Source organism: Impatiens glandulifera, chromosome 5, assembly GCF_907164915.1.
Source record: "Impatiens glandulifera chromosome 5, dImpGla2.1, whole genome shotgun sequence".
NCBI lineage: Eukaryota > Viridiplantae > Streptophyta > Magnoliopsida > Ericales > Balsaminaceae > Impatiens > Impatiens glandulifera.
This window is the reverse complement of record NC_061866.1, coordinates 5365382-5437470: the sequence shown is the minus strand read 5'-3', so window position 1 is coordinate 5437470 and position 72089 is coordinate 5365382. Positions and strand designations below refer to the sequence as shown.

At 31.3% G+C, this 72089-nt stretch overlaps 8 protein-coding genes across 8 annotated transcripts; 5 read left to right on the top strand and 3 right to left on the bottom strand.

The window, feature by feature from the left end:
- Positions 1 to 30250: 30250 nt before the first annotated feature.
- Positions 30251 to 31805, top strand: LOC124939832. The gene is made up of 6 exons (XM_047480287.1): positions 30251 to 30508; positions 30619 to 30754; positions 30846 to 30930; positions 30996 to 31046; positions 31130 to 31227; positions 31312 to 31805. The coding sequence occupies exons 1-6, from the start codon at positions 30340 to 30342 to the stop codon at positions 31442 to 31444; spliced, it is 672 nt and encodes a 223-aa protein (XP_047336243.1). The 5' UTR covers positions 30251 to 30339; the 3' UTR covers positions 31445 to 31805.
- Positions 31806 to 37949: 6144 nt separating this feature from the next.
- Positions 37950 to 38379, top strand: LOC124938914 (mannitol dehydrogenase-like). The gene is made up of 2 exons (XM_047479434.1): positions 37950 to 38079; positions 38174 to 38379. Exons 1-2 carry the CDS (start codon positions 37950 to 37952, stop codon positions 38377 to 38379), a joined length of 336 nt encoding a protein of 111 aa, XP_047335390.1.
- Positions 38380 to 38963: 584 nt separating this feature from the next.
- On the bottom strand, positions 38964 to 39734 carry LOC124938913 (the record flags this gene model as incomplete). Its single annotated transcript, XM_047479433.1, has 2 exons — positions 38964 to 39182; positions 39498 to 39734. Coding segments are annotated over 2 exons (456 nt in total), but the record flags the coding sequence as incomplete, so codon positions are not given.
- A 4185-nt stretch (positions 39735 to 43919) lies between these two features.
- LOC124938912 (kinesin-like protein KIN-5D) lies at positions 43920 to 47472 on the top strand. Its single transcript, XM_047479432.1, has 14 exons — positions 43920 to 44113; positions 44189 to 44324; positions 44407 to 44565; positions 44641 to 45203; positions 45282 to 45438; positions 45528 to 45597; positions 45676 to 45785; positions 45855 to 46026; positions 46106 to 46192; positions 46292 to 46467; positions 46539 to 46700; positions 46777 to 46884; positions 46945 to 47103; positions 47182 to 47472. Exons 1-14 carry the CDS (start codon positions 43947 to 43949, stop codon positions 47470 to 47472), a joined length of 2517 nt encoding a protein of 838 aa, XP_047335388.1. The 5' UTR covers positions 43920 to 43946.
- Positions 47473 to 47773: 301 nt separating this feature from the next.
- LOC124937712 (kinesin-like protein KIN-5D) lies at positions 47774 to 48469 on the top strand. Its single transcript, XM_047478023.1, has 3 exons — positions 47774 to 47873; positions 47952 to 48058; positions 48135 to 48469. The coding sequence occupies exons 1-3, from the start codon at positions 47785 to 47787 to the stop codon at positions 48389 to 48391; spliced, it is 453 nt and encodes a 150-aa protein (XP_047333979.1). The 5' UTR covers positions 47774 to 47784; the 3' UTR covers positions 48392 to 48469.
- On the bottom strand, positions 48388 to 51373 carry LOC124937711 (pentatricopeptide repeat-containing protein At3g57430, chloroplastic). Its single transcript, XM_047478022.1, has one exon. It carries the CDS (start codon positions 51226 to 51228, stop codon positions 48556 to 48558), a length of 2673 nt encoding a protein of 890 aa, XP_047333978.1. The 5' UTR covers positions 51229 to 51373; the 3' UTR covers positions 48388 to 48555.
- Positions 51374 to 61689: 10316 nt separating this feature from the next.
- LOC124938910 (CRIB domain-containing protein RIC10-like) lies at positions 61690 to 62471 on the bottom strand. The gene is made up of 4 exons (XM_047479431.1): positions 62414 to 62471; positions 62223 to 62320; positions 62027 to 62135; positions 61690 to 61919 (listed from the first exon to the last, which is right to left on the bottom strand). The coding sequence occupies exons 1-4, from the start codon at positions 62469 to 62471 to the stop codon at positions 61690 to 61692; spliced, it is 495 nt and encodes a 164-aa protein (XP_047335387.1).
- Positions 62472 to 64400: 1929 nt separating this feature from the next.
- On the top strand, positions 64401 to 66696 carry LOC124937976 (pentatricopeptide repeat-containing protein At2g37310). Its single transcript, XM_047478321.1, has one exon. It carries the CDS (start codon positions 64492 to 64494, stop codon positions 66478 to 66480), a length of 1989 nt encoding a protein of 662 aa, XP_047334277.1. The 5' UTR covers positions 64401 to 64491; the 3' UTR covers positions 66481 to 66696.
- The last annotated feature ends 5393 nt before the right edge of the window (positions 66697 to 72089 follow it).

The following is a 72089-nucleotide window of genomic DNA, read 5'->3' as shown; positions in this document are numbered from 1 at the left end:
GATTCTTCAAGATTAATTAAGGTCTAGTTTGATTCACCTTATACCACAATTTCAATACAACAAGAGATTATACTATTTATATCAAATAATTTCGATATTTTAATTATGAAAATCCTTATTAATTTATAATTGTTGAAATAAAAAGGAAATGGACGGGACACGTACGTACTATCCGAATACGAAAAGATGCGCGGCCTTTACCGGGGGAGGAGAGTTATCAGTTATCACTTATCACCATCACATGTGGGTCCCGCCACGTCGACAACATGGATGTTTATAATTGTTTTATTTTCTTATTAATATGAATTAAAAATAAGATGACTTCATTTTGCAAACCCTAATAAGCTCAAGTCACATTTTTATTGCCCACTTGTCTCTTAATCTATTTTTTAAACTAATTATGAACAATTATTTTGTATGAAAATCACTATCATTATCATGTAAATGTTTAATTACTTTAATTTGGAATCTAAACCTTTACAATTTGACCTTGAGTTATTTAAATAACAAAAAAAAAAAATTAATTTTAATTATCACTACATTTATTATTCAAAATACTAAAATATCTTTATTTAAAATTATTATTTTTATTTTATTTATATATTAATACTTTTAAATCTTTTTAACAAAAATAAAATCTTTATTTCCTCATAATAATTAACCATCATCATTGTTTTTTCTCTCCAAAATTATTCAAACTAGTAGGATACGCTACATTGTACGGGAAATTAAAATGTTCTTACATAATTACCAATTGTAAAATAATTCATCCAAGTTACTTCTTTTTTTTCTCTCTAAAATAAAGTTGTAGAGAGGTTGAAAAAACATTTTTTCTTGACCCTTCAATGACTTTTTTAGCACTTGAGAGTGATATTTTTTTAAATTACTTATATTTGAGTTGATGTTATATTTTGTTTGATGTGACATCTTATTTAATCGAATCAAGTTTTTTATTTCGAAATTTTTTTATCCGAATAATTCTCATAATCTTCGTTGGATCGTTTACTGTTTATATCCTCGAAGTTTTTATAAGATATAAGGTCAATCTCAATCAAGTCATATGAGCCCCCAACTATTTTATTTAGAAAGAAAGGAAGGTAGACGTGTGGTTGTTGCAATTGGACTTTGTTGATCTAAGATTATTTATGATTATTTATAAGTTAAAAAATATTTGGGTGGAGAAGAAAATGAAAGTCTAGTTTAATTGGTTTAATTAATGAGAATTCATATTGTTATAGGTTTTATAATTAATATTTTATTATACGTTTTTGTTAAAGGTTTTATAATTAATATTTAATGTAAATTTATTTAATTAGAAATTTGAATTAATATTAATATAATTTAATTAAGAAAAATAGATAAAAGAGAAAGTAACTTTAAATTATACTTTTATTGTTAGTTTAATAAATCATATTAAAAGTTATTATATATATATATATATATATATATATATATATATATATATATATATATATATATATATATATATATATATATATATATATATATATATATATTATATTATATGGTGGAGAAGAAAATGAAAGTCTAGTTAAATTGTAAAATTTTATAATTAATATTTAATGTTAAATTAATGAGAATTTATGTTGTTGGAAGTTTTATATTAATATTTTATTTGTTGGAAGTTTTATAATTAATATTTAATATAAATTTATTTAATGAGAAATTTGAATTAATATTAATATAATTTAATTAAGAAGAATAGATTAGGAGAGAAAATAACTGTAAATTATACTTTGATGTAAAGTTTTATTGACGTTATTATATATATATTATATGGATTTTATATATATTATATGGTACTATTTTGTATATTATAAATATTTATATATAAAAATAAATAATTATTTATTATTAATAAGTTTATTTAAAATAAAAAAAATAATATATATATATATATATGAGAGATAAAATAATAAAAATATTAATTAGGAAAAAAAATTAGTAATTATAGAAGGAGAGATAAATTAGTAATTGTTATAAGAGAAATTTTAGGATTTATTATTATTATAAATACTAGGAAAATTTTCGTGCGTTACACACAGATAAGGATAAAAATTAAAAAAATTATAATAATATTTATTCAATGTTTAAAATTATTAAAATAAAAAATATAACGCTCTCATTTCACATTTTCTTCACTTCGATAAAACAACTTATTTTCTCACATGTTTCATCACATATTTTTTTCGAATGAATCTCTCATTTCGTGACTTTACACTTTCACTTTGTCAATCAAATATTTGATTCAATTTTTTTAATAATTAGCATCGTGATCTCACACTTTGGTCAATTAAATATTTGACTCATATTTCTTTAACCACTTTCAAATGATATTGATCTATTATCCCTCGATAAACCACATCTCAATCACATTTGGTTAAAGGTTTTACTTGTTTTGTTAGGTTGCAAATTCGAAACCTACAAATAATATTTTTAAATTTATTTTTAACCGTTTTAAATTTAAGGGCGGGTCAACCCACAATTCGACCCAAATATCCATTTACTTTCACATAAATATCCAAATTAACCACAAATCTCGACCCGGCAATCCGGACACTTTAAAAATTAATCATCATTATATATATATAGATTAGTTAGTTAAAAATTTGAACTTTTATTGTTAAAATGTCTCGCGTTCATCAAATTTGGTGTTGAATCTTAAATGTAAAGTGTTGTTTGCCTAGTTGGTTAAAGGGTTGTACTTGTTTTGTTAGGTTGCAAGTTCGAAACTTACAAATAATATTTTTAAATTTATTTTTAACCGTTTTAAGTTTTTGGGCGGGTCAACCCACAATCCGACCCAAGTATATACAATTACTCTCACATAAATATCCAAATTAACCACAGCTCTCGACTCGGCAATCCGGACACTTTAAAAATAAAGCATCATTATATATATATAGATTAGTTAGTTAAAAATTTTAACTTTTATTGTTAAAATTTCTCGCGTTCATCAAATTTGGTGTTGAATCTTAAATATAAAGTGTCGTTAGCTTAGTTGGTTAAAGGGTTGTACTTGTTTTGTTAGGTTGCAAATTCGAATCCTACAAATAAGATTTTTAAATTTATTTTTAACCGTTTTAAGTTTATGGGCGGGTCAACCCACAATCCGACCCAAGTATCCATTTACTCTCACATAAATATCCAAATTAACCACAACTCTCAATCCGGCTAATCCGGACACTTTAAAAATTAAGCATCATTATATATATATATAGATTTGTAAAAGAGAAATTAAGAAAGAAATATATATATATATATATAATATGTGAGAGAAAATAATTAGTATAGAGTATGAAAGAGATAAATAACAAAAATTATTAATTATATTAGGTGAGAGAAGATATATATATTATTATATATATAATTATTATTTAGGAAAGAAATTTGTAATTTTATATGATAAGATGACATTATAATTGATGATGACGTATAAGACATTAAAAATAGATAATACAAAAAACAATTTATTTGAATTAAAAAATTAAAAAAGTACAACCTACTTAAATTGAGTTATATATATATATATATATATATATATATATATATATATATATATATATATCCCGTGCATTTGCACGAGTAATAATATAAAAAATCGTGAAAAAAATATTACGGTAAAAATTTTATGGGCGGGTCAACCCACAATCCGACCCAAGTATACATTTACTCTCACATATATACAAATTAACCACAGCTCTCGATCCGGCAATCCGGACACTTTAAAAATTAAGCATCATTATATATATATATTAGTTAGTTAAAAAGTTAAACTTATATTGTTAAAATATCACACGTTTACTAAGCAATCCGGACCACCTGACTTCAATCTTATGTTTATTAAAAACAATCTCGCTTTGGTCATCTCTAGAATCACAGAGAAAGAAAACTTTAGCCGTGTCAATGGAAACCATCTCCACGTTCACCGGACGGCTCCATTCAAAATCCGTCCTATACAACTCAAAACGCATCAACCCACCAATGCCATACAATTTTAGACCGACAAAGGCTGAATCTGCATCAGATAACCATTTGTCTACCCCTTCACAACTCCTTTAGCCAATCTTACAATCGCCTCTAGAATCGCAGTCGACGTCATCGCCATCGCCAAACCTTCTCCAATTTCAAAGATGCAACATTTATTGTTGCTATTTGAAACTTTACGCAGTTTCCAATGTAAGTGGCCAAAATCGGAGGATCCAATCGTGGGGACTCCGAGTTGAATATTCTCGGATGTAATATCTCCCCCATCTGCTCTAACCAATTTTTAAGAAAAAAAGAGTAATAGAGAGGAGGAAGAAAATATCAGAGTTTGTTGACGTGGTTGTTGCAGTTGGACTTTGTTGATATAAGATTATTTATAAGTAGAAAAAATATTTGGGTGGAGAAGAAAATGAAAGTCAGGTTTAATTGGTTTAATTGCAGAAGTTTTATAATTAATATTTAATACTAAATTAATGAGAATTTTTGGAGGTTTTATAATTAATATTTAATAAAAATTTTGAATTAATATTAATATAATTTAATTAAGAAAAATAGAGTAGGAGAGAATATTATATATGATGAGTTTGTATATAAACCTCCATATTAATACATTAATTATTATTATATATATTGTTATTATTAAATATAAAAATAAATATGTTATGTAATATTATATATTTTAATATAAAGATTATTGATAAAAAAAATATATTTTATATTATTAGTGTGAAAAAAAATATAAATATTTTATATGGTAAGGAGAGAAAAAAAAACTGAAATATATATATATATATTAGGAAAGAAATTTATATATATATATAATATATATATATATATATATATATATATATATATATATATATATATATATATATATATATATATATATATATAGAAAAATGATAGAGAGCGCGACTTGAGACAGCGACTGGGAGCGCGATGCCTACGTGGTGTGCACGTGGGTTGACAGGTAGAATATTCTCTCCTTTTATTAATTATTTTCTCTCTCCTATTATTAATAATTAGTTACTGGAGAGAAAATAATTAATCGTGAAAATAGAAATATTATATAAACATTTATTTATAAGTAATAAAACTAAAAAAATATTAATAAGTCAATATAAAAAAAATAATAAAAAAAGAAAAAAGAGGCCATAAAAAATATTTGATAAATAAAAGAATTGAAAAGTCATAAAAATAAAAGAGATAAATTCATAATTCAACTAATCATTGATATTAATTAGGGTTTAGGGTTTAGAATTTAGTATTTAGGTTTTAGAGTTTAGGATTTGGAGTTTAGGGTTTAAGGTTTAGGGTTTAGAATTTATTTAAACATATTATTAAAATATTTAATGTGAGAATTTGTTGTAAATTATTGATTTATTTTAACCGTTAAACGAGAGATAGTAAATATCAAATAAATGAGTAAAATAATAATCGTGAGAATATGGATAAATGAGATAAATTAATTTGTAGAGATAGAGAGAAAAATTATTTAATAAAAAGAGAGAAATTAATTAATAAGAAGAGAGATAAAATAATTAATAAAAAAAGAATATTCTACCTGTCCACGTAGCACACCACGTAGGCATCGCGCTTCGCTGTCTCTAAGTCGCGCTCTCTATCATTCCTCATATTAAGAGAGAGAAAATAATTAAGATAAATAAATTAGGAAAGAGAAATTACCTGATTTGTGAATGATTGTGGAAAGAGCGTGTACTACACCTCCACCATTTTAAATTAAGCTATATAGATAACACATGCTAAAGCGTCATTAAATTAAAAATATTATATATATGTTTTAAATTTGTAGCCTAACAAAACAAGTACAACCCTTTAACCAATTAGACTAATAAAATTTTATATTTCTAATTCAACACTAAATTTGATAAACGTGAAACATTTTAACCGTATAAGTTTAATTTTTTTTAACTAACTAATATATATATATATATAATGATGCTTAATTTTTAAAGTGTCCGAATTGGCAGGTCGAGAGCTGTGGTTAATTTGGATATACATGTGACAGTAAATTAATACTTTGGTCGGATTGTGGGTTGACCCCCCATCAATTTAAAACAGTTATGTATGTTCTGAACTTTCAACTAAATAAAACAAGTACAACCTTTAATTAACCAAGTGTGATTGAGATGTGATTTGCGATAGATAATAGGCCGATAACAATTGAAAGTGGTTAAAAAAATATAAATCAAATATTTGATTGACCAATGTGTGAGGTCACGATGCTAAATATTAACTAATATGAATCAGATATTTGATAGATCAAAGCGAAAGTGTAAGGTCACGAGATGAGAGATTGATTGAAAAAAAATATGTAATGAGATATGTGAGAAGATGAATTGTTTTATCGAAGTGAATAAAATGTGAAATGAGACTGTTATATTTTTTATTTTAATATATTATTCGTGATTTACTAATAATTTTAAACATTGAGTACATATTATTATAATTTTTTAAATTTATTTTGTTTATATTTTTATCCGTGTGAATCGCGGAATTTTCCTAATATAGTTAAAGTGAGAACCATCAATATTAGAGCTGTGAATTTGGATTAGGCCCGTTGGGTTGACCCGCTCCGTCATTATTTAATTCTAATTGTATAAGTTTGTATTATGCTATCCTATTTAGTTCTAAATATCATACTAAATACTTGAAAAGGAAAAGTTTATCAAAATATTCATTGATTTTTTTATATTCAAAACAGACTTTACCAAAAACATATTTAGAAATGGACCATATATTTAGATATGTATAATTGAAATTACAATTTTTTAATTCTGATTTTATATGAACTAAAACAAAATTATAATTTTTAATTTGCAGCCATGTTTTGTTTGGGTTATTTAAATAATTTAATTCAAATAAATTCATTAAATTACTTAATTTATTAATTAAAATATTAAAATAATCTATTTATTTTAAATTATTATTTTATATTTTATCATTATATATTATTATATTTTAAGTATTTTTACTAAAAAAAAAATAATCTAACACCTCCTCAAAATTATTAACATTCATTACATTTTAAATATTCAGAATTTTTGAAAAATTCAAATATAAGAGATATTTTATTTGATTCTCTACTATTTAATTATTATAAGGTATTCTTGGTAAGTTAATTATCTAGAATTTCTCCTTATTTGTTAAGATACGTAAGGCTAGGTTAAGTTTAATACCTTTTGTTCTTCATAGATCATAATATTCTTCTAATGTCTATTTTTTGTAATACAGGAGCTATATATATAAAAGAACTATGCTCTTTTCCTATTAATGTAATGTTTCATTATAAGATTTGATTGGTATGAATAGGGACAATAATTGGGTGGATTCGATCGGGACAGTGAACTAATTTAATTATATTTATCCTGTCCATTTTATTTTGTACAAATTCAAGGATTCGTCGAAAGGTAGAAGTTCGGAGAATTTGAGAGGGCATCGTTATCATTACAGACGACAAAAACAATATTTGTGTTCATATAAATTCACGGGAAAATATCAACACGTCCCATATCGGATAACCTACTAACTAAATCGAGAAAAAAATCGCTCTAAAACCAAAAAAAAAATAAGATTGGATACCATATGGGCAGATTTAAGTTATCATCATCGCTAGCTAGTAGCTATAAATATAGAAATTTCTATGTTGTTATTTAATGAGGAAATAAGTGGTATAGTCAACTGCAAAATGAAAACAGATGTGTCATCATGATTGAGCTTGTTTGGATGATTAAAAAAACTTTATGGTCTGGTTTAATCTAGGTTGTTTTGTTGTTATTATCAATTATATATTTTAAAAGATTAAACTCTAAATCTTTGGTTATTTGAGAATTTTATGATGGGTTTGTCAAAAAAAATCTCTAATTGAATAAAAAAGAGTAAGATATTTGAGTTTTAAATAGTTTAATTATTAAAATGTTGTTATATTTAAAATTAATAATACTAAAATATAATATTTTAGTATTTTAATTAATGAAATTAATAATTAGAATAATAATGAAGTAATATTTTTCTTTTTAACTAGATAACACTAAAAAAAAAAACAATAATAATGTATACCAAGACTAACATAGGAATTGAAGTTGAAATTGGCTTAAAATATTTTTAGGAGTGCTTAAGTTTTTTAAGAAAATTATGAATGAAACAGAAAATAATCAATGACGACCCTATTTATTGATTTTATTACTCTCTAAGTTTATCTCGGAGAATCATGATGCTTCAATTGATGCATATGCATCCTAGCTAGTTCAAACCAGGATATTATCATCTGTCAAGTAATCCAACATCCAACTTGATTTTACACTAACCCTAAACCAATATTTGACTATATACAAACAATATATATTAGAGAGATTGACTTTTTTAAAAATTTTATTTTAATGATTATGTTGTGTTTAAACAACATTCATAATGGGAAATGACCTTCCCCTGATGGAATAGGGAAGGGGATGTGAGAATAATTATTGGGCATGGATTATTTGAAAAAAATAAATTTATTAATTAAAAATATTAAAATATGTTTTCATTAAATATAAATATTTAAGCTTTCTTTATCAATCACTCAACTTTTCATAACCAATAAGGGGGCATATCAAATAAAATTATTTAAAAAACCTCAATTCAAACAAATTCTTGTGATTAAGTTAATTAGTCAAATGGGTTATTGTTTAATGTGGAGAGAAAGTAACTTGATCGTACGTACGATCTCCGAATACTTTCGAATCAAGAAGAAGAGAGAGAAAATATGTGTGCGGCCTTTACTGGGGGAGAAGAGATCAGTTATCATTTATCATCGTCATCATCCCTTGTGGGTCCCGCCACGCCGACATCAAACGTGCCTACTTTTAATTGGTCTCTCCAAAGTTAGGTCATTTGTGTCATTATTTATTTGGAAATTTTTATTTTAAGAATAAAGTCGTTATTTTGATTATCACATGTGATTCAAGGATTAAAATTGATTATAAATGTTACTTATTCGATTATACTTAAACCACCTCAAATAAGAGTGAAATTATAAATTATAGGTTTCATACTGATTAGAAATTGAACTAGAATGTAAATTCAAAATTTTGTTACATTAACACTAGATAAATGAAGTCAAACACATATTTTTACTTTTGAAATTCTTCTTAACCCACCTAGAGAAACTATTACCTCACAAGAAGTCTGACATTCGGAATTCAGCCACAAATCATGAATACAAGAGGGAAGCTGTAACGTGCCATTTAGTAGCTAGCAATCATGAAATTTGGTCAAAATGGCGCCATCCTAACCCATTGAGTGCTCAACCTCGGAGGCCTTTTCCGCAACCGTATTGGACAAGGAAGTGTGGTGTTTTGAGGATTTTTTAGATTTTTGTTAAAAATTATTTTTTAGATTTTTAATTTGTTAAATTATTATAATGTTTTTTTATTTAAAATTTAATTTTTTAAAGAAAAAGTAAGAGTATTTAAGTATGTTAATTGATTAAATTAGTGATTTAATGGTTAAGATATTAGTGTGATATGATAGAGAGAATTTCAAAAAAAAATTTAATAACATCCCAAAAAATCTAAAAAAAGCCCATATATATCAAACAAGCTCTAGGATACTAATATAGTTATTATTACTATTTTACAATGTTGAAATATTAAATATATACCTCATGTCTCTAGTTATGGGTAAGATATCTCATATTTGTGAATATTATTTTGACAACAAAGTCAAATAATTTTAATTTTAATTCAACTTTACAAAATGTGTAAGTGAGCTGAATTGGTTATAAAGAATAATTTAAATCAAATAAGTTTTTGTTTCATACTATATCAATAATTAACCAATAAATTAATTGTTATTAAAATGTATTTAAACTATTAATAAATAGGAAGCTATACCTATATCTAAATCTTAATTTGATAGAATTGTATTATTTGAGAGGGGAATAATTGATTGTTATTGTGTTAATCTTGTAATTAGTTGAGATGTCATAAATAAATAAATAGGAAGTCAAGAGCATATAACTAATTTATTGTATCCCAATAAATAAACCTAAATAAGATCATTCAATTATCTCAATCATGGATCTTAAAGATGATATGGGATTTACATCAAAGTAGAAGAAAAAAAATGGGTAGTACCTTTTTTTTTTGATTGATGAAATAGTTAATAGTTTTAAAATATGATGAATGAATGATAATCTTTAGGCCTTGTTTGGTTATGGGTATTTAAATAACTCATGAAGTTATTTAAATAATATTATTCAGATTAAGGTTATAAAGTATATAAATGATTTGAGTAAAAATATTTAAAATATTGATTCATAAATGTGTCAAAATAATTTATTTTGTTTTTGTTTAAATGACAGGAAATATGGCATCTCCAGCTGGATGATAAAGGACAGATGTTCTCATGATAAGAAAAAAAAAAAAAAAAAAACACATAATTAAAACGACAACACACTGTGGCCACTACAATCACAAATTAACAATATTAATAAAAGAGAAATGATAAAGCCAACGAATGGCTAGCGAAAGCAAGGCCACGAATCCTACGTGGCCTTGCCAGCTAGGAGAGAGAAAGAAAAAAAAAAAAAAAAAAAAAAAAATTAAAACGTTTCTGCTCCTCTTTCTTCTTTCTTCTTCCCTCTCTTTCTTCTTTTAATTTATCACATCCGGCATCCCGACTTATCTGGCGATTTATCACTCCGGCATCCCGACTTCTCTGGCGATTTATCACTCCGGCATCCCGACTTCTACTTTCTTCTTTCGCTCGCTCGAAAATGGTAAGACACTTCTCATTCTTTAATATTTCAGATTCGTCCGCCTTCGTGTTCATTTCGAAATATTTTCTTTTCAGGCTGGTGTTTCAGGTAAATCTCCATGCAAGGCCCCAAGATCTCCAAGGACAAGGTAAATAAGACATCTTCTATTTTAGAATCGTAGGGTTAGCGTTTTGCGGTTAGGGTCAGGGTTTTGCAGTTAGGGTTAGGGTTTCAGAGTTTAGGGTTAGGGTATTGCTGCATTATGGTTCTCGAAACAAAGTTTTCTTTACCCGAAAGTCTGATTTAATTGTGTATGGTTGTATTATGGTTAGCCAAAACTAAATTTTTTGGGTATTTGCTGAATTTAGGGACCCGAAATAGGCTGTTATGGGTCCCGAAAGTGGGATAACTTCATGTTTGGCTGAATTTAGGGTCCCGAAAGTGTGATTTCGGGACCTGAAATAGGCTGTTATGGGTCCCGAAATTGGGATAACTTCATGTTTGGCTGAATTTAGGGTCCCGAAAGTGTGGTTTCGGGACCCGAAATAGGCTGTTTCTGGACCTGAAAGTGGGATTACTTAAAGTTTGGCTGAATTTAGGGTCCCGAAAGTGTGTTTCGGGACCCGAAATGGATGGTTTCGGGACCCGAAAGTAGGATTACTTAATGTTTGGCTGAATTTAGGGTCCCGAAAGTGTGTTTCGGGACCCGAAATGGATGGTTTCGGGACCCGAAAGTAGGATTAATTAATGTTTGGCTGAATTTAGGGTCCCGAAAGTGTGTTTCGGGACCCGAAACGGATGGTTTCGGGACCCGAAAGTAGGATTAATTAATGTTTGGCTGAATTTAGGGTCCCGAAAGTGTGTTTCGGGACCCGAAACGGATGGTTTCGGGACCCGAAAGGTGGTTTCGGGACCCGAAACGGGTGGTTTCGGGACCCGAAACGGGTGGTTTCGGGACCCGAAAGGTGGTTTCGGGACCCGAAAGGTGGTTTCGGGACCCGAAACGGGTGGTTTCGGGACCCGAATTGCTTCATTTAAGTGATTATTTGCTTCATGGCTTTTAAATGTTTATCATTTGTTGTTGTAGGGCAAATAAACGTAAAAGTATTGTCCAAGAATCAGCTCCCAATCCAGCTCCCAAAGCAGCTTCCAAACCAGTTCCCAAATCCCCTAGAGCAACAGCTCCCAATGCAGCTCCCAAATCAGTTCCAAAATCCCCTAGAGCAACAGCTCCCAAAGCAGCCCCCCACAACTTATTTTTAACTAGGACATCGTCTAGTGGCCTTTTCAATCTTCTTCAAATGCTGTCTAAGGAACAAAAAGATGCTGTGAAGTCAATAGGCTTTGGCGCTCTACTTTCATTATCGCTTTCAAAATGCCCCGGGGAAATCTCTCGTTATCTAGTCAGAAAGTTTGACTGCAATAAATGTTCATTCACCCTAGAGAATGGCGAGGAAGTGAAAATCGAAGAAGAGGATGTTCATATGGTATTGGGTCTCCCCAGAGGGGAGCTGGATATTTTAGAATATCAGAATAACGAGATTGATGACAAGTTGAGGGCATTTAGGACTCGATGGGGTAACCCCGATAATGGCGCTCCTTTAGCGACTGCTATGCCGATCAAAATCATTGAGAACAAAGCTGCTGACAACAATTTCAAGATAGACTTCGTATTATATGTTGTCAGTTGCTTTCTCTGGTGTGATCACCTAGGTAACCTATCCAGGTATATCTCATTTGTATTATTTTCAATTGCCTGACAACAAATTTGTATTGTTAAATAATCCTCAAATATGTTTTTTTCATTTGCAGGTATAGAATTCTGAAATCTATTTCAGATGTTGACAATATCAAGAAGTTCAATTGGTGCAAATTTGTACTTGAAGGATTAGTTCAATCATGCGCAAAGGTGAAGCAGAATGAAAAACGACATTTCCAAGGACCACATACGTTCTTTATCGTAAGTTATCACTCATTCATTTTCATGTTTTCAAAAATATTTAGTTTTAACATATGTATGTTTTCAGCTATGCTACGTGTATAGGGTGAGCAACCCTGTACTGGGAGGAGTTACTGAGCGACGATTTCCTATACTGTCATGTTGGAATGACACAACGTTGAAGTTTAGGCTGGATACAGAGTTGGATAATGGAGGATTCGGACGTGGAAGCGTTCTGGGACGCATTCCACTACCCGGGATGTGGGATGAGAGCGACGACGAGGATAATGATTTCAGAGAGAACGACGAGGAGGAGAACGAGGAGGGTGATATTGATGGGGTGTCTCAGACCCCAAAGGAGGCGGCGGCAGCAGCAACAGAACCTAGGAATAGGTCACCTCCTCTGAACACAGCTCCGGATGAGGTCGGAATTACATTTACAGAGAATTTGGTGTGCGTTACGAAATGTACAGTGATGCTTGAAAAAGCGATGAGAAAAATGGAATGTTTAAGTTCAGGCTGGGATGCAACACCATTGTATGACAACGCCATGCACATCATTTACAGAGCAATGGACAAGAATAAACTTTTCAGGGATGCCATGCATAAATACTTCAAGGATGAAGCACCTTCTGAAACACAATGTGACAAAGATGACGAGGAGGTGGGTCTTGATGAGGCCGGTGACAAGGAGCCTGCTCAAAATGACGGTGGTCTTGATGAGGCCGCTGACAAGGAGGTGGGTCTTGATGAGGCCGGTGACAAGGAGCCTGCTGCTGAAAATGTTGAGGGGAATCACACAGATGACAAGGAGCCTGCTGCTGAAAATGTTGAGGGGAATCACACAGATGACGATGGAAAAGAGGTGCCTCCAAGAAAAAGAAGGAAAAATCCCGTGCGACAAATGAAAGTTCCAGCAAACCTTAAATCTCCATATATGACGCAGGACAAGCCAAAGAACTTCGAGTCTGCCCAAATTCATCGGGATGCAGGATATGAATTGCAGGTTCAAAAAGAGGGTGGTGAAGAAGTTCCTATATCGGTGTTCAAAGGAAACAAATTTGTCATCAAAAAACCTAAAAAAAATCCCCAAGAAGTCACGAAAATTCCACCACGCCTTCAATGTCAATATTTGAAAGAGAACAGAAAAAGATATAAAAATTTCTTCAATTTTGTCCGTTTAAGTGACAAGGATGAGATCGTTTTGGCAATGGTTTTTGACAATAAAGCTGATGAGGATGCGAGGTAAATCAATCTTTCTTAGTTCATTTGTTTTTGTCAATATTCTTTATGTGTTTGGCTGAATTTAGGGTCCCGAAAGGTGGTTTCGGGACCCGAAACGGTTGGTTTCGGGACCCGAAACGGGTGGTTTCAGGACCCGAAAGGTGGTTTCGGGACCCGAAACGGGTGGTTTCGGGACCCGAAATGGATGGTTTCGGGACCCGAAAGGTGGTTTCGGGACCCGAAACAGGTGGTTTCGGGACCCGAAACAGGTGGTTTCGGGACCCGAAACGGGTGGTTACGGGACCCAAATTTGTTTTTTTTTAACTTCATTTCTTCTTTATGTGGTTTCAGGAAGGAAGTAGTGTATGTATCCGAGAATACCAATATCAACATAGAGCAATTTCAATCGATGAAAAGTAGATGCCATGTTGAAAGTGGTATTATTGATGCTTGGGCAAACGTTATGACACTGCACTGCAAAATGGGCTCCGAAGCGAAAATCGTTTTTTCAACAGTCCTTACGGTAAGTCTCTATATCTTTCATTATTGTATAAACCAATTGTCTTATTGTCATGTTGTCTTTGCAGGACTTTTGGAGAACGAAAGAGCTTTTTATTGAAAGACTGATTGAAGAAATGAGAATTTTCCAAATAACACCCGAAGACATGAAAACTACTAATCTGGTAAGTTCAATATGCTTATATTAAATACTTATTCTTGCTCATATATGTCATCTGATTCATGGTCATAATTTTGCAGATATTTTTCCCAATTTTATACGAAAGTCATTATTATGTTGTTGTCATCAACATTGCGAAGAAAGTAATTGAAGTCCTCGACAATCTACCACTCGACCCAGATATAGAATGGGAACATAAATATGTTACAGTTCGGAAACTGGTATTGTTGAAGTGTTTTTTACACATAATGTATGTTAAAGTGTTTATGTTTATTAACTTCTTTTGTAAAACAGGTTGAAAACGTTGTGGAGTACTTCAATACTATCGACCAAGAGATCTCAACCCAAATTGCCCAATTCCCGGTCAATGTTTTAAATTTACATTGGCAAGACAGTTCAAATAAAACGGATTGCGGAATATACTGCATGAGACATATTCATACTTACATTGGCAATGCAGATTGGGAATGTGCTATAAGCCAAAAAAATGTAAGTTAAATATTTTCACATTTTATTTGTTTCACAAATCTTTAATAAATAACCGGTGAATTATCATTTTCTTAGGCAAAGGGAATCATTGAAGCTTTGCGAGCCAAATACACCGCAATGATCATCCGTTCAAGTTTGAACCGAAATCTGAGGAACCTCTTCATGAAGTATGTGGAAATTTTAAAAGAAGATTGTCCTGATACATATAGGTTGTTTCAACCAATTATAAGCCAAGTATAAATTTTTTGTATTCAATTATTTTCTAGTCTTCAATTATTTTCTAGTCTTCAATTATAGTCTTCAATTATAGTCTTCAATTATAGTCTTCAATTATAGTCTTCAATTATAGTATGAGTTAAAAAACAAGAAACAAGTATAATATGAGTTGAAAATGCCATTTCGGGACAAAAATAGTATAATATGAGTTGAAAATGTCATTTCGTGACAATAAAACAAGTATAATATGAGTTGAAAATGCCATTTCGGGACAAAAATAGTATAATATGAGTTGAAAATGTCATTTCGTGACAATAAAACAAGTATAATATGAGTTGAAAATGCCATTTCGGGACAAAAATAGTATAATATGAGTTGAAAATGTCATTTCGTGACAATAAAACAAGTATAATATGAGTTGAAAATGCCATTTCGGGACAAAAATAGTATAATATGAGTTGAAAATGTCATTTCGTGACAATAAAACAAGTATAATATGAGTTGAAAATGCCATTTCGGGACAAAAATAGTATAAATGGATGGTTTCGGGACCCGAAATGGATGGTTTCGGGACCCGAAACTGGTTGTTTCGGGACCCGAAAGGTGGTTTCGGGACCCGAAAGGTGGTTTCGGGACCCGAAAGGTGGTTTCGGGACCCGAAATGGATGGTTTCGGGACCCGAAATGGATGATTTCGGGACCCGAAAAGTTGTTTCGGGACCCGAAAGGTGGTTTCGGGACCCGAAAGGTGGTTTCGGGACCCGAAATGGATGGTTTCGGGACCCGAAATGGATGATTTCGGGACCCGAAAAGTTGTTTCGGGACCCGAAAGGTGGTTTCGGGACCCGAAATGGATGGTTTCGGGACCCGAAATGGATGATTTCGGGACCCGAAAAGTTGTTTCGGGACAAGAAACGTGTGGTTTCGGGATAAAAACATTATCAAATAAGTACTATCTTCGTTAAAGATATGATAAAAAAGTAAAAATATTCAAAGTGACAACAACATTATCAAATAAGTACTCTCTTCATTATCAAATAAATACTATCTTCGTTGAATGTTATCCCCACACGCATTATCTTCGACATATACTTGAGAGGACAAAAGTGATGTAAAGGATAATTGAGTTGAAAGTGGATCATTCCATTGCTGTTGTTGTTGTGTTGAATCCAAAACTGTAGATGTTGTGGCCGTATTTCTCTTCTTTTTTGATCTCGAAGTCTTGGGGATTTTTTCAATTAAGGATTGTTTCCTCTTTGTTGGTGGTCGTCCTCGACTTCTAACTTTGTTAGGAGAGTGTATCAAAATGGATGTAGCTGGAGATTGAAATGGAGATGGAGATGGAGATGCTTCTGTGCTTTGGTCTTTAGATGCTTCAGTATGGCTTCCATGATTAAGTGACAGAAACTGTTCCATCAAGCCTTTTATTCCGTTCATCCAAAAAGAACAGCTGACTTCAGATTTTACTCCAACTTGTTGAACCTCTTGCATCAATCGAGTTAGACTATTGTGACGTTTTTTTTCTTCAACAGACATATCTGAATCATAAATGTTGGTGATATTTTGATACCCACGCTTAATATCTTTACGCCACCGGTCCATTATATAATGCATTGGTACCTCATTCACCCTCATTTTTTTCAATACAGCCATGATATGCCTACACAAAACACCTCTGAACTCAAACAATCGACATTGACATTTCACATTGCAATCATTTTCTGTGTAATGTACTTTGTAAGAAACATCTCTTACATGTTCTCCATTAACCCCCAGAATGATTTCCTCAACTCTAAATATACTAACTGACCCTTCCTCTTCAATGACTGAGATGTCGCACAACATCAAACCTCTAACTTCTTCTTGAACCAATCTAAATATATCAGGAGTGTAGAAGGTTTGGTATTGTCTTTCAAAGGCAAATCCACTTACAGTTGGTATCAAAGAATTAAAAGATTTGAAATCCAATTTCTTTTCTCTCTCGATATTTCGCAACAGAGCCCTATCATATTGCTCGACGAATTGTTTGAGAGATGTTTTGGACTGCACGTAGTCATCAAAGAATGCGTTCATACTTTCACTCCGTTGAGATGTTGACATGCCGGCCCAAAATTGTCCTTTGACATAAACAGGTATCCATTTAGATCTTTCCAAATACAAAGATTTCAACCAAACATTATCTTCCAACTGATAATCTTCAATTAATCTATTCCAATCCTCTTCACATTGTTGAATATTTATGGAATTGTATACTATGTTTTTCAGCCTCTTCTTTATTAGATGATATTCAGTATGGCTTCCAAGTTTTATAGGAAGTTTCTTCATTATATGCCACAAACAAAATCGATGATGAGTTTTAGGAAATACCTTCTCAATTGCAATCGCCATGGATCGACATTGGTCTGTGATTATGGCATTTGGAGGTCTATCATGCATACATTCCAACCAAGTTCTAAACAACCAAGTGAAAGAATTTGAATCCTCACTTGACAATAATCCACATCCAAGCAAAATGGATTGACCATGATGATTAACACCAACAAACGGAGCGAAAGGCATGTCATAGCGATTTGTCAAATAGGTTGTATCGAAAGAGATAACGTCATGAAAATCTTCAAAGGCAGCCCTGCACCTACCATCTGCCCAAAACACGTTTTTAATTCGGGATTCCTCGTCCAAATCAATAAGGTAGAAGAAGTTTGAGTTCCTGGTTTGCATTCTTAAGAAATAATTAGTGAGTGCTTCAGCATCCCCAATCCCTAACCTCAACCGTCGTGCTTCTGTAACGTAATTTCTACATGTCCTCTCATCGAAAGACATGTTTTCATACCCTCCAGCTTCAACTACAAGTGATTGAAATGTTTTGGCCACAGTTATTCCAGCTTCATCGTTTGTATCCAATCTTCTTTTTACATTTCCGTCAATCACTTTGTAGGATCTAACATGACGTATTCTCTTTGGGCTTAATGTATGGTTGTGCTCAAGAGAAATACTTGTTATCACATATTCCCCTTCATTTCGAACAACAACATTAATCTTTGCTTTACAATCTGTCTTCGTTATTGGTCTAGGCTGATGAAACTTATTTTTTGCCTTCGATTCTTTCATAAAACTCTTGGCACAACCAACGCTGAAATATTTCCTCTTACCACCTACATTTTTGCTCCCTAATTTGGTAATGCCGAATCCCGTTAAGTGGGCATATGATGTGTAGAATTCAAGAAGTTGTTCTTCGGAGGAAAATGTCATTCCAACACTAGGAATGTGACTGCAAAAATTATGTGAAACCGTAAGAAAAAGTCCATAAAACACCCATTTCGGGTCCCGAAACAACTCGTTTCGGGTCCCGAAACCACCTTTCGGGTCCCGAAACCACCAGTTTCGGGTCCCGAAACCACCCGTTTAGGGTCCCGAAACCACCCGTTTAGGGTCCCGAAACCACCCGTTTCGGGTCCCGAAACCACCTTTCGGGTCCCGAAACCACCATGTTGTCCCGAAACGACCTATTTCGGGTCCCGAAACAAAACAATGTTTGTCCCGAAATGGTTGATTTTGACCCTTTCTTGTCCCGAAACGACTCATTTCGGGTCCCGAAACACAAAATTTTTTTACCCAAAACACAGCATTTTCTTACAAGACACCACACATTTCGGGACAAGGAAGGACCCTTTCTTGTCCCGAAACCAACCATTTCGGGACAAGGAAGGACCCTTTCTTGTCCCGAAACCACTAGATCTGTTCAGGGTACCTTTGGGGTTCAACGGGGGTGGATCTGTTCAGGTTAAGTTCTTCATCTACTGGGTTGTGCAAGTTTGGTGCTTCTGTATCCTGAAAATTCAAACCGTTTAAATCCCATATATACATCTGTAAAATGTAAAACCCTAGATCTGTAAAATCTAAACCCTAGATCTATAAAATCTAAACTCTGGATCTATTAAAAAAATAATAAAGATCCTTAAAAAGGATACCATTGAGAAGTAAATGCAGCCGTGGAAAAGAAATAAATGCAGCCGGAGAAGAGAAATAAATGCTGCCGGAGCTGGAGAAGAGAAATAAATGAAGTTTTTCAGAGAGAGAAAGAAATGCAGAAATATGAAACCCTATTGGGTGAAAGAGGAGCAGAAACGTTTTAATTTTTTTTTTTTTTTTTTTTTTTTTTTTTTTCTCTCCTAGCTGGCAAGGCCACGTAGGATTCGTGGCCTTGCTTTCGCTAGCCATTCGTTGGCTTTATCATTCCTCTTAATAAAAAGTATAGAACAACCTTTTTCAATCTAATTCACGTGGATCCCAATTTGGGATAACGAACGGGCGCATCTCTTTAAGCATTTTTTTTTGTTCTTACTATATATATCATACAAATTAGGAGATGATTGAGTTGGGTGATTTTTTTTATTTATTTATTTCACCATATTATATTGGTTATACTTTATCATGTCCATAAATTCGGTTTTACAACATACGGATATATATTTGGTGAGTTTGACAAAAAAAAAAAAAAAATATTTTGGATATCTAACTTTATTGTCCACAAATTACCATTCAACCTTTTTTTTATAATAATTAACGAAACAAAATTAACTAGCATGTATCCTGTGCATTTGCACGAGTAATAATATAAAAAACCGTGAAAAAATATTACGGTAAAATTTTTATGGGCGGGTCAACCCACAATCCGACCCAAGTATCCATTTACTCTCACATATATCCAAATTAACCACAATTCTCGACCCGACAATCCGGACACTTTAAAAATTAAGCAACATTATATATATATATATATTAGTTAGTTAAAAAAGTTGAACTTATATTGTTAAAATATCACGCGTTTATCAAATTTTGGGTTGAATTTAAAATATAAAGTGTTATTAGCCTAGTTGGTTAAAAAATTGTACTTGTTTTGTTAGGTTGCAAGTTCGAACCATACCTATAGCATTTTTAATTTTATTTTTAACCGTTTTAAGTTTATAGGCGGGTCAACCCACAATCCGACCCAAATATCCATTTACTCTCACATATATCCAAATTAATCACAGCTCTCGACCCGGCAATCCAGACACTTTAAAAATTAAACATCATTATATATATATATATAGATTAGTTAGTTAGAAAGTTGAACTTATATTGTTAAAATGTCACGCGTTTATCAAAATTTGGGTTGATTTCAAAATATAAAGTGTTATTAGCCTAGTTGGTTAAAAGATTGTACTTGTTTTGTTAGGTTGCAAGTTCGAACCATACTTATAACATTTTTAATTTTATTTTTAACTGTTTTAAATTTATGGGTTGGTCAACCCACAATCCGACCCAAGTATCCATTTACTCTCACATATATCCAAATTAACCACAGCTCTCGACCTGGGAATCCGGACACTTTAAAAATTAAGCATCATTATATATATATATATAGATACCAACTAATAGACAATAATTTAAATAAAAATGAAGTCTTTTAATAACTATTAGTATGCTAGAATTACAAAAGAAAAGTGTCATTATAGACATATATATGGTTGGAAATATGCGACGGAATTAGCGACAAATATTAATAAATGAAGTAAATACCGTCGCAAATAATTGATAATATTTGTCATAAAAATATTATTGTTACAAATTTCATGAGAATATTGTGACCGCAAATTATGTAAAAATATGTTTTAGAAAAAAATGATTTGAATTCATGTATGACACATTTTGTATAATTTTGAGTTTAGAAGCGATTAAAATATAGTTAAATTGAATATAATATTAATTAAGTTTAAATTATATATACTCTAACTAGAGTGTCCTAAGAGAAAGAGTTAATCTAAAACATTAAAAAGTTATGAATTTGATTCTCACCGAAAGTGAAGGTTCATGTGCTAAAAAGTGTTGTTCGTCCAAAATTCAATAGAAATGTTGGATCATCACAAATGTCATGGAGAGTGTTGTCCATAAAAAGTGTCGTCGCAATTTCATTCGAAAGTTTGGGAAACCCCTCTTGCAAATACGAGTAAGACCGTTGAATGATTGTACACTTTTCTCTCTTTTTTGTAATGAATGCACAAATTTATTTAGTATTCAAATTGTAAATCCGAGTAATAAGTACAATTTGTTAGAGCTACAAATAAATGTTGATCTACCTATAAGGTCACTCAGGTGGTCCAAAATATTTTGTATATGTATATTACTTCGGATACAAAGAAATATGTCGTCATTATTGATTGATTTTCCGTCGTTAAAGGAAAATGGCTACAATAAACTAGATTAATTTTGTTTATTTGCTTATTATTATTATTATTATTGTATTCCGAATATATTTTTTGAAAAAATTAACTCGGATAGATTTCATTCAAATAGCTCCACCCTGGGCTACAATACATTACTTGTCTCGCTTTTGGAAATTACACATTCTAGATCTCATCTATTTCTCTAGGAAACTGCCTATTTTTTACATTACTTTGTTTTTTACTAATTCAATTTTAAACAGGTAAAATCTCAAACTTCTCTGTTTATGCTTCATTTGATGTAGTTTTGATGCGCAATTTATGTTGTTTTCTACTTCATGTGGTCTAACTAGTACCGGTTTATCATTAACAATCCAATTATGATAAACACTATATAGAGAATTGAATAGTTAGTTGACGCAATAAATTTGGTTGGATTTAGGGATGGTTGTAGGTAGATTTATAACTGAATCCTATCAAACAATATGCATTGAAAAATATCGGGTTTCTGAGTACCCAAATGGTTCTGCCCCAAAAAAGTTGGGTAGGGAAATTTAATGAAATGACCCTAATAATTGCCTTAATTGCGCAGATGACCAGCGCCTAATAAAAATTGTGCAAATGACCATTTCATATTTTTCGGACAAAAATACCATAGTTTCGCGACGGAACGGTCACGTCTCGCGACGACACACTCGACGAATTAAGGTTCCGTTGCGTAACACGACCGGTATTTTTGTCCGAAAAATAAGAAGTGGTCATTTGCGTAAGTTTTATTAGGCGCCGATTATCAATTAAGGTAATTATTTTTATCTAAAACTAATTTGATGTAATTGTTTTACTTAAAATAAGTAAATATTTAAAATTATATGATTTAAAATCATAATCAAATAAAATAACAAATTTTATATATGCATCTTGATAAATAGACACAAACATATATATATATTTCTTTTTGTTAAATCACCCAATCATAAATTTAAGTGAATTAAAAATTAGACATGCTGAAAAGCAAGTATAATATTGTAAAGACTAAAATTTTAACCCCTTATTTATAATTTTAATAATTATTTTTAAATAAATAAATTCAAAATAGTTAAAGAAAATACCAAAACAAAAAAAAATAATTAATTAAAATAATTATTTTATTAATTAATCCCGATTAATTAAATAAAGTCCAAAATAAAATAATTTGATATAAATGTTGTCATTTGTCCCAAATTATTTTGAAGAAGGCTCAAAACAAATTAAATAAATAATTTAGAATAAATGTTATTGTAACCCCGAGTGGTCCCTTCCGTAGCTTAACACGTGTTTAGTGGACATGTGACAATACGGGAGAACTCGTGGTTGCTCGAATTTCGATGATTTCAACAATGGTTTGTGTGTTATGCATCTTTTTAAAATAAAATATTATTTTAAAAGATTTTGATAATTTCTGACAACTTTTAAAATTAATTATATAAAAATAATTAATTGTATTCAAATTTAAATAATCTGGGGATTTATTATGATCAAATGACGATTTGATTTGAAATTCAATTTAAAATAATTAAAATAACTAATTTAAGAAAACATAATTTATTTGAAGACTGAGTCGCCAATTGATTTTATAAAAATCAATAAAAAAATGTGTACATGTACAAACGCATTTTATACCAGAGTTTCGTTTTTGGTTTGAAGTTTGGTGATACTCGGAAAAGGGCTTTCGCGCTTCATTCTCTGTTCATATCTGTAGACGGTCTCTTGGTTTTCGAAAATCGGTTACATAACGTTTTAGTTTTAACCAATTATTCTTTTAGTCCTAGTAACGCTTCTAGATTTTAGCTTTATTTAGAATATTGAAACATTAATATTTAAATACTGGTACCTTTTTCGGATGATAACTAGGGTGGAAATGACTGAAGATTATTAGTCATTTTTAAAGGTATTGTGATTTACAAATAAACACCAAATAAGCCCTTGTTGAAATATTTTTGTGAAAATATCCCAAAATATTTAAAATGCATTTTCTATTTTTTTTTTGAATTTTTAGAAAATGATTTGATTTTTAGAAAATGATTTGTTGAAGATTCTTGTTCGGAGACCCTCGGTCTAGGCTCGAGAGCTCTCGGTCTGAGTACTGGAGGTTCTCGGTTGAGGTGCTAAGAACTCTCGGTTCTTGGCTGATGTTACCGGTCTAGGTTTAAAAACTTATCGGTCCTAGACTAGCCCAGGGTTAGGTTTTCATAGTTTAGGTGTATAAACCTCTCGGTCTAAGGTTAACTCTAGGTTAAGTTCATCGGTCCTTGGTTTCGGGAGTCTCTGTCACGGGTCTTAGATTCTCGGTTCTAGGTGTGGACCCCTCGGTCCTAGGTCTTAGGAGTCTCGGTCCAAGGTTTTGATATTTTAGTCGTGGATCTTGGGAGTCTCTGTCCTAGGTGAAAATCCTCGGCCAGATTTATCGATCATAGCTCAAGAACATATGTCCTAGGTCTCGGTCCTCACACAAGAACGTCGGTCCTAGGTCTCGGCCTTAGCTTATTTTTGTCGGTCCTTGGTCTCGGTTCGGACCGAGGATTCTTGGGAAAATCTCTCGGTCCTAGGCTCATAGGCCTCGGTCCTTAAGAAATCATTTTTTAAATTTAATTTGTTTAGCTCTAATTCTTTCATCTAAGAACTTGGGTAGCTTTACAAAGCTCCCAGGAACATGTTGATCATCATCTTAAGGTATGGATCAATCTGGAAGATGATCAATTTATTTAAAACAATTTATGATCAAAATTTTCATTTTTTATTTAAAAGTTGTTTTGAAGTGAAAGGAGTTATTCAATAGCTTCCTTATAACACATATACTTGATTTGTACAAAAACAAGAACACTGGCTGTTCGTTTTGACCAATTCAAGAAATCAAAATTTCATTTCATTTTTAAAAAAATTGATTTTGATAAAAAATGATCGGGATGGATCAAACATAATCCAAATAGTTGTCCAACATTATTACAATCTTGTATGGAAGTTTTCTTTGCTGTGATTCTATCGAATTAACCCAAGAACAACAAACCTGTTATTTTGATTTTTGAAATTCAAATTTTGGTTTTTGTTATTTAGATCGATTGATCGATTTTATCCTCTCTAGATAGTTCATAAATCATTTATGGATGAATTTTCAATCATAAAATACCATAAACAGCAAGCATACAAGCTTGAGCAATTTGATATATAAAAATTTCAAATTCTTTAGGGCCTTAAACGGAAAATTCAAAATATCTGAATCTTTGAAGCTTTGATGGAGGACTTCGATTTTTATTTTTTTATACTACTCCTAAGCTGGTTGGAGAAGTCTAGTGGCTTGAATCAGCCAAAATACATTTATGGTATATTGGTTATTCTTAAGTCAACTCGTTAGAGTAGGCAATGATGAGGCCTACGGTTGTAGGAACAATGATCACCATCGTAGGGTGATCATTCTGGCTTTTGAATCAATCAAAACTATCAACAAATGGATGAGTTCCAAAAAGTCAAAATTGATTTGTGTTCTTCATCCCTATCTTTACGGCGTCGCGATGAAGAAGACACTAGAGCCAAGAATGATGTCGTTTCGTTTGTTTTTGCGTTATATTGGCGATTCGTTATCGGTCCCTCAGTTGCTGACATTCCGTTAGCGTCCTGACTAACGAGGCGTTAGTCGTTCCGCTGTGAACCGGAAGCGCACTCCTTCGGTTACAACTGGCTACGTGGAGCGCTCTAGCGCATTGGATGAAGACTAGACGTTCATCCGATGGCCGCGAATCCTGCTACAGCGAATCCTCCAGGTTTCGGCTGCACTAGATTACTTATTTATTTTTTTTATTAAAACCTTAAGGGTTTATTTGAAATTGATTTTTTTCCCACCTTTTGACTTTAGTTTTAATCTTTTTAAATATGCAAGATATCAAAATAAATATGACAAATAATTGATCAAATTATTTTTTATAAATTTTTAGGATTTAAATAAATAATTTTATTTAGGTGAATTGGATACAAAATTCATTTTAAATTATTTAGTTTTATCTTTTAATTTTTTAAAATTATTTTGAGACATTATGGGTTTAACATTTATTCCAATTTTTTATTTATTTTGGCCTTAACCCTTAATTTATTTGATTAATTAACAAATTAATTAATTCTAATTAATTGTTTTAAATATGTTTTTGACAACGTGGTTAATTATTTTGATCTTATTTTAAAAAAAATAATTCAAAATAATTATTTTATTATTATAAATTGAGATGTAGATTTTTAGTGCTTACAGTTATATCCATTTAAATTCAAATTAAGTATTTATAAAACTCCAAAATATATATAAAAAAAAAGAAATAAATAAATAAATAAACTAAAATAAATATTACGTCTATTAAAATAATATTGTATATTTTGTAGGTTAAACTAAGGCAAATGAATAATAGGAACAAGCTCCAAGAATTGTGATCCAGTGCGGCCGAAACTAGAAAAAATAACGGCATCAAACCACACGACCATCATATGAGCACCCATACATCATCCAACGGATGACAGTCTGCTGCATCGCCCGCTACAAACGAAAGTCAGGCGCTTCCGCACAGCAGATCGACTAACGCCCAATGCAATACACGTTACCTAAGACGCTAGCCAATAACGGAACGCCTATGTGTCCACATCTTGGCCCCAAATGACATTGTTTCAAGACCTTCCCAACACTCTAGCGCAGAAAAATCAAACGACATTGTTTCAACTGAAGGTTGCATTCTTCTTTGCGATGAACATGATAAACATCAGACGAAAATTTTGATTTTTCAAATGTGAAATTTCGTCAATACTCAACCAAATATGGTGATTCAAATGTTGAAATGAGGTGATCATGTTGCCTATGGTTATAACCCGAGTCATACGCTAAACAGATGAGAACGATAAAAAATTCACAAAAGTCATTAATGGTCATTTGTCTCGAATTTGCTCCACTCGGCCAAGACGAAGCAAAAGAGATGAATCCCATGCCTCGAATCCAAATCCCACAAAATCCACCATATAAGTTTTCTCAATCTTTTGATATTTTTTAAATCTTGTGTAAAACTATATTATGGATAATCAAGAAGCTTCATAAAGAGTCTGGGAGTGTTCACCAACTCACTGTAAAATTCAATTTATATTGTAATCCAATTCACGGATTCAAAATTAAAATTTCTACATTTTAGTTCGACAAATCTTTAATATTGCCTAATCATTCATTTTCTTGATTTGTTCCTAAGACCATTTTAAATCTTTCTACCAAAACTAATTGAAACGAATCAAGCTAAATAAAAGATACTTAATTTAGAATAAAATTAGGTTTTTATTCTTGAGTTCTAACTTAATAACAAGTCAAAAGCTTCTTATCACGTTTTAAATGATATGAACATTTTTAATTTAATATTTTTCAATTTAAAGTATGTTTACTCACAAATCAAAATTTTAAAAAAACTAAAAGTTTGAGTTTTTAAATAGGTTAAAAAAATGATAGTCAGTTATGATTTTATTATCAAATTTGATTGTAATCTATATAAGAAAACTCTTGGTAAGTTTCAAAACACGAATTAAGGCCTTAAAAGTAAAATCTCAATTTTTACCCAAATCTTTTCCTACATAGTTCAATCTCTTACCAGATAAAAAAACATTTCGGGATGATGTTAAATATGTTATGAGGAGACGGAAACCCCATATTATTGGATTTGAGTTTGGAGCTTCCTAGTCAAATCATCAAAATTTCATTAGTGTTTTGTTTTCGACCGAGTAATCTCGATCTAAAATGGTTTATAAACGAGAAAACCAGTAAGGCCTTATTTCCGACCGAGAAATTTGACCTGGCCTGGTTTTCGACTAAGAAAACCATTCAGACACGCTTTCCGACCGAGGAATCCCGTGAGCGACCGAAGAATTTCGCGAGGGAACGAGAAGTCAAAATTCACGTTGATTGGGCGCTGGGCCAGTTGATTTCGGGTCAAATCCAACCCAAACACGCGGGTCCGATCCATTCTACGCCTCGAATACATGGCCAGGGGCCTGTTTATAACTCATTTCGGTTTTTTCTTATTATCCTACAAATTTATTATTATGTTTACTTATTGTTTATCATATTATTGAATATTTTAGCTTTGTAATATACATGTATAATTTATAATATTAATTTTATAATAATATGTTCAAATAAATCGAGTTTTTTTAAAAACATTTTAATCCATTCTCGACAACATGTTAGGTGTTTTATTTGCATCAATTTTGCATCCTTAACTCTGTATAGTTGTGTTATTTAAAATAAGTATAATATTAAAAAATTATGTTTGTTTAAGACTATTAAGATATTGATAAAAAATCACTTCACAATCATCTCTTCTAGCTTAACGGTAACAAAAGTTGAATATCTCTAGCCTCCTTCAGAAGTCTTCGATTTGAGCATGTCAGACATTAAGTTTTGTGTCTGGTTAAATGTGTTTGCAAGTTATGTGCTTAACTCCCTTACGGTCACATTTTATTAAAAAAAAAAAAGTCATTTCTCATCAATAATATTTGTGCTAATATAAGTTTATTTTGTTCACAACTGATATTTTGTTTTATTACATAACACGCTTTCACATATTGACACAATTACTTTAAAAATATTATTTTATTTTTATAATTTTTACGTTCATTTAAAACATTTAAGGAATAATCAAACTCATCACAATTCACCCTACTAAGTTATCTCAATGGTAAGAATCGATTTAAGAGACCAAAATGTTACAAGTTCGATTTCATTTATAAGTGTTTTAAGTTTAAGCAGAAGTCATGATTGTGAGGTGTAATGTTAGTTCTCTTTTCAAATAATGTTGGCAATATATATAACTTAATAATTAAACTCCCTATAAAAGTAAACAATATATATAGATACTTAAAGTAAGTTATTGAATATATCTTAATTAATATCTAGGCAACACTTCAAAAGCGGCTAGAGACCTATCACAATAATTTTATAATCAAATGAATGAGATTAATGTGAGTCAAAACAAATATAAATTCACGTTTGACAACGTGGCTATATGGAAGTTCCTATTTTCATCTAGTTTGGATCATCATGCAATTCACTAATTTGAACATGTCTTATTATTAAAAATAAAATTATACTATTAATTTGTCAATGTTACTCACATTAAAATAACACAATAAAACAAGTCAGCTCCACAACTCCTCACCACGAGGTGTTGAATTACAATGGTACTAATCTATTAGAGAATATAGCCTTGTACTACTTTAGAAATTTAATTTTCGAGATCTTTTGAGACATCTTTTATATTATATTTTAAAAAATAATTTTATAAGATAAATTTATGTTTTTGTACCTAACTACAAGTTTCATATTATTCGTATATTAAAAATTATACCAATAAATTAACTTAATAGATTAAATAAAATTATATTTTGAATTTAATATAATGAAACTCTAATAGGGTGTAGTGATAGTTGTGGGGGTGATATGTTATTTTTCTTTAATTCAAAAAATAAATAAATTTAATATTAATGAAAGCAAATTTTTAAATTTGATTAATCTTATAAAATTATTTTTATGTTGTACAATTACATAGTAATAAATCAACTAATTCAATGCAGCTTGTCCATCATGTTCAAGATTAAATATAAACATTTTTTATATCAATATAAATTTTGTTTATGACAACTCTATAATACAAATTTTACTATTTAAAAAGAATATTCAAAATGACTTCATATTTGAATTTTAGTATTGCCATCATAAAGTACTCAATACTATGTATACAAACTGTTATAATTATAGTTTCAATTGATACAAACTTTATAAATGTTAATTTATAAAAATCATTAAAAAATTATCTAAACGTACAGGTTTAAGTAGAAGAATTTTAACATTTAAAATTTAAAATATTTTAAGTAAACTTTCAAATTTGACTCTTATCAATACTTTAGTTTAAATTTTAAAATTTTGTTTTATTTTAATAAAATTTTAAACTAATAAAACTCTTAAATGTTACGAGTTTATAAATAAATGTGATTTTACAATTCTGAAATAAAAATTTTGAATTTATATTTATAAATTTATAAAAAAAATATTATTTATCAATTAAATAAATTAATGTAATTAATTTTATAAATATAATTTTGTACAGTATCATTTATTTATTATGAATTAATTTTATATTTTTTAAAACAGTCCATATGTATATAAATATTTAACTATATATAACTAATAATAATAATATATATAACTAATAATTTTTTAAGATAAACTTAATTTAAATTTTACAAGTACATAATTAGAATATATCTTCATAAATTACATAAAATCCTTTGTAAACTTAAAATTTATATTTATAAAATTAATTAATTTATCTGAATAAATAATAACTTTTTTTAATTTATAAATATATTTTGATTTATTAATGTAAAATAGTATAAAATCGTAAATTCGAAATTATTTATAACTCATGCAAACTTAAAATCGTACTTAGTTTACATAAAATCAAACTCGTTAAATCGTAAAATTAACTCAATAATTAAATAAGTGTTTGACTAAATTAGAACCTAATATTTTGGGATAGTGTTTTAATAACTAAGCCCAATACGTTTCAAACAATGATACAAATGAGAATATGCCCCCAAGGCCCATTAAAGCAGCCCTATTTCTTTTTCCTACATTGAAACGACACCGTATGATTCTCAAAAGACCAGTCTTTGATATCCTAAATCACAAAAGCGTAAACCACCGTCGTCGTCGTCTCCATTCTCACTCTGGCCGACAATCCATCATTTCTCCGATCAGTTGAAAGTAGAATTCGAACATGAATCTTCTCAGAGAAGCATTCAAATCTCACCGCCTTATCCGATCCGGCGACCACAATCAGCGGTTATCTTCCTTCCTTCGCAATGCTCCAAAACCTTTCTCAACTGAAGCTCCTCAACAACCTAGCCCCGACGCTTCCTCTGATTCATTTCTCCAATCCCCTACTGGTAAATCTCTCTATTCGTCGCCTTCTAAGAATGAATTGTAGGATTTGATGAAAATAACAACACCGCTAGGGTTATGTATTGGTTATCACTAACTATGAAGGAAATGATAGGTGTTTCATACGGGAGATTGACTGGTATGACGAAATATACAACTAAGAATGATGTTATCAATTTGCTTGATGAATGTAAATTGACATATGATGATATTAAAATATCATATAACAGACTCTATGAGCCAACTGCAATGTAAGTCATCATCATCTCAATTTGCTTTCACTGAATCCATAACTGTATAATATGGTAGCTTATGAGTAGCTTGTGATTATAACTACATCAGGACTGTTCAATTCTCGCATCGGCCAGGATATGATGCTTCCATCAGGATACTTGCGAGGAAAGGCCGATTATATAGAATGGATAGAGTAAGTATTTGCAATAATAATAAGTTAATCGAACTCGATTCTAATCATTCAAAACATTGTATTAGGTTGATCGCAGTCAATGGGATAGTATTAGAACCATGTATGGTGGAAGAACGGTGAGTTTCCGCTGCTGCTGCTCTTGAACTTGAATTGTTAAATTTTTGTTTCTCTTATTTGTATTGTATTGTATTGCTATTAGGTGTTACTTCAAGGACTCCCCCGAACTGCACTGGTTGATGATATTGAGCGATTCCTTTCTGGTTATCAATATGATTCCAAGATGCAGATTTTTTATAGGTTTGTAGTTTGGTCATTTGTTCATATGGAACTTCATAGACATTTCAATGACCATCTACTTTTTATGATTTCTTAAATCTACAGGCAGGAGTTAACTGATCCTGTGAGGATGGCTCTAGTCGAATTTCCTTCGAAGATTGAGGCAACAAATGCATTCATTACGAAGAACAAAGGGTTTTGTCTCAACAATCAGATCTCGATGAGGGTTCTGGAGTAGTAACTGGTGAGACCACCCGGCTTTAGAGATGAAGGTTCTATTCATCTATGCAGTTAAATTTGTTATTCTCGAGTATCAGTTCCATTAACTTGAATGGGGGAGACATTTGCTTGTTAGTGCTTGTCTTCATTTGAGAATTTCTACATTTTTTTAGATATAAGATGCTGTGGTATCTCAATTCTACGCCAAATTTGCGATAACTTTACTTAAATTCGAGGGATTGAACTTTAGACATGTTTTTTAACAGGGATTCTCCCGGTAGCAATGGATAGTGTAGATTTGGATAAATGATTAAACTTGTTGGATGCTAATGTTTGTTTGTTTGTTATGTTGATGTATTTTTGTTTCTATTGAATGTTCACTAACTTTCATGTTGTTTAATAGTCATCAAGTTATGTTTCAAAATATTATTATTTCAATTAATATTTGAATAAGATTTTTGGGTACAAATAATATTTTCAAATAAATTTATAGATTTTTTTTCAAAATTCAAACAGGGCTATTAATATGTTTAGATTTTCAGAATAAAATCAATGAGATTCAAATAAAAAACAAATAGGCATTAGGAAAATGAAGTAAGAAAATTACAAGGCATAATGGCTCCATTTGTAAAATTGTATGAAAAAAGTATAACAAAATAACTTATTATTAATAGTTTTAATAAATTAATATTAAATCTTTCATAACAAAAGTAAAATCCATTAGCTGAAGATAACAATTTTAATTGAGACTAACAGGTTAAACTAATTTAAATAATAAATTAATTAAATATTTACAGTTCTAAATTTTACAATTTTATAAAATAAGTATATATATATATATATATATATATATATATATATGTTTAAAATAAGTTATCACTATAACTCTATAATAAATTTTGTAATTATACATACATTATCTTTTTTTAAGTCTACAAACATTTATTTTTGATAAAAATGTACATATTTTTTTTTATCTTCCATTGTTTGTTGATTAGAAAGTAATTATCATTTTAAGTTTATATTATATGTTAAAAACTAAGTAAGGAAGGATAAAGAACAACTCCACCTCTCACAACCACGTGAATAAAATATGTCACGATGAAAAAGAATAAAAAAATAAAATAAAATGTGCGTTCTTCTTCAGTTTTGTTCAAATCATAGCTAGACGATCAAATCATAGCTTTCTCCTATCGAAAAAATATCAAAAGTACGAGCTTTGGATTTCTCTCTAAATGAGAAACTCAAATTGAAGCAAACGAAGACCTAAAAGACGACTACTACGGAGAAGACCACCGAGAAGAAGACCACACCACTACAAAGAAGACAACTACCGCGAACAAGACGACCGCGAAAAAGACGACCACCGAACTAAACTGTAATATTATTTTTAACTTAAACTACAATGTATGAACTGTAATGTTATTTTAAGGTGAAGTGTAATGTCTAAACTTTAATGTTATTTTTAAAACTAAAGTGTAATGTCTGATAAACTAAGATGAAATATCGGTAATATTAATCTATTGGAAACGAAATGGTCCAAAACATGTCCATGTTCGACACGAAATTTTCCAAAACATGTCCATGTTGGGGATAAAATGGTCTAGAACATGTCAATGTTTGGGAAGAAATAGTCCCCGACATGACCATGTTCGGGGACCATTTCGTCCTGAACATGATAATGTTCAAGACCAATTAGTCCTAAACATGTCCATGTTGGGGATGAAATGATCCCCAACATGGAAATGTTCTGAACCATTTCGTTCCAACATGGAGATGTTAGAGACCATATTCTCCCCAACATTTTAATGATGGGGACCAATTCATCCCGAACATTATCATGTTTATGATGAATTGGTCCCCAACACGGACATGTTCTAGACCATTTTGTCCCCAACATGATCATGTTCTAGACTATTTCGTCCTTAACATGGAAATGTTTGGGATGAAATGGTGTGATTTTTATTTATTATTTTTTTGTTAATACATTTTTTTCTTATTATATAGTTTCATGGATCCCAAAGTTACAAAAATAATCATACCAAGACTTTTCAAATCCATGATGTTCAAATCCTTAGTGTTGGAATGACTTTTCAAACCGAGAAGGAGTTTTGCGAATTTTTTAACGCCTATGCCCAATCAAAGTGTTTTAGCATTTCTAAGCTAGGAGTAAGGAATGGTCCTGATGGTGCAAAAGTGGTTCTCCTTGTTTGTGCCAAAAGCGGTGCATGTTCTACAAAAGGGAAAAATATTTTACAATTTAAACCTTCCACCAAGACGAATTGTAAGGAAAATATAAATGTTGCGGTTATGAATGAAGGTGTTGTTGATATAACTAATTTCTTTCATTACCATAATCATATCTTAGCTCGGGAAAGTCGAGACATCTTAGATCTCACAAGGTTCTAGATCCAACCGCGAAGAGAAGATTAGATTTAAACGACAAAGATGGAGTTACTTTTTTAAAACTTGTAGTTGAAGTTGGTGAATATGATAATATGACTTTTGATTTGAGATGCTGCGAAACTATATATTAAAAGCTAGGCTGTTGCGGTTAGAAAATGGTGATGTCTAAGTGCTATGTCAGTATGTCTATCGAATGCAAATGTTTATTTTATTTTTATGTATATGATGTGGACGAGGAAAAATGGATAAATAGTGTCTTTTGGGCTAATGGAAGATGCAAGGCTCCTATTTTAGTCAGAACAACAATCTTGAAACGACCTTATTTAAACCCTAGACGATTTTCCCCGATGTGACGAACGTGCTAGACGTACCTGTCGTGCCGATCGTGCTAGACGTGCTGATGATCTTTACTCCGACCACGTTTCTCGTAACCGACTACCAAATCAACTGAATTGCGCAACCGAGCAACTATGTCGACCGTGCCGATCGTTCCGATTGTGCCTTTTGCGCCAAACGTGCCGACGATCTTGATTTCGATGCGATTTTTGATTGAATATGAGAATGTGAACCTAATAATATTGAAGAGATAGTTGAGGATTCTCTATCCAATCAAGTTAAAGTGGTTGCTGATGAAAACAGAGAGGAAGATACTCAGGTTAATCAAGAAGAATAAGAGAATTTGAAGGTTGATATAGAGGAATCCAAAATTGCTGAGAATTCTAAAGATGAAACTGAAGAAAATAAAGACAATGATCTTAAAATTCAAGTTGAGAATAACAAAGTGAAGAACTCAGAATTTCCGAAGAATAATTTTTTTATCAAATTAGAACGGGTTCATATAAAGGAAAAAATCAAAATGAGAATAAGAAGTACTCATCATCCTCTTCAGTTCACCCCTCTTTCATTACAAGAGAAAGGGGAAGGGGAAGAGGAAGGACAAGGGGAAGAGAAAGACAACCTGTTGAAACATCAGGTTGGTATTGAAATAAAAATCCTGATTGGGATATAGGATTTGATACAATTTGTAATCTTTGTTTATAATCTCTATTTTTTGTATGTTTGATGGCTACTAATCAGTTTCTTTAGGGTCGTTTGAATGTTATCTTTTAATCATAGCTAAGGTTTGTCTAGCTTTGATTCTTGACCCTCCCATTTTTGAGATTTTAATGAAATGATTTTAATCGTTTTCCCCCAAAAAAAGATGCAGGGCTGCATACGAGTACTTCTCGGATGTCATCACATTTGACATAACATATTTGACAAACCGCTATTATATACATATTTCTCTTTTTGTCGGTGTTAATCATTATGGATAATCAATTTTACTAGGATGTGACTTATTGTCTAGTGAGGATTTAGAGTCATTATCTAGCTTATAAAATCATGATTGACATGTACAAACAAACGTGCTCCAAAGGCAATAATCACTGACCAATGTCGATAAATGACCATTGCAATTGAAAAGGTATTTCCGAACACCCATCATCGTTTTTGTCTTTGACATATAATGAAGAAACTCCCCACCAAATTGTTTGCACATGCTCATTATAAGAGTATAAAAAAGACATTGAAGACCATTGTATATAACTCAATCAAGATCGAGCAGTTTAAAGATAATTATCTGAAAATAATAGATGAGTTTTAGTTGCAAAACAATTATTGACTGAACTCCTTGCACGTAGAACATACAAAATGAATTCCTATGTATGTTAAATACCACTTCTGGGCAGGCATGCCAACATCTCACAGAAGTAAATCTATGAATGTTTTTTTGATGACTTTGTTCATTCTAAAACATGCCTAAAACATTTGTAGAATAATATGATAGGGCTCTTAAGAGGAACATAGAGAAGGGAAAAAATGGATTTTTAGTATTATAATTCGACTATTCCAATTGTGAGTGGGTATTCACTAGAAAAGAAATTTCAAGTGTATATACTAAGTTGTTCCAGAATGAGGTGAAAGAGTTAATGTTCTGCGATACCTCCATACTTGAAGACGATGGGACGACAACTACATTTGGAGTAGTGGAGACCTTATAAGGTCATGATGGAGAACATTAGAGAGATATTTCTACAAAGGTAAACTTTACCCTGACGGAGAGTGTTGTAAAATGTCAATGTCAACAATTTGAGTTCAGAGAACTCTTATGTAGACTTTTTTGGCGATTTTTAGAAAAATGAAGGTGAATATGGTGTCGAAAAATTATATCTTGGACCTCTGGCACAAAGATTTGAAAAGAGGTTATCAACGTATCAATAATATTTATGATTCTGATATGAGTAACATTGAAAAAAATGGGTATAACTATCTTACTCCAATGATGCAAGAGATCCAATAGATTGCAATACAATCTAATCATAATACTTCTTGTTTGGCTGAAGTGGTGAAAGAAAAGTTTATTGCATATTCGATAACATCAACTTCTACACCAACAACTTCTGCACATACACCTTCTGCACATACACCTTCTACACCAACACCTTCTTCACATACATTTTCTACACCAATACCTTATGCAACAACACAATTGATCCACTCTCCCATGAGAATAAGGGCTAGAGGTCGACCACCAATCAAACGTAAACAATTTGACATCGAAAGAGTTATGAACAAAATAGGTCGAAATAAGGTTAGTTTCTAAGATGTGATTTTATTTGGATATTTGTAAATTGTTATAAAAACTACATTGAAATTCAAATTCTATTGTTTTTTGTATTAGGGAAATACGACAACAACAACAATAGTGCAAGATTCAACATAGAAACAACAATGGAATGATCTAGTCTCGACTTAGTTTCTTTCACATCACTTTTGTCCTCTCAAATATATCCCAAAGATAATACTTGTGGGAACAATATTTAACAAAATTAGTAATTGTTTGAAAATATTGTATGTTATAATATAAAAATGTTAATATTTTAGTATAAAAGAAATTACAGTTTAGTATATAAGAAATTGTAGTTCAGTATATTACAAAAATATACAAATATGATTCCATTAAAAAACTTGATTTCGTTTTGAAATTGTCCTAAATATGTCCATGTTGGGCATTAAATGGTCTAGATCATGTCCATGTTGGGGACGAAATGGTCCAGAACATGACCATGTTGGGGACGAAATGGTCCAAAACATGTCCATTTTGGGGACAAAATGGTCCCAAATATGTCCATGTTGGGAACAAAATGGTCTAGAACATGACCATGGTGGGGACGAAATAGTTCAATACATGTCCATGTTAGGGAAAAAATGGTCCCGAACATGTCTATGTTCCATCTTCACGAGGAGGCCGACTCGAGTGGCCCAATCGTTGTCATTCCATAAACTAGAATAAACTCTATTGGTTTGCTCTTTAGGTAAACGCACATCGAGCGATTCCCTCGACTGAATATATGATGCACTGAGGATTCTTGAGGATTGATTAAGTATGGAAATCCACGGTGGGATCGAACCATAAGTGTGTTATGTGTTTCCTTTTTCTTGGTTGAACACATTCGTGTGAAGAATGAATGGACTGCTTCTCAGATTTCTTAAGAACTCGAATTATATTTCATCCCACGACAGATAAGTCCACTTCAATTGTATTGAATCAAACCAAATTAGTTTAATTGAAGAAATAACTAACTAAAAGTATTGATGATGAAGATGATAGGGGAAATTTGACGAAATGACCCTAAAGATGCCCTTATTTGCATCCGTGGTCGCCGCATAATTTTTATTGCATTGGTGACCACTTTATTTTTGACGAAAATACTCTCATCGCGTAACGTGAAGGGCCTTCGCGTATCGTGAAGTGGAAAAGTGTAAAAAGTCCAAAATACTCTTACTATTTAATATAACTTTGGCATCTTTTTTTCATTTATCTTCTTCTCCTTCTCTCTCTTCCCGCTCTTCTCCTCATTCTCTCTAACCCTAAACGGCGGCGGCTATCGACGGATAGCCACGACGGCGATCTTCGACGACGGACACCACAATGAGTACGACGAGTACGAGCACTGTGGCAACTGGTACGTTTGTTGTTTATTGTTTATTTAAATGAATGAGACATCCGGTTTTGATTCCGATTCGATTCTGAATCATCACCACCATGATGCGACTCTAATTCGGTTCTGTTTCAGATGGGCCTTCACGTTACGCGAAGGGTCTTCCCATTTCGCGAAGGGCCTTCGATTATCAAGAATAATGAGGCGACTGAGAGGCTCGGTGCTGATTCGTTCTTGATTAGTAGTGATCCTGATCAGATGAAGAGTAATGAAAAGATTGTTCGTTCTCGTTAAGCATGGGTAAGATAGATTTGATTATTTGGTTTGGTTATTGTTGAATTTGGATGATTGTTGTGCAGGAAGGAAGATAGTTGTTGGGAGTAATATTGGGGGAATAAAGAAGACTAAGGAGATGATTAATTTTGCTGCAAAACATTTTATAACTGCATATATTGAGGTTGTTTCGATCGATGATGTGAACATTGCAATGGAGCGATTGGTGAAGGCGGATGTGAGATACCGTTTTGTAATTGATATCGCTAACACTATGAAAAACAAGTCCTAATTGTTCTTCATTGATTTAAGGATGATGGGGAATTAGTTAATAAATGTGTATGTTATTTATGTATGTTCTTATTATGTGTGTTGTTGGTAGTTTGGATTTGTTCAACTTTTGGGTAGGACAAGACAACTTACTATGTAGTAATTAATTAAAACGTGTATTATAATAATATCCCAAAGTTGTTCATTTTTTGATAAGGTATACTAATGATAAGGTATACTACCAATACAATAACACATTTTTGTCTAACAATTGAAATTAATCAAATAAAAGAACATAAATTTGTATATATAAATCTGCATCTTTTATGTGTATTGGATGAATTTGATCACAAATACATAGTTACATATATCTATCAATGAATCAATTAACATAGACACTTTGCCCAAAGGAACCATGGAGCTATTCTTCTTGGAAACCAATAATAAAGTTCAAGTTCATCTCTTCTTCTTCTTCTTGATGAGTTTTCTTCTTCGTCCCTTCGCGAAACTGCTTCTCAGTCATTCAGCCTGCATCAATCAAATATTGAGACATAATTGCTTATCAAAACCTATTAACAATTAATCATGATTCATGACGAGGCAATGTTATCGTACCTTAGGCCATGATGAGTCGAGACTTGCATTTGACAATACATGAATACCTGGTTGAACAACCTCCATTGTCGGGTAACTAGGTTCTTTAGATCGGTTAGTTATGTAAACCATTACTCTGGAAGAAATATCATCTATGATTAGGTTAAACTCATTATAATTATCTGTTTCTTTCATCAGTTCCTCTGCAAAAACCTTTGGATCCTTCTTGCTCTATACCAGACAGCAATAAGCAAAAGAATAAATCACATAAGCCAATTACTAGTTAAATTAAAGCAAAAGAATAAATCACATAAGCCAATTACTAGTTAAATTGTGATTAATCCATGGTTGTTCTATCTCCAAGCTTAATTCAGGATAGGTAGACTATTTCTAATTTCTTTCAATTCAAACCCTATAAACTTTAAACAAAAATACACATTCAAATGAATAAATATAATGGCAATTGACCAAGATATCTAGTTCTTAATCTTATAACTGAACATGCATTTTAACAAACGGGTAATGTGCTTAAAAGTGGAATTTCACCTCAAGGAGTGTAACTGGGAGAGCACCTCTGCTCATAGCATTTGGTAGCTTCTGAATTTTCCTGACATTTGTAACAAAAGCAATTCTCCCACCTCTAGAACAAGTCAACCACGTACCTTCGGCGAGATTATCTCTTCCACTTAGTATCTGATCACCTTCCCACCATATCAATGGCGTCGTCGGCCTTCCAACGAAACAAAACAAAAATAAATGGAGCGAGATAGGATGTGGAACAAACAATCATCTTAGAAACAAGTACAACCAAAAAAAATCGCAGATATGTATAATGTGTTCGTTTTGGTATCAATCTGTATGATGTATTCGTTTAGGGTTCCTTCGTCGCCGCCGTCTAAGAGAGAACAAGGAGTAGAGAGAGAAGAGAGAATGGAAAATAACGAAATGAAAAAATTTGAATATTTATATAAAAAACTTTTCCACTTCGCATATGCGAAGGCATTTACGCAATGAGGGTATTTTCGTCAAAAAAATAAAGTGTTCACCAGAACAATACAAATTATGGAGTGACACGGATGCAAATAAGTGAATCTTTAAGGTCATTTTGTCAAATTTTCCGATGACAGTGTATTATAAATATCAAAGTAGGGAGAGAGAAAAGATAAAGAAGTAAAATGCATTGTTTTGAAAACTTGTCAGCTGTGTTTTTCGACTATGGGAGGCTGGATCACTACCCGCACCTTAATTGTTTCGATTATTGACTTAGATTTTTGGGAAAATTCCGCTTCGATCGGTCATACCACCGGTCGACCCATTTTAATTTTATAAATCTATTAATTGTTTGATTCTTACAAAAAAAAAAAAAAAAAAAAAACATGGATAAGGATGAGAAAGAAAAAAAAAGTTATCCAGATTATAAATTTGATTGAGTCAAAATAAAAATACGAAATAAAGTATTTATTTTAATTCAACTAATACATTTTTTCTCTATAGCTTTTATTATTAATATTTTTCTCATTTCTCTTCACTTTTTTCTAACACTAACTCATCACTAATTGAATTCATTGTTGGTCGCTCTATTTGGAACCAATCGGACCGGAGATGCAAACGGTCACAGTCCGGAGTCATCGGAGTCATCGGGGGAGAATGGCCGCCCTGTTTGGAACCAACTGGAGCGGAGCTACAAACAACCATAATCATCGGGGGAGAGAAAGAGTAACACATCATGTATGAGATAACCTTTCGAACCACAATTTTCGATTCGGATTTTCAGTCGAACCGTCCGGTTATAGCAGATTTTGATCATTTAAAAGGTAACCATATTAAAGCTAAATGTCGGATAGTTCATCTAACTGTTTCGCGGTCGAACTGATTTGACCGTAAGTCAAACCACATATTTTAAAACTATGGTAAAATGATGATATAAGTAAAAAAAAAAAAAAAAAAAGAATAAAACGATACCGTTTTTAATATGGGACACCAAATTGATGTCCCACTATGGGACAACAGATCCGAGCTCTTCGAATGCGAATCCAGATCTATTATTCCAACACATGATCCACTTGTTGTGCCTTTCTTAAAAACTCTTCAAAATCATGTAAAGAGAGGAACTTTCGTCAAGAATTTTTCCTTTAATGCACCAATATTAATATATTGTCAAAATACTCCGAACCATCAAAATATTCTTACCATATTTTTCTAATTATATTATCATAAAAAAATATTTAAAAAAAATTATGTTAATCTTATTTTCTTATATCAATATTATCCATCAAAATATATAATTTTTCTTATTTAATATTTATTTTCTTATATTAAGATTGTATACTAACCTACTATAATTACAATATTATAAATAATTTAAATCTATTTTAATATTAATTACTTATTCTAGTTTGTAACTTAATTTAAAATTTTATTTTAAAAGTGTTATTTATAAGTTAACCAAATAGCTTAACTTAAGCAACAAAATGGAGTTTAAAGATCTTAAAATTGGAATGAAGTCAATTATATATATATATATATATATATATATATATATATATATATATATATATATATATATATATATATATATATATATATATATAATAAATTGTTTATAATACACATGTATTTATAAACTTAATTTTAGTTATTTGATAAAATTTTGATTTTACCATTCAGTTTTATATTAGGAATTTACCTTAATTTATAATATAAAAAACCTTTTAAATTAAAATTAATTGATGAAAGAGTGTGAAGAATTGTGCTAACTAAGGGAAAATAAATATTGTTCACAAGGTTAAGGTCGATATGAGTTTAAAACCACCCGAAACAAAATTGTTTATACCATAAATATGACATAACCTCACCATTTATATATTTTTTAATTTAATTAATTAATTAATTTTCTAATTCTAAAAAATTAACAAAAGTCTACATTAAACAATTATTTTATTTATAATTTTTTTAAAATATTTAAATAAAAATAAAATCGAACTCATGCAAATTTCAATTTATGGATCGGTCCATTTTGTAAGTTATAATAATTTAGGTAACAAAATAATAATTATTTGTGATCATCTAACTTAAAATTTTATAAGATCATCGATAATATAAATTTGAATTACATGTATTTTAAAAGTATATCTATAGTATTTATCTTAGATTTACATATTATACATTATGTTTTAAAAAAAAGTATGACGTCTATATTACGCATTTACTTGTAATCTGTAAATTTAATAATTAATTTTAGTACATATAAATTAATATTTAAAAAATATGATATTATTATTGAGAAATAATTATGTTAATATTTTCCGTTGAATAATACTTTTACTTTATAAAGAAAACTTTAATTTATTAACAAATGAAAAGTAAATAGCATGAATATGATCAATAAAAATTATATTAAAAAACTAAAGAATAAATACCAAAAACTAAAATCTTGTAATATCGCTACCAAATTACTTTTTTAAAGTGTTAGATAAATAATTTTAACATCATTTTCATAATTTGTATGAACCTTTCTCAATAAAAAAAAATTCATAAATTCTGAATCAAATTAAGTTAATTAATAACTTCGTTCTAAATTTTACTTTAGTTATATTTTAAAATGGTTAGTACCCAAATTATAATGAATATGTTTTTCATTTTTACCCAAATTTCCACTAGCAAATGTTTTCAAATGACCCATTTCAATGATAAAGTAGATTCAATTAAGAAAAAATAAATTGAATTGATGTCTTCAAATATTATAATATTATATAAACACTGGACCAACTATTATTGAACAAAAAAATCTTAAAATCACCCATTAATAAAACCTAAATTCAAACCAAAATTTCATAAGCTAATAAAATTGATATAAAACATCGTTTAACTCAACTATCATTAATCACATCATTTATTAATAAATTAAAATATTAAAATAATTTATATTTTAAAATTTATTATTTTTTATTATATATTAATATATTTTAATTTTTTTATCAAAAATATCATCAACTCTTTAAAATCATTAATGTCATTTAAATTATTTTATTTGGATAAGAACAACCTAACAAGTTATTTAAATAATCTAAAACTTTATTTAATTTTGAGTCAAACTAATAAAACATTATTTTAGTCATTAATCAAATCACTCAATTAATGAATTAAAATAATAAAATACTTTACATTTTAAATTATTATTTAATTATTATATTAATACATTTTAAATAAGTTTTATAAAAAAAAAATTATCTACTCAAAATCATCCCCCAATCATTTCTATTTTTATTTATTTATTTATTTATTTATAAAACCTAAAAATATGATAAAAATAAGTTAATGTGAACTTATAATTTGATAGTTTGAATAAAAAGATGCATTGATAATGACTAACTTTAAAAAAAAATTAAAAAAAAAAACTAAAATGTTTTATTTATTTATATATCTATCTATCATAATATTACAAAAACAAATATATATTTTCTTTATTTAATAAAGTGGATGCCCTTTTTAATTTATTTTTCTTGTCAAAATTCCTATTTGGTTGGATAGTTTTCATGACCGTAAGGAAGCTTCCATGATTTTCGCGGTTAGAAATATATTTATATATTATTAATTACATAATACTTTAACGGTCATCGTCGTAATCTTTTTTTTTTTTTTTTTCTTTTTCTAAAAATAACGTCGTAATCTGCAGATTCTACATTCCTATACCATTACCATGACAGCTCTTTCGTTTCAGTTTCCACGTCTTCTCCATTTCTCCTTTCTCTCTCTTCTCTCTCTCTCTAGTTTTCCCGGCGCCGGCGTACCTTCGTTGCATTTCAATGTCTTACGTTACGATCGTGTAAGTTTCTCATTCTCAGCTCATAACGCCATTACATTATACTGTTTCATTCAGAATCCTAATTTTCATAACCTTCTCTCCTGATTTTAGGTGATTCTACGCCGATCTAGTAACTGTAATATCCAAATATAACTTCATTGATGCAAAAACTAAGTGTAGAGAAATCAGTTATGGAGAATTCGAACGGACACAGTAAGAAAGGAAACTTCATCCTTGTTTCATCTTCTTTAAATTCATCATCATCTGAAAAGCTTTCAAAAGATGTACGATCAATCAATGGAGGCTCAATTGATTGGAATTATCAAGGATCACATCTTCAAGTTGTCCTGCGCTGCAGGTAGCTAGACTAACTGCTTCTTATTTGTTTTGTTTTTCTGCTTGTTTATTTATTTATTAATTGATTGATGTTTAGGCCTTTGACTGACGATGAAATGAGAGCTAAAATGGCAATGACGATTGCGTGTAACGAAGATAGTGGTGAAGTGTCGATTATTCAACTGCAAGGCGGTAATAAGAAGCCGCCGGAAAGAGTTTTTACATTTGACAAGGTTATTAATATTATTATTAAATAGAGATTTGATTTCTCGATCTAGGAAATGTTTCATTGATGATGATTTATTTCGAATTTAGGTATTTGGACCGAATTCTGATCAAAACGTTGTTTACGAACATGCGATTGAGCCGATTGTTGTAGAAGCTATCAAGGGGTATGATTGCACTGTGTTTACTTATGGTCAAACTGGAACTGGAAAAACTTATACTATGGTTGGGAAAGGAACGAAAGAGAAGGTTTAATTAGTTTAATTGCTGATCATAGTTATATTCCTTTTCGGTTTCTCATTCTTTGACGCAATTTTTACTCAGATTGGAGAATTGAATCGTGAAGCCGGGATTATTCCAAGAGCTGTTCAACAAATTTTCAACCTTCTTCAATCTCAGAATGGGGAGTATACTATTAAACTCACGTTTCTAGAAATCTACAATGAAGAAATATCCGATCTCTTGGCTGATGATGAATCAAGGAAGCCAATGACCTTAATGGACGATGGAAAGGGGGCCGTTTTCATAAAAGGTTTGGTAGAAGCAACTGTATGCAATGCAGAGGAAATGAACGATGTTTTGGAGAAAGGTTCGTCTAGAAAGCATACAATGGATACTATTTTGAATGAACAAAGTAAACGTTCACACTCAATACTTTCCATTTCCATCCAAATTAAGGAGCCAACCTTAGACGGAATGGACCTTGTTAAGTATGGAAAGTTGAATTTCATCGATCTTGCTGGTTCAGAAGATGTTTTATTATCTCTAAATGGAAATGAGATCTTTCAGCAAAGGGCAAGGGAGGTTGGTGAGCTTAACAAGAGTTTGCTTACTCTTGGACGCGTTATAAATGCACTTGTTGATAATTCAGACCATGTTCCATACAGGTAAACGATGAACAACAACAACAAAAAACGATTGATTTCAGGGTTGAAGTCTAAAATTACTATTTTTTATTTTACCAGGGACAGCAAATTGACAAGGTTAATGAGGGATTCATTAGGAGGGAAATCAAAGACTTGCATGATTACTACAGTATCACCGTCTATAAACTGTTTGGAGGAAACCATGAATACTTTAGGATTTGCTTTTAAGGCTAAGAACATCAAGAACAAACCAGAGGTTAGCTATCAATAGATTGTGTTTATTTTTTCCTGTTGTTGTTACTTGAAAATGGTATTAGATTTTGTTGTCTTTTCGGGCTGTTTTAGGCAAATCAGAGGCTGATGAGATCTACTCTGATAAAGAATCTATACAAGGAGATGGATAAACTTAAACAAGGTTTGTGCCTTTGATATAAGTATTCCTTATATTTTTTTCTAGAGGAAAGAATACCTGAATCTTCTTTTTGATGAAAAGAGCTTAACACAACGAGGGAAAAGAATGGCGTTTACACATCACACAGTCAATATCTCAAAGAAGAAACTTCCAGAAAGAAAATGCAACATGATTTGGAACTTATGAACAAGGTAAACCGTTTATCTTTTTTTTTTGTTGAAGGTGTAACGTTTGTATGAAATTGTCAAAATCTTGAACAGCAACTGAAGGAGCTTCAAGAGAGTAATGCTGACCTAAGAAGAAGACTTGAAAAGGTGCAGATAGAAATGGAAGAAAGTGGAAGAGAACAATCTGATCTAAACGAATCTTGCAGAAAAGCTAGTATGACAATCAAAGAAAAGGAATACTTAATCTCTTGTCTTCTAGAATCTGGTAAATTCACTGACTACTGCTTTCACATAGAGTTTCCAAAACTGATTTTCAGGCACTGATATTCGTTATTAGTTTTCAGAGAAGGCACTTAAACAAAGAGCATCCGATCTTCGGGCTGAACTGGATAATGCTGCATTCGACTTATCTAGCTTGTGGACCAACATCGGTTCGTCTATGCTAAACCTGAAAACAAAAGTTGACTTATGATTTATGTCTAGTAATTCATGTCTCTCGCTGACCTATTATAATCTTTTCAATGATGTAGAAAACAGGAGCAAGACGGAAGACAGGAACACAAACATTATCCAAAAGTTCCACTCCAAGTTAGTTCAACAACTTGAAGATTTACGTGTAACAGTCGCATCATCTGTAAAAGATCAGGAGCAAAGGCTGAAAACACTTGAAGACAGTTCACAGTTTCTTATATCTACTAAAGCCAAGGTAAATTGATTTAATATAATCACATTATGAGAGAATTATTGAATTTATTGTATGAATTCATTCTGGATAAGGCAATGGAGGAACTCGAAGAACAGATAGAGAAGCAGAAAGCCACAAAGTTAACTCACGCTACACATCTCAATGATTTAATGGCTGAATTAGATGGGAATATTCAGTTGATTTTTAAGAGTCTCAATGCAGAACTATCAAAGCAATCAAATTCTTGTATCGATGTAAGTAATTATTTCGACGTAAACTATATTATTTTGGCTTAAAAGTAATCATTTACACTGACATGCTTTCATATAGCTATGTAACAACTTTTCAATGGAGGCCAGTTCAACAATCAATGCCATAAAAGACAACCTTAAAGATCAAGAAGAAAAACTAGTATTGTTGGCAAACCAGCAGCACGAGGTATGCTTGCATGGAATAAATTGAATAACAAATTCTCCGAATAATGATTTCTCATATCAGGTTCACTCGAGAATGTTAAACAAAACGGAATCAATTTCAAGGGATCTTTCAACTTTCTTCAATGACTTAACAGTACATGTTTCAAAGATGAGTCTTTTATTGGAAGAAACTCAGGAAAGCAACAAGCAAGAGCTACATGAATTCAACCGGAAATTCGATGTAATTAATTCCTTTGTTCTTGGTCAAAGTTGTACTTATATAGTTAATTGTTCTTATATATAATTTGTATGTCTTTAGGAACAAGTTGCTAATGAAGACAGGCAACTATTGGATAAAGTGGTAGAGCTGTTAGCATATAGTAATACTAGAAAAAAGAATATGGTTCAAACAGCCATGGATGGCTTTCATGAGGCTACAGAAAATAGAACTAGCGCATTTCAAGAAGAAATGTCATCCGTCCAAAGCTTGATCATTTCTGCCCAAGGTGGATGGAACGGTTACAGTAAAGAATCAGATGACTTACATAAGGATGTCAATAATGCAGCAGATAGCATGCACATCTTGGCTGGTGACCTAAGAGACTGGTAAAAATAAATTAGTGTTAATCGCTATTTTGCTCCCTAAACTTTCAGTGAACTTAACACGTCAAGTCAGTGTCACTTGGACTAGTAACTTAAAATACCAGTCCAAGTCAACAACCGCGTGACACTGACTTAACAATGTTTTATTTTTTTCTTCCTTCAAGTGAGGAGGTTAGCACAAAAACCTGCGAATCCATGTCATGAAAATAGTGGGAATCGAACTTGAAATATGTTATGCTAGCCTCTTCTTGGGAATCAACTTTGGTCAAAGAAATTTGATGTTATATATTTGGTAAAATGCAGGACAGGAAAGGCAGATATGGTGTGTAATAAATTGAAAAATGATGCTCAATCATCTTTAGCCAGCCTTGAGAAAAGAAACATCACTTTCATGGATACTATTATCAAGTAAAAATTCCATCTTTATGTGTAATCATTCATTCTTTTCTAATTGAGAAATTAACAGCTTGTTTATTAAAATAATAGGGATAGTGGTGAAGCAATAGAAGCCTGTCAGCGATTTTCATCTGCCGCTCTGTCAACAACCGAGGAAGCAGGGCTCTCCAGCAATGACTTCATTTCCTCCATCGAATGTGAGTATACAGATACATAAACAAAATTAAATGTCTGAATCCTTCTGTGAGAAATGATATAATTATGTGGTGGCAGATATACGAGGAATTGACGCAGATGCAACAGAAAGAAACAATTCTGTGATAGCAGTTTGTCGGGTGGGGAATAAACGATTGGAAGATGATCATTGTCGCAAAGTGGACGATATTCTGGGAAGTGCTGCTGAAAAATGCAACATAAGGAATGGAAATGAGGTATATTCTTGGGAGAATAAGATTGAGTCAATTAAGGAACTGAGAACCTCTGCATTTAGAGAGCTGTTATTGGAATTTGAGGAAGCTGGAAAAAATTAAGTAAATACTTTTTATTTATATAAATTATTGACAAGATTTTGATCAAAAGGTTTCAATAAATTTTCAGTTATACAAGTATATTATTACACGGATACAATATAGCTTGTTTAATCTGAGTCTCTTTTTCTTCAAATAACTAATACACAGGTATTGCTTGACCATTTCTACCAATAGTCTCCACATGAACAAGCTCCATCCTTGAAATGATGGAACCTCCTTACATCCCTAACAATGATCTCTCTTCCAACTATCTTGGACAGGTATTTAGTTGCAGAATGGCAGTCATTACAAACTCTCAAGTTCTTCGCAACTCGAATAGTACTTCCGGCAGGTGTATTCATTAAACCAAACGCAATCGCAAGTTTCTCGCTATGCCCGCATAATATATTCTCCTTTTCATCTTCATCTACATTGTGCAGCACACAAGAAGTGTCTGGCACGTACCCTTCCTTCTTCATCTTTTCCGACATGGTCTCGAGAAAACTTCTGATTTTCTCGATTTCAGAATGTGACCCGTCGCAGGCTGTAAACTTGTGAACCTCATCATCCAACTCGATCCAACTACACCCTGGTTCTTTCCTAACCCCTAGTTCCTTCATCTTTTTCCTAACTTCAGTCGCTTTATCCCAAAGTCCGTTAGACGAGTATATGTTAGCTAGAAGAACGTAATGGCTGGCGACTTCTGGTTCCATCTGGAGAAGCCTGTGGGCTGCGATTTCACCAATTTCGACATTTCCATGGATTCTACAACCACCCAACAAGCTACTCCAAGCACCGGCTGTCTCGCATGGAATGGACATGACTAGAGAATGTGCTTCTTGGAGTCGACCTGCTCGACCGAGCAGGTCCACTACGCATGCGTAATGGTCAGACGTTGGCTCGAATCCGAAATCGTCTTTCATTTTGTGGAAAATGGATAGGCCTTCGTCCACCATCCCGGAATGACTGCAACCCGCGAAAACCGTGATGAACGTGACTTCGTTAGGCGTGACTCCTTCCTCCAACATACGCTCAAAGAGCGTTAAAGCCCGGTCTCCTTTCCCATGCATTCCGTGCGCCATTATTAAAACGTTCCACGTCACGACGTTTCTGAATGACATTCCGTCGAAAACTCGAGTACATAACTCCAAGCAACCGCATTTCGAGTACATGTCGGCCAAAGCACTCCCGACCGCAACATCGTGAATGAGCCCATTTCTGACGGCGTAGGCGTGAATCTCCTTCCCCTTTGCTAAAGCGGAAAGCTCCGCGCAACCGGGAAGGATCGTTATTAACGTAATATTGTTTGGCTTTTTAGACGAGCAATTCTCCCTGTCGTTGTTACACATTCGATGCAACGTGGTGAGGGCGTTTTCGTGATGCCCGCAAACCACGTAGCCCGTGATCATCGAGTTCCACGAAACCACGTCTTTAGTTTGCATCCCCTTGAATATGTGCTTCGATACTTCAATCCTCCCCATCCTCGAGTACAAATCGATCAACGCGTTTTGCACATACAAATCCGTCCCAAATCCTAGTTTCATCACGTACGCATGGATCGCTTCTTTCCGGATAAATGCCTCACAATCCACACAAGCGGGTACGATGCTCGACATTGTGGTGGGATTCGGAACGAGGTTCGTTTCCTTCAACAGCTCTAGGAACAACGTCAACGCATCCCAATTCAACGCGTTTTGAGCATAACCCGCAAGCATGGCATTCCAAAGAGCTAGCCTACGATCAAATATGCCATCAAAAACTCTACGGCCGGATTCGACGTGTCGACAGTTGCAGTACATATCGACCAATGCACTACCAACAAAGGAATTGTGAATCAAACCGTCGTTTCTTACAACGTAAGCGTGTATCTCCCTACCGGGATCGATAAGCTCCATGTGAGAACACGCGGGGAGAACACTCGATATGGTGACACCGTCGGGCTTAAGTCCTTCCTTAATCATGAGTCGAAAGAATGACATTGCCTCGGGAAACCTGTTTGTCTGCGACAAAGAGCTAATCATGGTATTCCACGTAACCATGTCGCGATTCTCGAAAGACACGAGCATTGATTTGGAATCGTCGATTCTTCCTAGTTTAGCATACATGGACATTAAAGCGTTAGTAGTGAATGTTTTATTGTCATAAACTCTCAAACTATACCCATGAATTTGCTTCCCCAACAACAAAGCTTCCCCCGGATTAGATAAATTAGAACAAGCAAGTGCTAGACTGACCAAAGTAAATGAACTAGCCTCAATTCCCTCAAATAACATTCTCCTAAACGACTCTAATGCAAGCTCCCATTCTTCAAATCCACATAAAGCAGCTATCATAGAATTCCAAGAAACCTGGTCTTTTAGAGGAATTCTATCGAACACCTTGAGTGCATCTTCCATATCCCCACCGCATTTACCATACAAATTCACAAGAGTGTTGGCAACTGTAACTGACGACCGGATGTACCCTGATTTAACCGTGGCAGCATGAACCTGCCTGCCGAAATTCAAGTCATGAAGACCGGTAGCCGCCTTGAGAATTGCAGGAAATGCAAAGTTATCGGGTTCAATACCTGCAGTTATCATATCGATATAAGTGGAGATGGCATCTCCGAAATTATTCGACCTGGCGTGTAACCGTAGACCTTCGACCCATGAGGCAGCCGACCGTGATTCTGACTTTGGTTTTGACGAGGTTTTCCCAAATCCTTTGTATGTAGTAGTAGTAGTAATTGTTGAAGCCGTGGAAACGTTGGTGGTAATGGTGGTGATGGGTTGAGGAGGGTGTCTATGATAACCAAGGGGCGATTGGGGTTGGATGGAAGGAAGAAGAAGATGGAGAGATTGCGTCCAGGACGACATTGGTTAGTAGTCAATCGCCACTGAAATGAGTCCTACTAACGTCCTTCAACGCAACTGGACGTTAATAACAGCCTTAGAAATTACAGGTGGTGATGCCAATGGCTAAAACAGCTCGGCTCATATCTCTCTATCTATTTTTTTTTTTAAATGTCTAACATCCTTCAAATCTATAAAATGGGAGAGTCATAACATTTCTCTTCTAAAACACTTATATTTCTTTTTGTTTTATATCTATCTTCCACCACATTTGATGAGGTCGTCCATAAAGTGAAGAGCTCTAGTTAATCTATTTTACACATAAGTGAACGACGTTGGTTAGTATATTCCATTAAAAATGAAGTAATGTTACACCTACTAGTTAAACGAAATTCATTTTTTTAGTTATGATATGTCATTGATAACTTTTCAGTCAAAGAACGAAACTCTTGATAGAATTTTACTTTTCAAACCGGGATGGAGATGGATAGTAAATGTAGCTAGTCTTGAAATCGTAAGAGCTGACCAAAGAAATTTGTCGTAAGTATTCAAGTTAATCGAAAATGAGTAAAACATCCACGAGAAGGGTCTGTCTCCACTCCTCTTTAATAAAAAGTCGTATGTTTAAGTGGATTTTCCAAACAATTTGATTAGATTTGAGACGAAAAGTAAGGATGGAAATGGATACACTACATGCCGGGTAGTGAAGTACCTATACCCGAACCCAAATTTCATTTTACTATCTGATCCCGACCCCGAACTCGACGAGTATCTCTATTTTTATTTTCATCTTCGTTTTTGTTGGGTACCTGATCCTCGATGGATATCCTATTACCCGATTAAACTGTGAATTTATATATTTTATTAAGAAAAGTTACAAAATAAAGATTGAAGAATAACTAAATAATAAATAGCTTTAAAACAGTAATATCAAAATAAAATAAAATAAAAAACTAAAAATATTATGTACCTATATAAATATGTAGTCTTCTAGATGTCGAATAACATAACAACTTTGTTACTATTATAATTTAAGAATAAAGAAAAAAATAAGATTTTATTTGAAGATAAAGATGAAGAGTGAAATTATTTAGTATAAAAAAAAATAGTGTAAAGTATGGGTAAAAATAAAATAATTGATATAATTGTTACGAGGGAGGTAATAATAGGGATGTGAAATGTCATATTAATATTTAACAAAAAAAAAAATATATATATATATAAGTATATTTTAATATTAGTATAGTCGGGTATCGAGTTATGTTTAGTTTACTCTCCATCACCGACCCTAACTAGCGGGTACCCACATGTACGAAGACATACGAGTATCCATGAGTATCCATTGTCATCTCTAATTAAGAATGGATCAATTTATAATTGTTGTCTTTTCCAAAATTAAACATAAAAATTATGAATAGACCACAATATAATTAATTAAATAGTGAAAAAACTAGAAACAGTAAAGGTAATAAATATGAAATAAAAAACAAAGCAGATAAAAAATGAAAGTGAAGACAAGTGATTGAGAATGATCCAACTAAGCTGCAAGCTTTGGTGTCCAACGAAAAACATGACAACACAGTGTTGAAACATGACAACGCAGCGTTAAAAACATGACAACGAAACGTGATGAAATGACATGAATATCAGTCTAGAAAAACAGTTTAAAAACGTTTCTAAATTTTTTAAAATCAAATATTGTATTTTTTCTAATATTTGTACAACAAATAACTAGATAGGAACAAAAAAGAATTTCAGTTTAATAGTTATAATTTTAGTTTAAAATCTGACATTACAACGCTTCGTTGACAATATGACAACGCAGCATTGAAAACATGACAACGAAGCGTTGAGAAATGACATGAATATTAGCCTAGAAAAATAGTTTTAAAACGTTTTCAAAATTAGTTAAATCAAATATGTATGTTTTTCTAGTATTTGTACAACAAATGACTAGATATGAAAAAAAACCAGTTTAATAGTTATATTTTCAAGTTAAAACTTGGCATGACAATGTTTCGTTAAGAACATGACAACGAAGTGTTAAAAACATGACAACGCAGCGTTGAAAATGACAACGAAGCGTTGAGGAAATGACATGCATATCAGCCTAGAAAGCAGTTTAAAAACGTTTCCAATTTTTTTAAAATCAAATGTGTATGTTTTTTCTAGTATTTGTACAACAAATGACTAGATATGGAAAAAATAGAATTTCAGTTTAAAAGTTATATTTACAGTTTAAAACCTTACATGGCAACGCATCGTTGAAAATATGACAACTCATCGTTGAAAATATGACAACGTAGCGTTGAAAACATGACAACGAAGCGTTGAGGAAATGACATGCATATCAGCCTAGAAAGCAGTTTAAAACGTTTCCATTTTTTTAAAATCAAATGTGTATGTTTTTTCTAGTATTTGTACAAGAAATGACTAGATATGAAAAAAAAAATTAAGTTTAATAGTTATATTTTCAGGTTAAAACTGACATGACAATGTTTCGTTAAAAACATGACAACGCGGTATTGAAAACATGACAACACAACGTTGAAAACATGACACTGAAGCGTTGAGGAAATGACATGCATATCAACCTAGAAAACAATTTTAAAATGTTTCTAAAATTGTTTAAATCATATGTGCATGTGCTTTTTAGTATTTTTACAACAATGACTAGATATGAAAAAAAAATCAGTTTACTAGTTATATTTTCAGTTTAAAACCTGACATGACAACGTTTCGTTAAGAACATGACAACGCATGGTTAAAAATATGACAATGCAGCGTTGAAAACATGACAACGAAGCGTTGAGGAAATGACATGTATATCAGCCTAGAAAAATAGTTTTAAAACGTTTCCAAATTTTTAAAATCAAATGTGTATTTTCTAGTATTTGTATAACAAATGACTAGATATGAAAAAAAAGAATTACAGTTTAATAGTTATATTTTCAGTTTAAAACTTGACATGACAATGCTTTGTTAAGAACATGACAATGCAGCGTTGAAAATATGACAACGTAGCATTGAAAACATGACAATGAAGCGTTGAGGAAAAGACATGCATATCAACTTAGAAAAACAGTTTAAAAACATTTCCAATTTTTTAAAAATTAAATGTGTATATTTTTCTAGTATTTTTACAACAAATTACTAGATATGAAAAAAAAATATCAGATGCTTCAAATGATGAAAATGCATCTTATTTGACCTTACAGGAATGGAGCATGAAAACATACATTCAGATGCTCAAAATGTAGATTCAGACGTTGAAACGGAGCTTAGGTTTGCGATGAAAAACACAGAACGGAGCACAGAGCTTGCGGTTGATAGAGAAAATGAAACGGAGCATGGAGCTTGCTGGCAACGGAGAAAATGGAACGGAGCACGGAGCTTACCGACGACGAAGAAAGTGGAACTTACCAATGGAGAAAACGGGGGATGGCGATGACGCCCTTTTCCCCTTTTTTTTGAAATAGAGAGAATGATTGGCTTAAGGTTAAAGGCGCGCGTTTTAATTTTTTTTCTACGATGTCGTCCACGTAGATAGTGGTTGGGGCTGTCGCGATCTGCATCATTTCTCTTTTAATAAATATGACATTTATTTTGCCTATTTTTTTTTGAGGGGTTTAATAAATAATTTGTTTTGGATAAAGTAGATACAATATTTATCTTAAATTATTTATTTTAAATCCCTTTAATTTTTTTAAAATTAATTTGAGATAAAATGAGTATAACATTTATCCTAAATTATTTTATTTATTTTTTCTTGGCCATTAACTTAACTAATTGGGGCTTAATTATTACAATAATTAATTTAATTAATTATTTAATTATGTTTTGGACTTAACTTAAATTATCTTGATTATATTTATTCAAAATAATTTATAAATTGGGTGACTGAAATTTTAGTTCTTACATTAGTCAATTTTAGAGGGAACTTGTTTAGCAGTATCAGAATTCTCATAGGTATTATTGAATAAAACTGATAAGGCATGAGATGAAGACGTGAATCTGAAGCACATTGTTACTAAGTTACAATCTAATCCTCAAGCCATTAAAGGTTTTTCATTTATCAATGGATAATTAAGAAAAAACGAATGTATCGTGGTGGGAGTTGATAATGAACTTAGATCACACATAATATATACAATGCATAACTCAACGGTGGGAGGTCATTCAAGTGTGATGGTGACATATCATAAAATAAGAGAAATATATTACTGACGTAGTATGGAGTGCGATGCAAGGGACTTCCTTAGGATTTGTCTTGAATGTTAGCAACAAAAATTGGAAAATCAAGGAATGAAGGGTTTACTGTAACTATTGACGATTCTTAATTCTATTTGGAGTGACATATTTATGGATTTTATTGAAAGATTACCAAAATCACAAGGGCAAACGGTTATTCTAGTTGTAGTTGACCGACTTTCAAAGATGACACTTCATTAGTATGGGACATCCATATTCAGCAACGGGCGTCTTTCTAGATCATATATTCAAGTTAAATGTGCCACTCACTATAGTCAGCGACAGGGATAAGATATTTGTCAATATGTTTTGGAAAGAATTATGCAAATTATAGGGAATTACTCAAGCGATGTCAACAACGTGCCATCCTCAGAAAAATGGTCATGCGGAAGTGGTAAATATAAGTGTGAAAACATACCTGCATTGATTGGCTGGTCAAAAACCGCATACATGGGATACATGATTGCATTTAGCCGAGTGATGGTACAATACAAATTTTCATTCGACTGCACTATTATCACCATATGAGATTGTCTATGGTTAGTCACCTTTAATTCATTATCTTTATTTGGCTGGTGATTCCAGCATAGGAGCATTTGATAAAAATTTATCATCTAGAGAGGAATCACTTAAATTGTTTTCATCTTCACAAAGTCCAACATCGAATAAAGTGGAAGGCATACAAGAAATGAGTGGTCTGCATTTTGGCGGTGGATGATTGGGTGCTCATTAAACTACATCATTATCGACATACGTCAATTATTGGGAAGAATCATAAACTTAGTCTGAAGTTTTATGGACCTTTTCAAATTATGGAGCGAGTGGGACAAATGACTTATAAGTTGGATATTCATGCTACAACTAAGATGCATAATGTGATTCATATGTCACAAATCAAAATGAAAGTAAGAAATGTAATGGTTATTCCACATGTTCCATCTCTATAAACTCAGTCAACAACTATTCTGATTGCTATTTTAGATGAAAATATTATTTGGAAGGATGGATGCAGCATGGGTCAATATTTAGTTCATTGGTCTAATTTATCGGATGATGATGCTACATGAGAAGATTAATCTTGGCTGGAATCCAAATTTCCTGAACTTGGGTTGGTTGGAAATAAAACAACTTCTCCTTTTAATTATGTTGTTCGTGGTCGACTTGTGATCAATCCTTGAATCTCATCTTCCATAACTTTTAACCACGACTTTTTCTCATTAATAGAAATTGTCTCTTGGTAGGTTTCTATCTCCCTTTGCATCTGTGAGCATCACATACTCACCTGAATGGTACCTCGTCAAGGACGACGCTCTCTAACAAATCTTCTCAAAGAAGGTTCAATTGGTTCATCTTGAACTACTCATCAATATTTTCAATTGAATCAACATCATTGGTAGAATTTCAACATTAGCGATACCATCGATATCTTTGACACATCTCCCCCTTGATTAGGATGCGTTGCATATGTAGGAACAAGATCCAACTCAATATAATCATCACTATTCTTCTCAACTATTTATATTTTATCAATATTTGTTATGTTCTAGTTTCGATAAACACAATCTATCGACTTTTAATGAGCATTATCCGAATCGGGTCATAGATTTTGTAACCAAGCTCATTCAGCATATAAACGATTAACACACATTGTCTCGTTTTTACAATCAAGCTTAGATCGTTCATCTTTCAGAATATGAACAAAAGTCTTGCACCCAAAGAGGCATGAGGTTCAAAACCCAAAACCCAAAGGAACACATGGTGTGAGGTTCAAAACATGTACCACTATATTCAAAGTCTCACCTTAAAAGGATCTCGGAAGATGTAATTGCGAAAGTAAACATCTCACCCTTTCAACTAGTGTTCAGTTTATCCTCTCAACTAAACCATTTAATTAAAGTGTCTATAGAGATATTTTATTTCGGATTCTTTGTTTATGTAATACTCATCAAAAATACAACAATACTCACCACCACTATCTGTTTGAATACACTTAAGTTTTACGACAGTCTGCCTTTCCACAAGAACATGAGACTGTTTGAAAACATATAACACTTGATCTTTTGACTTTAAAGTATACATTCAATTCTTCCTTGAATGCTCATCAATAAAAGTCACAAAATATAAGACACCACCAAGTGTCCTTGTTTTCATAGGATCACACACATCAGAATATACTAAATTAAGTATACCTGATTTTCGCGAGTGTGAAAATTTTTTAAGGCAACTTTAGTCTACTTCTCCACTAAACAATGAACACACTTTAAAAAAAACATTATTCACTCTAGAGAGAAGACTTTTTTAGTCAATATCATGAACATTCTCGCTCATATGATTAAGTCTGTTGTGTCAAAGTTCAACGTTTTCTTCATCATCAATTATATTGACTTAAGAATATGTAATCGTTGCTCGCATCATATACAATGAGGAGCACTTTTCTCCATTTTCCATTATCAAATAATCTTTGGTAAACTTTTATTTCCCGTCATGAAAAGTATTGTAAAAACCTTCTTTATCGAGCTTACTGGTGGAGATCAAATCCATACGGATGTCAAGGGTGTGCTTCACATTCTCTAGAACTAATGTGGTACCATTTTCAAGCTTTAGGCACATATTTCCAAAACCAATAACTTTGGGAATGCCATCGTTACCGTTTTAACACTTCCATAATCACTGAAAGTGTAGGATGTGAAGAAGTCCCTCCGCGATGTGGCATGTATTGAAACACTGTTATCAATCACTCAACTAGTCTCCTAGCAAATGAGATTAACGTCATCTTCATATAAACTAAAGAAATTATTGGTGACCACATTGACTTTCTCATGTTTATCACTGTCATCGAATTTTCTTTTTCTTTATTATTTGTATTTTTGTTATCTCTTAGGAACGTTTGACAAAATTTCTTAATGTGCCCATTTTTTCTACAATGATAACACTTAGTCTTAACATTGTTACCAAATTTACTTTTGCTTCTACTTTTTTTCATTGGGATCTCTATTCTTAGTAACCCCTCTTCTTTCAGTAAGTAAGACATCAAAATACGAAGAAGAAACTTGTGATTTTCTTCTCATCTCTTCATTGAGGACACTACTTTTTCACCACCTCCATAGTATAAATATTATTTGTGGCTGAGTTAGACAATGACGTTTTGAACGTATCCCATGAATCTGGTAGTGTACCTGAAACCATAACCCTTGAAATTCATCATCAAATTTGATTCTCATCCCAACTAACTAATCAATAATTCTTTGAAATGAATTTAAGTGATCGGACATGATTTTTCCATCTTCGTACTTCAAGCTCATCATTTATTTATTCAGAAATAATTTGTTATTACCGGTCTTCTAAGCATATAACTCCTTAAGTTTTTCTCCATATACCATTCACGTATATCTCTTTATTGACATGGTTGAGAACATTATCATCCACACATTGCCTAATATAGCCACACATCTGACGATGACTCAAGGTCCATTGCTCATCAGTTTTATCTTATGGTTCATTAGCAAATACAGGTAAATAATAATATTTGACGTAAAAGAGATATTTCATCTTCCATTTCCACACATGATAATTATAGCCATTATGAGTAATCATTTTACTTGTATTGTTCTCCATTATTATAAACAACACAATGACTACAACCTGCTCGGATACCACTTGTTGATAAAATAATATCAGAAAAAATAATGTGGAAAAAATTCTTTTTATTTTAGTGTCACATTTATAACATGTCAATATTCAATCAACCAATTAAAACATAATATAAAGAGACACGAGTTTTAGCGTTGAAAACTCTTCAACAAGAGTAAAACAGCACAAGACTCTTAGGTCGCTTAAATCATTCACTATAATATCGCTTATAATGAATTACACAATATTTTTACAAAATAAAGTTTACAATCTAACAAGTTACCTAAACCTTCAAGAACATCAACATCATTAATATAGATGACACATACATATATAATGTATCTTCACCAATGGTGGAAATACCCAAACCTAGGTATCTAAGGAGATAAGAAAAATAGTTTTCTTTTTTACGATTGTCTTCGTCTTCCTCTCTCTATCTGGTTTCTTGTCTCTGTAGTTCTTTTTAAAAACTCTTACTTTGTTGTCTATTATATAATATAAAATAACATATAATAATATATATATATATAATATAATATATATTATTAGTCCAAGCCCAATAGACTGGACACTTCCCTCTCACTTTTGGAATATATTAACGTTGTTTGTAAGATGTTTAATGAAGATATTTGTAGGAAAATTTTAAAAACTTAAATCAACTTTAATGATGAATTGATTAGGCCGCATACAATGGATGATAAATTTACTATAAAATTACTATAATGTCGTGAATCATCGGGAAATTTGACGAAATAACCTTAAAGATTGGGTTATTTGAGTTGGTGGTAAATTATAAATTTAATTGCATTCGTGGTCATTTTATTTTTTTTTGACGAAATTGTCCTTGTAGCGAAACGCTAAGGGACTTAGCGTTTCGCTAAGTGGATTAGGTTTAGTATAAATACTCTAATTTTTCCATTTCCTTCATTTTCTTTCTCTCTCTTCCCTCTCTTCTCTTGTTCTTTCTTTGACGGCGGCGACGGAGGCGACGACTACGGCGACGAAGTTTACATGATCTTGCTTTCAAACTCTAACCTAAATCGATTTATGTCTTTATTTACACGATCTTCATTTCAAACTCTAACCCTTAACTTATTTTGCATGCAGGTGAAGGATTCTAAGGATTTGAAGGTCGAAGAAAAAGGGAGAAGAAGATCTTTATTTCAAACCTTAACCTAATTCGATTTATGTTAATATTTCCATTATCTTATCTTCATTTCAAACTCTTCGATTTAACCTGTTCTTATTTGGTTCATATTGGTTCCGTTTCAGGGAAGATTCGTTAAGTACTTATCGTTTCGCTAAGTGCTTATCGTTTCGCTAAGTGCTTATCGTTTCGCTAAGTGCTTATCGTTTCGCTAAGTGCTTACCGTTTCGCTAAGTGCAGACTGATAAGGAGTCAAAGATGATGAGTGATAATTATAATCCATTTTTTGAAGATCATCACTCCCATGAGTACAGATACTAAGCTTTGCGACTTATTGTTACCTTTATGATGAAGACTCTTTGTTTAGATCGGGATGGATGAAATGATGTATTATTATTATTAGTTATGTGTGTGAATGCTACTTAAGATTAAGATGATAACGATGTTTTGCTGTTTGTTGCAGCAAATACAGTTCATGTTCTTTCTTTTTATAAGGTTGCTAGAGACAACTAAACTAAACTTGACTATGTAGATATAATTGTTTTAACTTGTGTGCTTCTTGTGGCATTAATATATAATGTTCCTTTTTTCAATACTTTTGACATTCATCATCTTTTTATTTTGATTGTTTTATATATGATTAAAAATAAATTCTAGAGTTTACTCTTAAAAAGTATATTAGTTATTGTAAGACGTGAGAAAATAGACTATAAATATCCAAAACAAACCACAAATATATCACTATATTAACTGTGATTTTATGATGGGGATTTAGTCGTCGCGATCTCTTTAAGATTCAAGAGGTACTCTTCGTGACACCTTATTCCTACTATCGGGTCGGTTTTGATACAAGTATCATTACCCGTGAAGAAATATACTAAAAGTACCTCGAGACTAGTATAATCAAACTCAAGAGGTACCCTATAAAGGTATTTATAGTTTATTAGTGAAGTACTTATTTACAGTAATTGATACAAATAAACAAATAATCTTTATTAGTGAAGTACTTATTTACAGTAATTGATACAAATAAACAAATAATCTTTATTAGTTTATTAGTGAAGTACTTATTAGTTGAAAATGCTTAACATATCCTTTGTATTATGTATAATCTTCAAAAGAGATGAGAAAATCTCTAGATAGCTTAACAATGCATAATAATAATAATAATAATAAATAGGGTTCAATATATCCATTTCGAAATGCTAAGCACTTAGCGATACGCTAAGCACTTAGCGAAACGCGTGCTGAAATTTTGATGGAGGAAGGCTTAAATGTTTATTTTCAATTTTAGTGGAGACAAATGATGATCAAAGCTCTGTGCAACCGAAAACATTAGAGCATTTACAACAATATATAAAACATTGACAATTTTCTTTAATCCTTGTTCTTGCAAACACTTCATCTGTTGGTCAAAATATTAAGGTTTAGTTAAAAGGGATGCATGGTATCTTCTTTTATAACACAACATCTCCGTTTTCTTGTCTGCCAGTTTCATCGACGAATTTAGCCTTCAATTTTGCAGTTGCTCGAGACGATCTTGACGAAGATGCGGATGTAGACGTCGACGATGAGGAACTTGACTTCGATTTCTTCCGTTTTTGCTTCTTAGGAATATCTGGCATATCCATTGGTGGCGTGTCTATGAATATATCAGCTACTAGTTGGCTGTCCATTGATTCAAAATCTATATATCCCACCAGAAAAGAGAAAGAAAACAAATATGGATTCAAAATCAAATATGTTCCTTAAATCAAGTCATCAATCAAACTAGAATTATTTGTTTTTTCAAACCTTGAGACGCCCATGTTGACGAGATTATGGAACTGGAACCGCCTCTTAGCTCATGAATGTTGCCTATGGAGGTTGTCGAGAAATCAGACGATGTCTTGAATTCGTTCATCTATATCATCATCATCATATCATCATCAAATTAAAAGACAATAATTGAAGTTGAATTTACACAAATTGAGAAAGAATTAGAACATACCCAACCGGGAGCATTACTAGTGGATCCATCCCAGCCAATATGTGACACATGTTTCACGTCTGTTGGATACCCAATATCCAACTCACGATCCTTCACAACTGCAAGAAGAATTCTTGATCATTATTGTGACTTATGATAAAAGGGAGAAAAGAAAAAGAAAAGAGGGTTTGCAATTTGCATGCAGGAATTACCAAAGATTTGTGATATAAATTTAAATCCTTTACGAATCCCTTTGATTTTGGTTGCCATTGATATGATACGGACTGAAAGCTCCAATCCTTAGGACAAAAGAGCAATCAGTCCCTAATTCCTTCACAAAAGAAGGTTCTTCGGCCTGCCTGTCAAAAACAGAACATATTTTAACCCCTTTTTCTCATCAAAAGTTAAGAATCAAACCCAATAACATAAACAATGTCCATGAATAATAACAACAAAAAGTTGTAAAATTGCAGGAGAAATGATGCTTCTTGCAACGATAACTTGCCCGCAGAAGGAGCTTGGTATATATTCATGAATGATTCATCCAATCATGGAATAAAAAACAAACATTGGCCTAGCTAGAAAAAGATACTACCTTTGATTCTAAAGACCAAGAGAAGCAATAATTGTTCCTACTTCTTCTTCTGCAACTAATCCCTTCATTACGACATTAATCCATCTCTATCTTCTTCCTCATGAAAAATTTAACTAAGCTAATCTTCTTCAATACACCAAACAAGAGAAAGAAAGAAACGCTAAGCACTTAGCGAAACGCTAAACACTTAGCGAAACGCTAAGCACTTAGCGAAACGCTATGCACTTAGCGAAACAGAAAGTAACCCTAAACAACAGATTCGAAGATGTATAAATCAAACATTAATAATAAACTTAAAGTATCACAGGATAAACGTACAAAGTGGAACCGTGCTTGTGCTCGTCGTGGAGCTCATCGTCGTGGATTTCGCCGTCGCTGCCGATCGCCGCCGATTGCCGCCGCCCAATTTAGAGAGAAGGAGGAGAAGAGCGGGAAGAGAGAGAAGGAGAAAAAAAGAAATGAAAAAAAATAGGCTAGGATATATTAAATAGTAAGGGTAATCTGGACATTTCACACATTACCACTTAGCGAAACGCTAAGTCCCTTAGCGTTTCGCTACAAGGGCAATTTCGTCAAAAAAAAATAAAAAAACCACGAACGCAATAAAAATTATAATTTACCAACAGATCAAATAACCCAATCTTTAAGGTCATTTCGTCAAATTTCCCGAATCATCAACATGCCACCATGAATGATGTTTTTACTTCTAATCAACCTCAATAATCAACCTCAAGAGATGTTTTAGAAAAGGATTTGGAAAATATCATATCTACCTAAATTTAAGATATTTATTTGGAAAATTTGTCAAAATTTTCTTCCTACAAATAAAAATTTATATAATAGGAAAGTGACAGAATTTCTATTATGTCTTTTATGTCTAGAAGAAGTTGAAATAATTGAACATATTGTTTTCAACTGCAAATTGACATAAATAGTTTAGAGATTTTGTAAAATTGATAAACATTATTTATTTATATCAGAATTACCTTTCAAAATTTAGATTCAAGAATTGTTGCAAGAACAAACTCTTAATTATCAAATTTTGTGCAATATTATACCTACCTAGTTTATTTGAAAGAAACGAAACAACTAGGTGTTTGATAACAAACAATCGTGTAATTTTAGAGTTGTAAATGAAGGAGTTAACTTAGACATATTATTGAATTGATCAAAATTATCAAAAATAAAATTCTAACATTCGAAGAGATTATCTTTCGTGAAAGACTCCTCTTTAGAATTTCATCAAAAATTAATATCGACATGACATTTGATAAAACAAGCACACGAGCGACAATAATATTTATAGGCGGAAATGACGAGGGTAAACTTTTATTTTATAAATGGAAGTTTGGGGAATCCATGAAGTGGACAATTGAAGAGGTAAAAATTTAAAATTTAATTTCATAATTGAAAAAAATTATATAAATGTGACATAATGTCTATTAGAAAGAAAAAAGTGTTGGATTATTTAGGAATCTTGTGTAAAAGTTAACCCATTTACTCAAATTTTATATAATGATTTATTGAAGAAAAAAAATTAGGCTATAAACTTATAAGTACAAGTATGCCGCCATACTCAGTCTTGACTCTTGACATGGGTTTTCTTCTTCCCTTTTCCGATGACCAGTATCACGACGGCGGCGTTTCTACTGACCTGAGAATGGCTGAGGCTTGAAGCTCGATAGTTTGAAATGAATGAAGTTCAATAAGTTACTTCTGTCCCAGGTTTCATCCGTTGGTAGCGAATACTTCTCAAATCTTCACACATCCAATGGACTCGATTTCTACGCATACGGCCGCCTCATTCAGCGTTGCAGTGAGCGTCGCCTTCCTCTACAGACAAAACAGGTTCATGCCCGACTCATCCTCTCCTCTATCGTCCCAGATAACTTCATCGCTTCAAAACTCATCAATGCTTATTTCAAAACCAACCACATTCGTGAAGCACGCCAGGTGTTCGACTCTATTCCCCACAAGAATACCTTTTCCTGGAATTCCATTCTTATTGGATACTCTTCAAACAATATGCATATAGATGCCCTTTGGTTTTTCTCACTGTGGTTATCTCGTCCCTCGGAGAATAATAAACCCGATAACTTCACCATTACTTGTCTCCTCAAGGCCCTTTCTTCATTATTCTCTGATGTTAATTTGGCTAAAATGATTCATTGTTTCGTTATGCAAAATGGGTTTGGTTATGATATCTTTGTTATGAATGCTCTAGTTACAAACTATGCAAGTTGTGGTGATATTCATTCTGCAAGGAACCTGTTCGATGTAATGCTCCACAGAGATATTGTAACATGGAATTCAATGATATCTGGTTATTCACAGGGAGGATATTACCAAGACTGTAAAGAATTATACAAGAAGATGATCATGGAAGATTGGAAACCAGATGGGATTACAGTTGTCTGTGTTCTACAATCTTGTGCGCAGACAAGCGATCTTGAGTTCGGAATTGGTGTACACCAATACGTTATCGACAATCATATAGACATGGAAATATCTATATATAACGCCCTCATTTCGTTATACACGAAATGCAACAAATTGGATTACGCCAAAAAACTCGTGGATGATATGACTGAAAAAGATGAAGTTACATACGGAGCAGTTGTTTCTGGATATATGATCCATGGACATATTGACACTGCTTTGAATTTCTTCCGAGAGATAAAGAGTCCAGGTTTGAGCACATGGAATTCGATGATAGCAGGTCTGATGCAGAACAATCACCACGATGGAGTTCCTGAATTATTCCGAGAAATGCAGGTATTCGGTCTGAGGCCAAACAGTATTACAGTATCGAGCATACTCCCATCACTTGTATACTTTTCAAATCTAAAAGGTGCGAAAGAAGTTCACGCGTACACGATAAGAAGTAACTTCGATATGAACGTTTACGTAGTAACAGGCACTATCGATACCTATGGAAAACTTGGATTTCTTCAGGGGGCGCGAAGAGTGTTTGATCAGTCATCGGTTAGGAGTGTGATCGTCTGGACTTCGATAATAGCAGCCTATGCTGTCCATGGAGATTCCGATTCCGCGATTTCTTTATTCCGCGAGATGATCAGTAAAGGAACGAATCCTGACTCTGTCACATTCATATCGGTTTTATCAGCTTGTGCACATTCTGGAGCTGTGAGGGAAGGTTGGGAGATTTTCAACTCAATGGTTCCGAAATATGGTATGATTCCATCTATTGAACATTATGCTTGTATGGTTGGGGTCTTAAGTCGAGCAGGGAAGCTTTCTGAAGCGGTTGAACTGATTTCCAATATGGGTATGGAACCGAGTGCTAAGGTATGGGGGGCGATATTTAATGGGGCGTCTGTTTATGGTAATGTTGAGGTTGGGAAGTTTGTTTTTGATCGATTAGTTGTAATTGAGCCAGAGAATAGTGGAAATTATGCGATAATGGCGAATCTATTTAAGCTGGCTAGGAGATGGGATGAAGCTGAAAGGGTAAGGGGGATGATGGATTTAATTGGATTGAAGAAGATTGCTGGCTGTAGTTGGATTGAAATGAATGGAAGGTTACATAAATTTATTGCGAAAGATAAATCAAATGAGAAAGCTGAAGAAATTTATGAGATGTTGGATGTATTACTTGGGTTAATGAAAGAAGAAGGATATGTTTTGATTGATGATGCTTATGATGAAGAAAGTGTGGTCTGAAATTACAAGGTAAAGTATTTAGTTTTTTGTTTTGTGAAATGTACAGCATTCATATGAACATAATCAGCAAATCCAGTTCTTGGAAATGATTTGATTATGAAAAAAGTTAAGGCTAGGGATTTAATGCTTAAAACTTGTTTGAGAATCAAGTGAATTAACATGATTTTGTAGTTGTAGTAGAATTTACAAAGCCTTCAACTTATAATATTGCTCTCATTTCCTTTAATTCTTCTCTTGTTCTTTTCTTTCAATTTGGATTTGTAGATGTCCCTTGATATTAGGGAAGTCATTGCAGTTAAATTTTTTTTTTTTTGAATTAAAGGAGAATGACACCTCACTATCATAATCTCCACTTAAACTCAAAGGGCTTTAAGATAAAATTGAACTCGTGATTTTTTTGTGTCTTAAACCGACTCTTATGACTGTGCTCTCTTAGTAGTGTCATTATTATTAAATTTGCCTCTACTTTGTTTGTCTTTAAAGTGAAATCATGATTTTTCTTACTCACTAAAGCAGTTCAATTGACGAGAGTCTTGCATTTCGTGTTATGTTCTTAAAAATTTAGAAAGGAAAAATAATTTCAATCTCATCTATCCAAAACATATCCTCTAGCTCAATGTTGTTGTTTTCTTCTCTTTTTTGAGCCTGTTTGATGTCTCTTGGAGGTTTTTGCTATCTAATTTTAATTTGTCTGGTTTCTTACCTTTGATAGTAGGGCTGGACAACTTCACTGAAACCGACATAACGGAACATTCAAAACTAAAACCGATATTCGCTGTATCCACAATTGAATATAGATTGAATCTCTTACAAACCAACATTAAGTGGTTCGATTATAATTTAATCAAACTAAACAAATTAACTGAAAAATATCTTTGTTTCTATACTTTGACTTTTATTTATAATAGGCCAAATTGGGGCTAAAGGGGAATTAATTAAAATTTTGGACTTCTTCTTTTAAACTTCACAATTTGAAAATTCGTATTATTAAAATTATACAAAATGATCTTACCAATTTTTAACATCGTTAACCTATTATTTTCATTACATTTATAAATAAATAAAATATTTATATTACATTATTACTAATGAACGGAGAGTTTTGACTATCGAAATTTAGACAATCGATAGTCAAAACTCCTACTTCAATGACAATATAAATCGGTAGTTAAATTAGCCATATATATCATTTATTTATTTATAAATGTCACGTAAATAATAAATTAACGACGCTTCAAACGTTAAACAAAATCTCGTTTTATAAAACTTTAACCATAAGGAATCGAGTCATAATATTACAAAATTTCAATTAGTCCTAAAACATTCATTTGACAGTTTAGTCATTTGTAATATGTGATCTTTCAAATGATTTTGAGGGATATTTTTTAAGCAATATTTTTAAATAAAATTTAGTGGCCAAAATATAAATGTATTTGATAATAAAAGATCATTATTTTATTTTATATAGGAGATTATATATTTTTAGTTATATATAAATGAATCGTTTAAACCGTAAAAAATAAATCTTAAAGACAAATTTATTGTATTAATATAAAATTATTTTAATAAAATAATTCAAACCATATTTCTAATGTTAAGTTAAACACAATGACTAAATATGTTAACCTCACTCATGCATGCTATTTTTTTTTATGGATGATCAATTAAACGATTAACCAATTAATTGTTTCAATTATAAATATCAATTTTGTATAATATAACTAATTGGTTGTCCGTTCAATTAAATGATAAAAACCAAAAGGACCACCCTTTACATTGGTTGGGAATACATGTGGTGACCTTCTCCTAGGGTGATCCCATATGGAAAAACTATTGTTTTTGTTTTTAGAGACAAAAACAACAAAGAAATACAATTTAGTTTATAAGTTTTTTCTTATCTGGAACAAAATTCAAATACAAATTTTCAATTAAGCATCCGTGATCATGTTTGATGGTAAGCTGAGGCGGATCTACTTAGAATTTGTAATGTGTTGAAACCAAACTAAATAAATTAAATTATTATCTATCAAATCTATATAATATATATATATATATCATAATATTTTAGTCTTGCGATAAAAGAAGGTGAATGACCTCATGTCCTCAACTTTTTTGAGGTTCTAAGTTCGAGACCGTTATACGGTAATTTTAGAATTTAAGCTCGTTAAATTGGCGTTATCAAAGAAAAAGAAAAATATATTTAAAAAAAAGAAATGTAAGTGTTAGAATTATTTTAAAAAGGTTCAAATAAGAGTTTTTTAAAATAATTAAAACAATGATCTATGACAATTTTGATTTGTTAATTCTTTTTATAAAAAGATTTAAAAAAAAATATTAATATACAATTATAAAATAAAAAATAATATTTAAAATTGAATGTATTTTAAATAAATGAATAGACTGGTGTAATAAATGAAAAAGAATAAAAGAATATTTAATTATGTTAGTTATTTAAATAACCTAATAGAATAAGCATGTAGGAAAAAAAAATTAAATCAAAATGACGTGGGATTTCTACTTTTTCCCAAGTCTCAATTATAAGTTTAATGGATATTATTTTTAAAAAATATAATTTAAACTGGAGTGAAAGTCCTAACTAATTTTAATATGTAGAAAAATTAAAAATATTATTATTAATAATAAATGAAGAGAGAAGTATGCTTTAAGGGTAAGATCAGCTTTATTATTCCTTGTTAGCAAAGGCAAGCAAAAATATAATTAATATTAGACACAATCCCACACAAACCCTTTTTCATTTCCTTTTTCTTTATTGACTAGATCAAAATATAATTGTCTAATTAAACTATACTCCAAAAAGAACAATAAATATAATTCAATAATATATATAAAGAACATACACATGTCAAAATTAAATGAAAACAAAACAAGTGGAAGACAGTAGTAATAAAAAATTAAAAATACAGTAAAAAAATTTAAAGAAATGGAATCATATTTGATTTTGGCTATATGTCAAGTGTCAGAAGAGAGTTGGAAGCATCACTGAGATAGAAAGGAAAGTGAAGTAAAAGACAATAAAGAGACAACATGTGAGCCTAAATGTGCTGGAACTCAAAGATATTTTTGAATAATATTACTTAAGTTATATTTTTTTAACAATATTTAATTCACAAAAAAAAAATAATTGATATTTTCTAATTTAAAATCATATATAAATTTAATTTCAAAAAATGCATGTTTGTCTGATTGATTTAGTTTATTCACTTAGCAAAATATAATATTTGTATTCTCCAAATCAAACATGCATTATTATACCAATTAATTAATTGTAAGATCCATGTCCCACTGTCCCTTTTATGTCTTTTCAAATTTGAATCACCCTCCTTTCTCTAACATTTATGCACATGATGATCTTTTTCAAAAATATTTTTCATTATTATGTAAATATAAATGAGATTACAATTATACTTTGAAATTTATGGTCAGATTTTAGTGAATGTATTGAAATATAATATATTTGATGTTTTTGCTCCCACCCATGCATCATCATGGGTTTGCTTTGGAGTTTGGGTTAGCAAATTATCAAATTTCTTACATTAATCTAGGTTAGTGTTATTTTTTAAAAAATAATTAAATTTTTTGGGGGCAAATAAATTTGTATTATTTTAACCATAATCAATTAAAAAAATAATAATAATTTGAGGAGTAGAAAATAATTATCACATCCTTCATTTATGATCCAATTCAATTTAAAGTATTTATAATACCACTATAAATATGTTCAGTTTGAAAATATTTATATAAATCAAAATAATTAAATATTATTTTTTTTTTCCTTCGAGTCATATTATTTAATTAATTAACTAAATACTAAAATACATTATCTTTTAAATTATTAATTTTTATTTTGTTATTATACATTAATACGTTTTAAATTATTTTATCAAAAAAATTTATCTTATCAAAATTATCACTAATTATTATTTTTTAAATAACCTTTCTTATAATTAAAATACTCAAACAAAAACTTAAAATCTTTTAGTCTCTTGTATAAAAGTTTTTTTTACTTATACTATGATATATAATAACTTTTAATTGATAACACAAATCAATTCCTATCTTTAGATTTTGTTTGGAACTTATTAATAAGATAATTTAAGTTATATTGTTTTTTTGTTTAGCTAAATGTCTTAAGTTCGATTTACATTCAAAACATTTTAGATTGAGGTGAAATATTAAAATGGAGAATTAGTGATAATTTCTTATATAAAAATAAATAAATTTTGAAAAATCTTAAACTATTAAAATGTTTATTTAAGTTATTGTTATTTTTTTATGTAGGAAAAACTACAGTAAACAAATTAAATATGATGCATTTTTCAAAAATATATTATTTATTTCTATGTGTTTATATATAAGTAAAAAAATAAGGAATTAATAAACAATATTGTTGAATTAGAACAATTCTGACTTTCTTTGTTACAACTTATCACGTTATAAGTTGATGGGAAATATTATAATAAATAGTCAAATAGATTTGACTTTATTATTGTAATATTTGTTAAGAAATTTAATTAATACTTAGAAGGCAACTTTAATAGTTCTATTTAATTAAAATGTTTGTCTTAGCAGAGGATTGAATGCTTTTCTTCTTAATAAACAAATAATTAAGACCTCTAATTAAATAACTTAAGAATTTGTTTTTTAAAAACACTTAATAACTTGTTTATAATTAAGTTAAAATTTATTTGTTAAATTTAATTAATACGTAGAAGACAGTTTTAAATATTGTATATTTAATTAAAGTGGATGTCGACGAGAATTTAATGTTTTCTTTTTGTATATTATAAACAAATAATTTAGACCTTTGTTAAATTACATAAAATTTTAAGAACTTCTTTCTTTCGAAGCTTTGTTTGGGATTATTTGAATTATTCAAATAATCTTTTTTAATTGAATTATTAAAAGTGAATTTTTTAGGTAAAAATGTAATTTTGTAGAGAATTTAGTGAAAAATTATGGGTCTGAGTGTAATGAAAATATAATAAGAGATTTTTTTTTTTTCTAAATTTTCATTCCATGATTCACTATTAAAATTTCTTAAGAAATTATACTTTTAAATAAAAATATTATATAATAAAAAATAATTTTATTTAAAAATAAAAATAATATTTTCATTAATAATTAAATAAAAGAAAAAGTTTTCAAAAAATAATAATTTACATAAAAAAATCCATCTTATATGTATAAAATATTAACAAACAAATTTGAAATATAAATAGTATTATTAGATTTAATTTTATAATTAATAAATATTAAAAATTTAAGTTATTTAAATAACTTTATTTAAAAAATTATTATTTTAATTTCTTATATATTAAATAATTTAATTCATTAATTAAAATATTAAAATATTTTTAACTTTATTATTATATATTAATATTTTTTAATTTTTTATTAAAAAATCAATAACCAATAATTAAAAAAAAAACTGAAGTCAATAGAATGTGGGTATGTTTGAATTGACTTGAGAGGTTTTTAATTTTATTAATTATTTAAAAAATTCTCTATATTATATCAATTTATTTTAAAAATTAAATTAATTAATTCATTAATTAAAATACTAAAATATTTTATTTTATTTTTATTAA

Excerpts from the sequence above, each read along its gene's own strand:
- LOC124939832 (XM_047480287.1), top strand. The coding sequence starts at position 30,340 with ATGAATCTTCTCAGAGAAGCATTCAAATCTCACCGCCTTATCCGATCC. Across the intron at positions 30,755-30,845 it reads CTCTATGAGCCAACTGCAAT|GACTGTTCAATTCTCGCATC; the intron begins GTAAGTCATCAT and ends TAACTACATCAG. Across the intron at positions 30,931-30,995 it reads GATTATATAGAATGGATAGA|GTTGATCGCAGTCAATGGGA; the intron begins GTAAGTATTTGC and ends ACATTGTATTAG.
- LOC124938914 (XM_047479434.1), top strand. The coding sequence starts at position 37,950 with ATGGGCCTTCACGTTACGCGAAGGGTCTTCCCATTTCGCGAAGGGCCT. Across the intron at positions 38,080-38,173 it reads TGATCCTGATCAGATGAAGA|GAAGGAAGATAGTTGTTGGG; the intron begins GTAATGAAAAGA and ends ATTGTTGTGCAG.
- LOC124938912 (XM_047479432.1), top strand. The coding sequence starts at position 43,947 with ATGGAGAATTCGAACGGACACAGTAAGAAAGGAAACTTCATCCTTGTT. Across the intron at positions 46,468-46,538 it reads TTATATCTACTAAAGCCAAG|GCAATGGAGGAACTCGAAGA; the intron begins GTAAATTGATTT and ends ATTCTGGATAAG. Across the intron at positions 47,104-47,181 it reads AATTCAACCGGAAATTCGAT|GAACAAGTTGCTAATGAAGA; the intron begins GTAATTAATTCC and ends GTATGTCTTTAG.
- LOC124937712 (XM_047478023.1), top strand. The coding sequence starts at position 47,785 with ATGGTGTGTAATAAATTGAAAAATGATGCTCAATCATCTTTAGCCAGC. Across the intron at positions 47,874-47,951 it reads TTCATGGATACTATTATCAA|GGATAGTGGTGAAGCAATAG; the intron begins GTAAAAATTCCA and ends TTAAAATAATAG. Across the intron at positions 48,059-48,134 it reads CTTCATTTCCTCCATCGAAT|ATATACGAGGAATTGACGCA; the intron begins GTGAGTATACAG and ends ATGTGGTGGCAG.
- LOC124937711 (XM_047478022.1), bottom strand. The coding sequence starts at position 51,228 with ATGTCGTCCTGGACGCAATCTCTCCATCTTCTTCTTCCTTCCATCCAA.
- LOC124938910 (XM_047479431.1), bottom strand. The coding sequence starts at position 62,471 with ATGGCAACCAAAATCAAAGGGATTCGTAAAGGATTTAAATTTATATCA. Across the intron at positions 62,136-62,222 it reads CTAGTAATGCTCCCGGTTGG|ATGAACGAATTCAAGACATC; the intron begins GTATGTTCTAAT and ends ATGATGATATAG. Across the intron at positions 61,920-62,026 it reads GTCAACATGGGCGTCTCAAG|ATTTTGAATCAATGGACAGC; the intron begins GTTTGAAAAAAC and ends TGGGATATATAG.
- LOC124937976 (XM_047478321.1), top strand. The coding sequence starts at position 64,492 with ATGAAGTTCAATAAGTTACTTCTGTCCCAGGTTTCATCCGTTGGTAGC.